Source organism: Manihot esculenta, chromosome 5 (assembly GCF_001659605.2).
Source record: "Manihot esculenta cultivar AM560-2 chromosome 5, M.esculenta_v8, whole genome shotgun sequence".
In the NCBI taxonomy this organism is placed as follows: domain Eukaryota; kingdom Viridiplantae; phylum Streptophyta; class Magnoliopsida; order Malpighiales; family Euphorbiaceae; genus Manihot; species Manihot esculenta.
Window position 1 is genome coordinate 22,272,995 of NC_035165.2, and position 72,089 is coordinate 22,345,083.

At 38.1% G+C, this 72,089-nt stretch overlaps 2 protein-coding genes and 1 long non-coding RNA gene across 4 annotated transcripts; 1 reads left to right on the forward strand and 2 right to left on the reverse strand.

The window, feature by feature from the left end:
- The first annotated feature begins 15,275 nt into the window (after positions 1-15,275).
- On the forward strand, positions 15,276-18,427 carry LOC110615546. The gene is made up of 6 exons (XM_043957113.1): positions 15,276-15,365; positions 15,524-15,592; positions 15,696-15,815; positions 15,897-16,104; positions 17,225-17,411; positions 18,043-18,427. Exons 2-6 carry the CDS (start codon positions 15,549-15,551, stop codon positions 18,189-18,191), a joined length of 708 nt encoding a protein of 235 aa, XP_043813048.1. The 5' UTR covers positions 15,276-15,365; positions 15,524-15,548; the 3' UTR covers positions 18,192-18,427.
- An 853-nt stretch (positions 18,428-19,280) lies between these two features.
- On the reverse strand, positions 19,281-23,517 carry LOC122723741. Its single transcript, XR_006350860.1, has 4 exons — positions 23,197-23,517; positions 22,604-22,685; positions 21,265-21,918; positions 19,281-19,405 (listed from the first exon to the last, which is right to left on the reverse strand). It is a non-coding gene; the product is annotated as an uncharacterized LOC122723741 (long non-coding RNA).
- Positions 23,518-25,149: 1,632 nt separating this feature from the next.
- Positions 25,150-46,072, reverse strand: LOC110615548. 2 transcript variants are annotated; one of them, XM_021757456.2, is made up of 5 exons: positions 45,834-46,072; positions 45,467-45,536; positions 45,013-45,345; positions 38,636-38,822; positions 25,150-25,503 (listed from the first exon to the last, which is right to left on the reverse strand). In XM_021757456.2, the coding sequence occupies exons 3-5, from the start codon at positions 45,190-45,192 to the stop codon at positions 25,349-25,351; spliced, it is 522 nt and encodes a 173-aa protein (XP_021613148.1). In that variant the 5' UTR covers positions 45,193-45,345; positions 45,467-45,536; positions 45,834-46,072; the 3' UTR covers positions 25,150-25,348. The 2 variants fall into 2 exon arrangements, with proteins under 2 accessions (XP_021613148.1, XP_043812922.1); XM_043956987.1 differs by having other exon boundaries at positions 45,013-45,536.
- Positions 46,073-72,089: the final 26,017 nt, after the last annotated feature.

Below are 72,089 nucleotides of genomic sequence, written 5' to 3' on the forward strand. Positions count from 1 at the left end.
CTTATTAAAATCAACATGCTTACCTAAATGAAATGAATTTCTAAAAGTTAAAAGTGTAAGTTTAGTAGGTCAATCTATGAATATTGAAAGTGTAAAAACTAAATTAAAATATGTAGAAAAGTTTAGTAGGTTAAAGTGTAAATATGAAAAGTTTAAAAGTAAATTTCAAATTTGGTCCTCTATCTTTTTCTACCTTTTCACCTAAACCCTCCATGTGTCACATAACTATATATGAAAGACATGACTAAGCAAAAAGAAAAAAGTGTCTTCCATTGTCTCCATACTAGCCGTACCTACACCAAAAATGAAAAGACAAAGTAATTTTTTTTTTCCATTTCCACCATATTTCTCTGATGACCGCGAGATTTCTTCGTCCGAATTAGAGACGAGGCCCACGATATCGGCCCATTACTCGGATGTCTTCGAGCCCTTAGTATGAGCAAGGTCTGATTCGTTCAAATGGTAAGGCCGGGCTCCCTCCTGACACGCCTCAACCGGGATGGCCCATTCTCCAGCTCCGCAGAGGAGCCCCTCTTCAGCCCAATCTTGTCCCCTTCACCCGGCCCAGCCTGGCCGGCCCAACCTGGAACCCAGAGTAAGACCCATCTGTTCATCTTGCGGGTCCCTTGGCACGCGCACACACAGAATCAGAGGTTGTTACGCATGGAGCAGGGATCCGATATCCTCGTATCTCCGTATCCATGTGGCAGGGACACGTGGTCTAATGACAAGAGCTCCGTTGTACGTCAATAACAGACGAAAGGAAAGGAATAAAAGGGGGTGAACGATCCCTAAGGGGGCAAGTTTAATCATTATTCAAAAAACCTCTGTAAAACCCTATTTTTCTGGATCCCAGATTATCAATTGGCGCCGTCTGTGGGAAACGAGGTTGATCTTTTCATCACCGGAGTTTCCATTCTTGCAAAACCCACTGAGATCCACAATGGCTAACCCCACTGAAAACAATAGCACCCACAACGACCTGAACTCTGCCCAAGAAGGACAGCAGTTCTCTTTTTCTAGTCCTACGACTACCAATAACCAACCACTCATTCCTTTCAACCCTTCGCCAAGCTTGACAGGGAATGCGCCCGCAGTGGCCTTGTCCAACCAGGACCTCCAAACTATCGCATTCCAGCTACAAAGCACCACCCACTGGTTGGGGCAGATAATGCAGCAAAGGGGCCTTGGCACCCCAGTGAACGCACGTCCAGTGGTAGAAGAGCCCCGTTCAAATGAGCCCCGACCTACCCATAACCACCTTCAAACCGACAGCCGTGACATTAGAGAAAGGGAGAGGAGAATCGGGGGAGACGAAGAACCGGAGGCCCGAGTTCACGGGAGAAGGGTGAGGGAGATGATAGAAAATGACGAAGCCGACAGCTATTCTGCCGGAACCACTAGGGAAACAGGAGGTGAAGCAGAGGGGGAGGAATATCGTCTAGAAAAGAGACCCAGGCAAGAGGATGATAGCGTAGACCAAAAGCTGCAAAGGATGAAAGAGCAGCTTCTGGTCGAGCTGAGAACGAAGGACCAGAATTAAACTCTCCTGCCTGCCTCTTCTCCTTTCTCGAAATGGGTGCAGCAGGAGACCGTACCTAAGAAGTTTATGATGCCACCTATGGCTGCCTACGACGGAACTGGGAACCCCCAAGAACATGTCCTTAACTACAAGACCTTCATGGAGCTACAGACTTTGTCGGATGCTTTAATGTGCAAGGTATTCCCAACGACGTTATCAGGCCCAACAAGAGCATGGTTTAATAACCTGGAGGCTGGGAGTATCAACAGTTTCAGAGACTTGGCCACTCGTTTCATCAGCCGATTTATTGCTGGCGTTCCCGCCGATAGGAAAATGTGCTACTTGGAAACAATCAGGCAAAGGAGAGAAGAGTCGCTCAGGGAGTATGTCGCCCGTTTCAATACAGAAGCCCTCCAGATCCCTGAACTCAACGAAGGAAGGGCAGTAGAGGCCATGCAGAAGGGGACAACCTCCGCCGAGTTCTTTGGCTCGTTAAGCAGGAAGCCTCCGACCTCACTGGCTGAGTTGATGAAGCGGGCCGAAAAATACATAAGGCAGGACGATGCCTTGGTAACAAGCAGGTTTGCTAGGGGACTGACCGATAAAGGAAAAGCACCGGAGGAAAAAAGGCTAGAGAAACACGAGAGAAAGCACGGTAGAAGGCCTGAGTCCTATAAACAGCCTTGGGAGCGCAGGGATCAAAGACCCCTCCCTTCTCAGGACCCAGTACAAAGATCACGGCCCTCATGGGTCCCGGAGAAGCCGACCCCACTCAATGCCTCAAGAGCCGAGGTACTCATAGCCGTATAAGATAAAGAGTTCTTACAGTGGCCCAGGCCCCTAAGAGCTGAAGCAGACCAATGAAATCCTGACAAATACTGTCAGTACCATCGCACGCATGGCCATGATACCAATAACTGCTTTCAGTTGATTGCCGAGATCGAGAGGTTAATAAAGAGGGGTCACCTCAAGAACTTCATGAAGAAGCCGGAAGGACAGAGGCCTCCGCCGAATTCGACAGTCCAAACGCCACGAAGAACGGGAGCTAACCCTGCAAATGATGGGTCCAGCGGAACCATCCATATGATTGTAGGAGGCACGGGGGGTCGGATGAGCCGAAGGGGGAAAAAGAGGAGCAGAGAAGAAGGAAACAGTAGCGCCGAGGTCATGCAAGTCGTTGAACACTCTTCAACAGCCATCTCTTTCTCCTCGGAAGACGCTCAGGGCATTCAGATGCCCCACGATGATGCCCTCGTCATCGAGGCCATCATCCACAACTATAGGGTAAAAAAGGTTCTAGTGGACGATGGGAGCAAAGTAAATCTGCTGCCTTACCGAGTCTACCAGCAGATGGGAATTCCTGAAGAGCAACTAATCCGAGACCAGGCCCCGATTAAAGGGATAGGAGGAACGCCAGTGACGGTGGAAGGAAAGGTAAAGCTAGCCCTTACTTTGGGAGAAGCCCCAAGGACTCGCACCCATTACACAGTGTTTCTGGTAGCTAAACTCCCCCTGAGCTACAACGCGATCCTGGGAAGACCTGTGCTGTTTGACTTTGAGGCCGTTACCAGTATCAGATACTTGGCAATGAAGTTCCCCACAGAAGCAGGGGTGGGAACAGTTAGGGGAAGTCAAGAGGAAGTGTACCTGGCTACCATAGCAGAGCCGAGCTCAACAGAGGAAAGGATGGATTCAGAAGTCCAGGAGGTCCGAGATGAGAAAACAGAGGCCAGGACAGAGCCGGTGGGGGAACTGGAGACTTTCTCCTTATCAGAAACGGAAACAGACAAAGCCTTCAGTCTCAACACCGGCCTCACCAAGGAGCAGAAGGCCGAGGTGATGTCCTTGATTCGAGGGCATGCATCAAGCTTCGCCTGGAAGCCTTCAGACATGCCCGAAATTGACCCCGGGGTGATGACCCATAGACTGAATGTCCTCCCTGAAGCCAGACCAGTAAAGCAGAAAAAGAGGGTAGTAGGAAGGGAGAAGCAGCAGGCCACCAAGGAGGAAGTACAGAAGCTAGAGGAGGCAGGCTTTATTAGAGAAGTTATGTACCCACAGTGGTTAGCCAATCCTGTATTAGTCAAAAAAGCCAATGGCAAATATAGGATGTGCATAGACTTTACTGATCTGAATAAGGCCTGCCCTAAAGATTGTTATCCCCTCCCTGATATTAATAAAATGGTCGACTCGACGGTCGGTTTTGATTACATGTCGTCTTTGGATGCAATGTCTGGTTATCATCAAATCCCAATGTACAGGTCGGATGAAGAAAAGACCTCATTCATAACCGAAGATGGGACTTACTGTTACAGAGCCATGCCTTTCGGGCTGAAAAACGCTGGGGCAACTTACCAAAGACTGATGAATAAAATCTTCAAGAATCAAATTGGCAGAAACGTCGAAGTGTATGTGGATGATATGGTGGTAAAAAGCCTAACTTTCCAACAGCATATGGCAGATTTGAAGGAGGTATTTGGGGTATTAGACCAGTACAGAATGAAGCTGAATCCAGTAAAGTGCGCTTTCTTCATCAGAGGAGGAAAATTCCTGGGATACATGGTGAGTGGGAAAGGCATCGAGCCCAACCCGGAGAAAGTAGAAGCCATACTAAATATGTCAGAACCAACCTGTGTAAGGGACGTCCAGAAACTGACCGGGAGAGTAGTGGCACTCAATCGATTCATGTCACGGTCAGCAGAAAAGTGTCTACCGTTCTTCAGAAAGTTAAGGAAAGTGCCAAACTTCGAATGGACAGAAGATTGTCGTGAAGCCTTCAAAGAACTTAAAAGTTATCTCAGCTCACCTCATGTGCTTAGTAGTCCCATAGAAGGTGAAGAACTTCTTATATACCTGGCAGCCTCTGAACAAGCAGTTAGCGCCGTACTGGTAAGGGTGGAAGAAGGAGAGCAGAAGCCTGTTTTCTATGTCAGCAAGGTGCTTAAAGATGCCAAGGTCAGATATCTGAATATTGAGAAGATAGCGTATGCTCTACTGCTGGCAGTCCGAAAGTTCAGGGTTTACCTGGAAAGCCACCAAGGAGTTGTCATGACAGATCAACCCCTGAAGAAGATCTTACATAGACCGGAGACTTCAGGTCGGATGTTAGCTTGGTCTGTGGAGATCGGTCCTTACTGCCTAGAGTATCGACCTCGGACAGCTATAAAATCTCAAGCCCTCGCTGATTTCATAGCGGAGTGCACATTCAATGAGAAACAAGGAGAATCATCCTCAGGAGCGTCAAGGGAGGAAAGAAAGGAAGAACTATCCCAGAACTTCAATTGGAAGTTATATGTAGATGGGGCTTCAGGCGTTGGAGTAATGCTTAAGGGGCCCGGAGAATTCAAGGTTTGCTACGCCTTACATTTGGGATTCAAAGCCTCCAATAATGTAGCAGAGTATGAAGCCCTAATAAACGGGATGCTGGTCACAGTAGAAGTGGGGGCAACTGACCTCGAGGTGAATAGTAACTCACAACTAGTAATCAATCAAGTAACTGGGGCATATCAGGCCAGGGATCCAACCATGCAGAATTACCTGGCAAAGGTGAAAGCGATAGAGGCTGAGCTCATGGATCGAGGAGTTATTGTCAAATTTCAAAGAATACCACGAGAGGAAAATGAAGAAGCAGACTTGCTTAGTCGGTTAACCAAAGAAGAATTAGAACAGCTCCCTGATGAGGTGTACATACAACACGTTAATACGCCTGCTTTTAGTAAAACAAACATGGTATTGCAAGCAGAACAAACCCAGACTTGGATGACCCCGTATCTGGAATATTTAGAGAAAGGAAAGCTCCCTGAAAACAAGGATGAAGCAAGAAAGATAGCAGCCCGAGCGATTAATTACCAGGCAGTAAGGGGGACCTTATACCGAAGAGGAAAATCCAGCCCGTGGCTCCGGTGCGTGAGCCCAGAAGAGGCAATAAAGGTGATGGAGGAAATACATAGAGGGACGTGCGGAGCTCATGAAGGAGCGGGAACATTGGCCAATAAGATATTCAGGCAAGGATATTACTGGCCCACTGTAAAAAAAGAAGCAAAAGAGTTCGTCAGCAGGTGCGACGTATGTCAGAGGTTCGCCAATGCTATCAATGTCCCGGCCATTCCTCAGTCCAGCATATCCAGTCCATGGCCGTTCTCACAATGGGGAATAGACATCCTGGGACCTTTTCCCAAAACCACAGGGCAGAAAAAGTTCGTGGTGGCTGTGGAATACTTCTCAAAATGGCCGGAGGCAGCAGCAGTACCCACGATCACAGCTCGACAGATGATAGATTTCGTATGGGGGCATATTATCTGCAGATTTGGCATACCAAGGGTGCTTATCTCAGATAATGGCAGGCAGTTTGATTGCAGCACTTTCTGAGCGTTTACGACAAATATGGGAATATGGCATAAGTTTTCCTCAGTGGCTCATCCTCAAACCAATGGCCAGACAGAGATTACCAACCGAGCCATTCTCCAAGGATTGAAAAAACGACTGGATGGGGCAAAAGCAAATTGGGCAGAAGAGCTCAACAGCATCCTGTGGGCACTGCGAACTACCCCCAGAACGTCCACTAAGGAAACGCCTTTTGCACTCGCATTCGGCACTGAGGCCGTAGTCCCAGTCGAGCTACAAGTTCCCACACATCAAGTTCAGTTCAGCAGTGAAAGCACCAACGAAGACAAGTTAAGAAGCAATCTGGATGCTCTTGAGGAAATCAGGGAGGAAGCTCAAGTTCGAACTGCCGCGTATCAGCAAAGAGCTGCCCATTACTATAATCAAAGGGTCAGAGAAAGAAGCCTGAAGGTAGGAGATTTGGCCCTAAGAAATCTGGAGGCTACGGAAAAAAGAGCGGCGATAGGAAAGCTAGCACCGACCTGGGAAGGCCCATTCAGAATAGCTAAAGTGGTCAAGTCAGGAGTATATCGAATTGAGGATATGCAAGGAAACCCTAAACCTCACGCCTGGAATATTCAGCATCTTAAAAGGTATTTTCCTTGAAATGTTATTAAATACAAAAGATAGATTGTATTTCAGAACAAAGCAATAAAATAGACGCTGTTATGATCCAATCTCTTTCTTTTACTATAAATTCACATTGCTACTTTCAAACTTAAAAGAAAAATTAAAAGACCGGGATTCCCAAGATCTCCCGGGAAAACAAAGAAGACCGGGATCCCCAAGATCTCCCGGGAAAACAAAGAAGACCGGGATCCCCAAGATCTCCCGGGAAAACAAAGAAGACCGGGATCCCCAAGCTCTCCTGGGAAAACAAACAAGACCGGGATCCCCAAGCTCTCCCGGAAAAACAAACAAGACCGGGATCCCCAAGATCTCCCGGGAAAACAAAGAAGACCGGGATCCCCAAGCTCTCTCGGGAAAACAAACAAGACCGGGATCCCCAAGATCTCCCGGGAAAACAAAGAAGACCGGGATCCCCAAGCTCTCCCGGGAAAACGAAGAAGACCGGGATCCCCAAGATCTCCCGGAAAAACAAAGAAAACTGGGATCCCCTAGAACTCCCAGAAAAACGAAAACGGTCGAAGAAGGTCTTAATAACCTCCCGGAGCGAAAATTCCCAATATCATGTGCCAGGACAACTCATAAAATACAGTTCCAATCTCATGAGAAAGCTGAATCTTAAGCTACCAAAAAAGAACCAGACTCCGACCTCCTAAAAAAGCGCGGGGCACAATCACCAAGAGCACCACAGCATCACGCCGACCTCAAAAAATGAGCTCGGAAGGGCGAAAAAGTTCGGCCAAGGAACATCATATGCGGCACCGACCTCGAGAAGTCCAAACAGTAAAGAGCCCGGAAAACACTCAGGGGCATAAGAAGCATCATGGGCTATAGGCATAAAAGCCTAAGCAAAGAACCAAGGACCGAGTCCCCAGCTCGGATAAAACTGCAACATGAAACACTCAGATAGAAGGAAGCTAAATATGGAGGGAACAACAGAAAACAGAGCTCGAACCAGTTTGCCACAAACAGACATTTAGCAAAAATAACCCAAGAAGAGGGAAAACGACAAAGGCCGAACTCCCCCTCCCAGTGGAGCATACAGACTAAGTTGCACCGACTGACAAAGAACCATCCCGAGAGGGACCAGACATCCGAGCTCACAAATAAAATAGCGGAGTAAAATCGCCTAAACCAAAACTGTGCAAGTATAAATGAAATATAGAGATTTACTCCCTCAATCTTCATGTAATAAACATTGAGGCAGTAAAGGGGGCAACCCGAGGAAAATTTAATGGTACGAAACAGATAAAACCTCAGCTCCAGTTCCTGTCAAAACAAGGCTAAAGGCAGAAAGATCAACCTTGTCCATCATTACAACAGAGCTCACGAGTACGACTAGTCCAGCTCGAAAAAAAGTAAGTCAAAAGCTCAGTTGACTGAATGAACTCTAGTTCTGAACGATTAAAGGGGCAAGAAGGAGAAAGCAATACAGCAGATCCCTCGGGAAAAGTTACGGAGCAAGCAATCTAAGTACTTCATCTATGATAAAGAAAGAACAGTTCGAGTATGAACGCAAAACAAAAATTTCATTAAAAGAAAAACACATTACAGCATGTCACAAATACCAACACTACGGGATAAAAGGCTATCCTTAAAGGATTTACATGCCCAGATACATCATCATCTACGTTTACATCACTATCGCCTACCCCACTATCTTAGCTTTCGATTCAGAGGAATTCTTATAGTTCAGAAAATCAATTTCGTAAGCCGGCTAAGCTCCGTCTCGTTAGAATAGGAGAACTGAACAAGTTGATCCTCATAAGCATTTCTCACTGCTTCATTATAAGCGGGCATTATGTCGCCCAGGTGTAATTCACGATACATACGAACGAGCTGAGATATTATATACCGATCTCATGAAAAACATAAGTCTTCGAGTTAAAGTCCCAGGGAGATCGGCATCATTACCCGTCCACCTGCCCGAAGCGCCAACAAAAAACCGGCAAGGTATTCTGAAGGGCAATGGAACAAGTGAAGGCAACACCAGAAAATTGGTGAGATATTCTGAAGGGCAATGGAACAAGTGAATGTTAGCACCACGAAAGTCTTCTCCTCCTTCCCGAAGGAAGCAAGGGGAGGGGGCCAGCCTGACGATCTGCATAATACAACTTCAACCTCTTGTGGAACACCGAAGGGACACCTTGAAGACATGAAAGCCTCGCTTAGGCAAACAGTATAAAAAGAAGACATGAGGAAGGTGAGACCAGAGGTCCTCAATTGAAAAGCCAATCTGAATTACTAAAGAACTCCAGGAGGTAAGGGAAGGATACCAGCATATATATGCCAAAAGTAAAGCTGTAATTCTGAGCAGGGTGATGCTAGGCACTAGGCCAGCGGCAGTAGGATTCTTAAAAGCTATTCACGAAAAGAGAAAGACTGCACATCCCGCAGAAAAAAGATAAGAAAATAGAGGTGACAACGTACACGAAGAACAGGGGAAAGCTGAAGATAGAAAGGAATAGAGAAAATTCAAAAAGTGAGGTGACAATAAGATGAAAAGAATTTATGGGGAAAGCTGAACGTGAACAAACGCGGTCATAATGATTCTGGAAACCTGCACAATCAGGTAATAATTGACAGGAAGGTAGAGGGGCAATCGACGATGACCGCTGGGTTTCTTCGCCTCGAACAGGGCCCCGGCCCATGACGCCAGGCCATTACTTAGAAACCTTTAAGCATCCTGCATCACCAAGGCCCAGCCCGTTCACATCGTCAAGGACGTGTCAGCATATTCTAAACTTGGAGTGCTGACCTGAGGTGTATAGAGACTTCAAGGGTTTACCCCCTCGCCACTCATGAAACAACTGCCGAAAAGGCAGTGGGGCCCAAGAGAGAGTAATAACCCGAAGACCGCCAAGTAACGACAAACCGTCCTCGCTTGTGGATTAAACTCATAAACGAGCTCGGAAGGTCTGACAAACAAATAGAAGGATACAGAGCCTCGTGAAGCCGAGGGAAAATCCCATGACTCGGCCAGACAAGGTCCCAACCTCGGTCCATAGTAGAACGGAGTTCAGAGCTAAAAGTCAGCCCTGCTTATCCCCTTAAGAGGTACATGATCAGATTTACTATCATGAGGAAGTCATAAATAAAACCATAAAGGCCTGTGGGAAATTCAGCCCGCCATTGAAAATCGAGCTCACGGATAAGGCTAGTCCAGCTCGGAAAAGGCCTGCAGGGAGAATGCCCCAGGAGGAGAAGAAAATCATAAATAAAGGAATAACAAGTAAAGTAACTCAAAGCACCCATACACTTGGAAAACTAAAATATCATTAAAGGGAAAAACAATTACAGTCTATTTCTACTCTGTGGAAGGAAAGATTGTCCTCAAAGGACTCACATGCTTAGGGGCATCACCCTCAGTTACATTAGTATCTATATTATCCCTCACTCTATTTACACTATCTGCGATTGCGTTGTCTACATTGCTACCCAGGGGAGGTCCGACCTCCTCTCGCTCAGACTCCCCGGCATTTACAAAAGGAACGATCTCCAGCCCTGGAGGTCCAACACCTCCCCCTCCTAGTCCTATACCTTCCTTCTGAGGCTCGGCGTCGCCTCCCTCAGGGTTGAGGACTTCCACATCCTCTGTATCCAGCTCGGATCCTGCCTCAGAAGGCCCAACTTTAGTAAGAGAAGTCCCTTTGGGCAAAGGCATATCGTCCTCCCCGTAGATCACAATCTCACCATCGGAATCCTCTTCTTTGGCTCGGAGTACGGTCAAGGGGACAGATGGATTATGCCTGGCCTCTCTTAAACCTCGGTTGAAGCCGGAGACGAACATGCGGAGACCCTTATACCATATGGCCTCTTTCATCTCATCCGAAGCTTTATAATCTGCAAGTCGCCTCTCGCAGGCCTCGGCTATCTCGATTCTTAGCTCAGAAGAATCCTTGTAATTTTGGAGGTAAGCTTCACAGGCCTGCTGGGTCTCTTTCTTCAATTCAGGGGACTCCTTATACTCCTTCAAGTGCTTTTCAATCTCCAGCCGGACCTTATCCTCGGCTAATTTGGCCTCTTCAGATAGGGCTAAGCACCTCGTCTCTAGGTCCTTGACTTGTTGGCACAGTTGCTGATTCTGAAGTTTAAACTCTTCTGCTGCCGAAGTTAAACCCTTGATGCTATCAGCTTGCCCACTCAGCTCTTGCCTCAAAACTATGACGCGGGCTAAGGCCTCGTCCTTCAGAGCCAATGTGGAGTCCAATTTTACCTTCAGCTGCTCTAGCTGACGCTGAATCTCCTCCTTCTGGCTTATAGCCTCATCCCTCTTGCGAAGGCCCTCTACTGCAGAAGACAGTTGCTTCAAAACCCCATCGCAACGAGCCTCAACCGCAGCTGCCCTCTCATTAGATTCCTCAAGAATTCTTCGGGTGTTAAACAACTCTGCCTCCATGGACTTGGCATACTCCTCTGCATCAGCTGCCTTCCCGTCGGCCCTCTTTAAGGCCTCATAGGCAGCATACAGTTCCGTCTGGAGAGACGCAGTATGCTCTCGGGCTGCAGCGAGGTTGCCCCGGGCATCAATGGTTGCATATAGGTTTTCATCTCGACGAGCCTCCTTAATCCTACTGTCGACAGACTCTCGTAGAGAGAGGTCACGAGCATCTGCCTCCATGGAAAGGCCCAGTGCCTAATGCGAAAAGAAAATGTCCATAAGGATAAAGAAATTAAAAGAATCAAAGTGAGAGCAAAAGGGACAATTTACCATCAGGAGCATCTCCCTGATCTTCTCTCCGAGCTCCTCTCGTGGTAAGGAACGGAAGGTTGCTTGCTCCCGTGTAAAGCCCGCTAAATGACCAGTCAAGGCCAGCAGACGAGAGTCTGAAGCATCTGTGGTTCCTCCAAACATTCGCTCTCGCAAAATCTCTGCCACAACACCTGCCGGAGACTGATGCGTGATGTCTTCTGCATTTAATATATCATTATCCGGGGCAGATAGCAGAGGCACCACGGAAGCCTTCATTTTCTCCAAAGGAGGCAAGGGAGGGGCAGGGCTCCCGGAGGTTCGGGTTTTCTTTAAAGAGGGAGTCGGGCCGAGTTCTTCGGCAGGAGAAGGACGCTTGCTCCCGATCCCTTTGGCCACGCCTTGAGGAACAACCATCGACCCCTGTAGAGGGGCCACCTCGGTAGGCCCAGTTACAGCCTCCTTTGTTGAGACGACCTCGGAAGGAATTTTTTGGGCATCCTGTCCTTTCGAATTTGCCTCATTTTTGTCCTCAGGGCCCACCTCATCAATGGGGACAGTTTCCAAAAGCTCCACGAAAACATCGGCAGAAGAATGAAGATCATCCGTCCTCATGAGTCCGGGACCTTCAGCCAATTTGGCAGCAATCTCTGAATCCCCCGCAGCTTGTGTATTGTCAGTTCGCTGAGGCCTGGAGGCTTGAAAAGGGAAAGGAGCCGAGCTCCCTTAGCCGCTTCGGGAGGGCTTGGGAGGTCTAGTACCCTTGGAGGTCAACCTGGGAGGTCGGCTCATTGTGGTAGAAGCAATGACCCGAGCCACCTCCTCGGTAGCCTCGGAAACGCGTCCTCCTGCACGTAGAATGTCCAGCGAGGCGTTCATGCTTTCTTGGGACAGACAAAAATTCTTTGGGGGCTTGATTTGGTCCATCTTCACCTGGGAAGCTGTAAAAATCCAAAAATCAACACAAAATTAGGTAACCAGTCACACAAATCAAAAGCAGAGCAGCGCTACTGAGAAGAGTCAAGTACCCGCGTCTTTGATATCACGGAGATTAGAAATAAACATACACTTCTCGACATCATACTTCATTTCGACAGAAGTCAGTCGAATGTACCCGACCTGCTCGGTGAGGCTTAGCTGGAGTAGGTCATTGCAGTCTAGTGGAACATCCTCCCATGAGAGCTCTAGGTCCCAGACAAGTCCGGACTCCCTCTTAAGCTCCACTACTGCAAAGCCCTCCATCCAGCCCTTTATTGAGTCTTTGTGACCCGAGAAAATTGAAAGCTTCCCACGAAGGGAAAAATAATAAAAACCTTAGATCCCCCTGACCAATCGAAAGAAGGACATAAACAAAGACACCGTGGGTGTAAATCCCCAACTCAGACACATAGATTTAAAAGAGGACATGAACAGAATGGAATTGGGGACCAACATCCGAGGGGTTATACGAAAGTGTCGGAAAACCTGGGTAAAGAAAGGCGAAAAAGGAAAGGTTAAACCATACTCCCTCTGTTTAGCGAAGAATACCAAGCTAAGACCCTCCTGAGGATCAATTAAGCCAGAGGGAGGAGGATCAGGAAGAACAATCCTTTCATACGGGAGGGGAGCTCGAATGCGAAAAAGGGGGGTATCTAAATACTCCCGAGAGAAAAAGTTTTTTAGGAAAGATGAGGTAACGTTAGACTTGATCCTGAGAACATCGGGAATTCTGGGGCCATCCATGGGGAGTGAAGAAGAAAAGCGTACCTTAACAATGGCCGAAGCTATAAGACGAAGTAGGCAAGTAGCGTAAGGAATCAAAGATGGCAAATGCTCCAGAAAGGCAGAAAGAGTTCAAAATTCGAAACAGTAACAAGACAGAAGGGCGTCCAAGCGTCTTAAAAGAAACTGTCCTTGGGCAGCGCGGTCATGATGGTCCTCGGTATTTACCCCTTCTACAGTCAGATAATAACTGCCGAGAGGGTAAAGGGGCAATTGATGACCGCGAGATTTCTTCGTTCGAATTAGAGACGAGGCCCACGATATCGGCCCATTACTGGGACGTCTTCGAGCCCTTAGTATGAGCAAGGTCTGGTTCGTTCAAATGGTAAGGCCGGGCTCCCTCCTGACACGCCTCAACCGGGATGGCCCATTCTCCAGCTCCGCAGGGGAGCCCCTCTTCAGCCCAATCTTGTCCCCTTCACCCGGCCCAGCCTGGCCGGCCCAACCTGGAACCCAGAGTAAGACCCATCCGTTCATCTTGCGGGTCCCTTGGCACGTGCACACACAGAATCAGAGGTTGTTACGCATGGAGCAGGGATCCGATATCCTCGTATCTCCGTATCCATGTGGCAGGGACACGTGGTCTAATGACAAGAGCTCCGTTGTACGTCAATAACAGACGAAAGGAAAAGGAATAAAAGGGGGTGAACGGTCCCTAAGGGGGCAAGTTTGATCATTATTCAAAAAACTTCTGTAAAACCCTATTTTTCTGGATCCTAGATTATCATTCTCTATAAAAGACAAAATCTTCATCCATGCAAAATCCTTTCCTAGATGAAATAACTAGCAAAGGAACCATAAAAAAGGGGGAAAGAAAGGGAGAAGTTTAAGTGCTTAAGTGGTAAGTAAATTTAGGCAAACATAATCTTCCATGTTTTCAATCAATTATATGTTGTTAAATGAGTTAAAATTCATGTTTTTTTTATTTTTTGTAAAGAACAAATTCAAAAGAAGGAAGATACATCAAAAAGGAAGATATATCAAAGAGGAATAGTAAGAAAAAAGAGTAACTAAGATGTACGTAAAGGCAAGTAGATTATAAAATAATAAATATAAATAATATTTTATTAATAACTCATAAGGAATATGGTAACTAATAAAAATTTGACTAGTTTTATTTATTGGGTCACCAAATTAAAAATAACCAAATTGATAATGTAAATTTAATTTTTAAAAATTATTAATTAATAAATGATCCAAATTGAATATATTTTGTAGAAAAATAACAAAATTTTATTATTTAATTAAATTATTTAGTCATAACTAAACAATTTCCGCCACCACTTAATCATTACTTTATATGTTGATTAGGATAATTTAATATTAAATGGTTAATGCAGTATAATTATTAAGCGACAGCTCTATATTTATATCATGTATTGTGTCTATTAATTTCAACCTATTTCAAGAGAATGGTGTTTTTGCTAATTCTCCCTCTCAATCGCATAAGCCTTATTCTGCTGTTGCTTAGTGTCCTTTCCCATGAGATATATTAAGTTTCTCCCGTTACTATTGCTGTAGTAGTTAAAGATAGTATTTGTCAACTTGTACATGGTACTTCTATGTAAGTATAATGTTCTTCTTTCATGTGAGACTATTTTGTAATCGTATGTAATGTTCTTGGCGTTTATCGACTAACATATTGATAAATTATATTTTAATTATAATTATATTTAATATTTGCTCTTGTATTCTAAATATTTTTTTTTCAAAGAATATTATATCTGACAAATGTTGTTGTAGTTATGATAGCTAAACTTTATTTAAAAAATTTATCATCACTAGTTTAATAATAGTATCGATTGACAGACTTGCATTTCTTGTTATAATAAAATTATATTTATGTGATATTAACCTAGTTAGTGTCGTGATAATTTCGTTAATTTTTAATAGTATAAATAATGGTAGATATAATTAGAATAATTTTAAAAAGTTATATTTTAATTGATAAAAATAAATATAAAGTGTAATTATAATAAAAATTAAAAATATAAAATTTTTTTTCATCCGCTCTAAAAAACAAAGCATATGGAAAGTTATATTTTTAAGGAAATATATTTGATCTTTTAAAAAAGAAAGTTTTTTTTGATGATTTTATTAACTCTGTTAAATTTTAAATATATAAATTTATTAATATTATTTTTAACATTGCAGTAAATAATAAAAATAATTTCTTTTTTTAAAAAATATTTTCATAAAAATATTTGTTTTTTCATGAGTTTTTTTTTTTTTTTTTTTTTTTTTTTTTTTTTTTTAATTTTAATAATTCAAGCCGTAAAAGAACATATCACAGGAAAAGCACCCGAAAAGCTCCCCATCTCAGGCTCCGAGACCTCAAGGGCTTAAAGCCAAATCCAAAACCCTTTGCTTCATATGTTCCTGGTAAGTTCTTCGTCTGTGTCTCTTACCAATGCTCTATAAGTATTAGAAAATGCATCAGTTTTTTAGCGTAGTCTATATTAAAGCGCATGAATGAGGCCGTTTTGCAATAAATCCCCAAATCTACGCGTGCCCTAATTCCTCCTTTTCGTGTTTTGTAGGTGCTGTGGCGTGTTTAATCTGAAGATGACTGAAGGCGGAGGCAGCAGCGTAAGCAGAAGGCAAAGAAGGTCAGTTTGTTAGTTTCGGCGTTCTTCCATTTGCTTATGCATTTCGGTTTAATTAAATTTAGCTAATATATTTCTGCCCTTTTCCTTTTCTATCTACTTGAAGGTTGAAAAGAGACTCTGTAGATCAGTGCCAAAACTTGAAACAGAAATGTCTGAAGATGGATAATCCTGCAGATGATGCTCAGAAGAATGGTACTGATACTAATAATGGTCTTCTTCCAGGGTATGGTTAAGTCTACTTGTTCAAATTGATTTTTCTGATGGATGAATTTATTTTTTATTTTGCCTTTTCAAAATGTTATAGTACTTCTGGGGAAGAAAAATGCATCATGATAGAAGGGTATAAATATTTCTTTGGGGAGAAGGGATTGCTTTTACGAGCTGAACCAATGGATAAAGCTGATCTAGAGAAGCTGGAGAACCCTGAAGAAAAGCGTGCACTGGAGAAAAAGATGGCCCGGGAGTGGAAGAGGATTGCTAAGGCTGCAATAGCTTATCACAATCATCAAGAGGTTAGTTTTCTTTTATTTACTTGTCGTGACCTGTGCTTACTTTGTGGTTGATGTGTATTGATAATGGGCAAATGATATAACCATTATGTGTATTCTTTTATGGGTCGATTTGTTGCATTAGGGTATGTTTCCTGGGAGTGGGTCAAAGTTTTTTACAGTAAGAAAATGACATTAGTATCTTTGATTTAAACTTTCTTTTATGACCCACTGACCTAATAGAAACAAATTAACCATAAGAAGATCATTTATCATTTCCTACTATTCAAATAATTAAAGCATCATCAGTTAGATTGAAAGGAGTTTTTTTTTCTCGTATTTTTTTTACCATTATGTTAATGATCTCTTCAATTTTCATATATGTAGCGCTTGAAAGAAATTACAGCGGCTAGGAAATATGTTAGCTATGTTAGCTGTTCCTTTATAATCATTTAGCCAACACTACCACATGAAACAATGAAAAAGAATGTCAGTGTAAAAACTCATACTTCACCATAAAAGACAAATATATTACATCACATGTGACCGGAAGATCCACACACCTAGGGGTGTGTGACCTCTGTCCTGCTGCAGAAGTCCAGTTTTCTTCAGTTCAAAAATTTCTAAATCAGTCATATTTCACTTACATATTTGGACCCAGATATTGCATCAGATTAGTTATTAATGTTTTCTATTTTGTTCTGCAAAATTTTCATACAAGCTAGAAACACTCTGAATCTATTACATAAAACTATTTCTTGTGAATGATAAAACTAAAAACATAGAACCTATTTATAATTGATTAAATTAAATTATAACCATACGCCAAATTTAGCTACTAGGTTACAACCATATGAATAATTATAACCATTCACTTGATAATAATTAAAATACCACTAAATGATTTTTAAGACACTACACAGTATCAACATATACTAACACTTGCTAAACTGATATAATATTACTCGGTTCGAATTTTGGTTAGTGATGTTTGTCCCTTTTCTTTACTTTGGTTTTGTATATTTATATAGATTTGTTGGCCTTCTTCTTGCTTCTTGCTTCTTACTTCCGTTCTCCCAGATTTACAATTTTTTTATTCTTTCAGGATCTTTAACTCTATTTCCCTCCCCTTTCATTTTCTCAGCGTTTGAATTTTAAGCTTGTGAAGGTTGTAGAATGCAAAACGATTTCTGATCATGGCATATGGTATCACCTCAACTTTGAGGCGAAACTCAGAGATTACGAATGCTCTCCAAAACTCTTTTTTGCTGAATTATATGGAATTGCTTTACGTCTCACCTGTTGTTGTATGCTGAAATCTAAAGGCTCTGGTATGTACTCGTGTTTTCTGTTTGCATTTGAAAAGATAGGCGAGTTACAAAATTTATTTTCTTTGCTCCCTGGTGTTTTCTTTGCTCCCTGTTGTCTTCTTTGCGCGTTGTATTCCCTTATGCTTAACAGCACGCAATTAATTGGCACAATGACGTATTGGTCTCCCAAGGAGTACTGTCTCAATATCAATTTTCTATATTTTTCAGGTTCTTAAGTATTTTGTATGCATGATTCTTTCTCTTGTTTGATAAGTCTGTCAGACATGGCTCTATACATTCACAAGGTTGGTTTATGTGACACCTGTTGTGTTATCCTGAAATCTATGAGTTTTGGTATGTGTTTTATTTTATGCTCCTGTTTGCATTTATAAAGGAGGGGTAGGGTAAAGAATTTTGGCTTCATATGACTATTGCTTGGTTGGGGGCTTTGAGTTGCAGGGGATGGCTGTGGTTTCCTAAGATATAAGAAATTCACTTTCAACTACGCTAAGATGCTTCCACCTTTTCTATTTTTCCCTCTTTCCTTGTCAAGCGAAGAAGTTTAAGTTTGACTTTGATACATTGTTAGCGATGTCTTATGATTATTATTTTATTAGCTAATTGTTTTTTGTTGCTCTTTGGATTTATTTAGATGCTAGCACCATGAAGGGTTGTTTATATTGTGGTTCTCTCATTTGTCATCCTGCTAGTGGATTTCGTGCTGGCAGTGAATTTGCCCTCAGATTTAACAAGTATGGGGGAATTCCTGTTAATTGTGGACAAGTATTTCCTCAAAGTTGATGGTTTGTCTCGTGTGGTCGAATTTGTGTAGTGGTATGAGCAATATAGTAGCTGGTAATTATTTTACCTCCCTCTTTGTAGGCTTTTTGCGTGTCAAACCATGTTTACGCTTTAGTGTGTAGTTTATGTTTGGTAATCACTTTGGGATCTACATTGGACATACCACTTCGGATATGCTGTCAATTTAGATGCAGATGATAATATGATAATGCTAGAATTTCTGTTGTGTGTTTAAACTTCCAGTTTACAGAGAAGTACTTAAATGGATGTATGTTTTTCTAATAAATTGCATTTTTTGTGTTTGACCTCATCAAATTGATACTTAGCTTTAGTCACATTTCTATAATTGGGTAATTTGTTGTGGGTAATCTTCTTAAAAGTTTTATAATTAAATATTAAAATTCTGCTTTGTTCTCTCTCTCTCTCTCTCTGTTTTTTTTTTTTTTTTTTTAATCTGAGTTTTTAGATTAGCTTGAATAGATTCTACCTGAGTACTTTATGAAACATGAAATATATTCTACGGTAGATGAATTGGAGATATATAATAAGTTGATACTTTCAGAGTGTTGTGAGGAAAATATTCAGATGAGCGATAATATGTGATTTTTTCAATAGATTCTTTTAACAGTTCAAAATAATTAAAATAAGAGTTAGTCTCAACTGACTCGGTAAGAAAGTAATTCTGGACTTTCTGCACTGGAGGGCATTAGTAACTAAAAGTACTTCGAAAAAAAAAAACTAATAGTTAAATCTTTTGTTGTTGAATAATTACAGTTAACCAAACTAATGGTCTTGTTGGAATTGCGGCGAACTTATTGCTGGTAGTTTGGAAGTCTCATTTTCCTACCGGTCTCGTGGTTCCCTTTTGCCCGAACGCTTTCCTTCATGTTGCGCATGATTGTGAGTTCCCCTCTCCCATCTTCGGGTGGTTCTTTTTCTTTTGATTTTCTTTGACAGCAGATGGTGGATGGTGGAGAACTGTGAGAGTGGTTTAAATCCGTTGTTTGTCTTGTTTTTTCTATGTCCCTGTTCTATTTTTGCATGCATGGATTAAGAGCTTTAGCGGCTAATCTTTCTATAGTATACCCTTGTTTACGGGAGAGAGGAGGGGCTCTTTGAACTTCCTTTCCTCTGCTTCAAAGCCATCTGTATGCTTTTCTCAACATATGCTCCAAGGATTCAGAGGATAAGTGACAAATAGAACACATAGGAGACTGCCTACCACCACGATGAACCAAATTAAGCATAGTCTGTAGGGAATTATGCAAGCATCTCTAAAGAAAGAATTTGAGTTTAAGCATAACTTATAGGGATCAAACACTCTTTTAAACGGTTAAATTAGCAGAAGTTTTAAAATGCATTAACAGAAAGATATCAATTAAATTAAATTCGAAATCCTAGATTCTTAATGAAGGTTTATTCTTAATTTTGAAATAATTTATTGCAGTAACTAAGAAGTTTTAAATTGATTTCAAAAGTAAAAATTTTTAAGTTTAAAATATTTTATTGAATTAACAATTTATGTTTTCAACGACAATGCTTATTAATTTGTCATAAATATTTATTACGTTTCGTAATTAATAAATTAATTTTTATCATTAGTTTGCGGTTTGTTTTGAAGGAAAATAGGAAAATATTTTCTACAGAATACTAAGAAAATTTAGTCTCCTGATCAAAAGATAAGCAATTTTTTAAAAAAAATTATTTTACACTTTAAATATTTTATTAAGATATCTTTTTATATAAATTTATTAATATATTTTATTTTTTAAAATTAAAATTAAATAATAAAAATAAATTATATTGTTAGAAAATGATTTTCATAAAATTTATTTTTTAAATATAAATTTTTTTTTCAAATAAACACAACCTTAAATTTAAAATAAAATTATGTTATTTTATTTTAAATTCTTAAAATTAAAAGATAGTGGTGTTCGATAACGGAAAAACAATCTGCGACTCTATTGAATGTTAACTTGTCACGAATTGACATTACATTCATGATAAATGTTTCTTTCACAAAAAAAAAAAAATGTATTCAAACAAGTAATAAAATGTTCAAAATTCATGGGTAAAACTCAATGATGATGGAGGAAGAAACTTTACATTTATCTTAAACCAGTTATATTAACCGTGCAATGGGCGCATATTTTTATATTTTAAAATTTAATATAAAACTTTTTTACTAATGAAAATTTTCTAATTATATATATAATTTTTAATTTATTTTTTTAAAAGAAAAAAAGAAAAAAGAAAAACTATCTTATAAAGCAGTATAGTTTAAATCTTTTACTTTTGTCTTCTCTAAATACCCAAAAAATTCAAAAACTGAACTTTAATTATTACCGTCTAAGGGAACTTAGAATAAATTATCAGTGTAATATAAAATGAATAGATTAGTATCAATATGGAATTTGAAGTTAATTTTATATTTGTATTTTAATTTTAAAAATTAATTTATTTGAAAGTTTTATAAACACTATTTAGAGAATTTATTATATAGTTAAATTAATATGCCATTTTTTCAAACACTATTATTAAGCAAGCCACTTAAATTTATCTATATGTGTGTATAATATGTAATTTTTACAATAACATTACTTGAAAATGTGTTCAAAATTTTCAGATTAAGAACAAACAGTCCCAATTGAATGTTATATTTTGATGCTTTTTAAGAATAAACTAATTTAAAATTTTAGATTTTAAGAGCTATACTTCAAATAATGTTGGTTAATAAATAGGATAAATAAAAGATATAAATAAGATAAATTTACAAAAAATAATAATAAACAAAACACCCAAGTCAAATAAAGCAAATTCTATGTTTCTTTGGTTATGCCACAAGACATCATTACTAAGCCAAATATAATAAAGTCTTTCGTAAGGCTTTAATTTCATATTACATATAGATCTAGCTCACAAAACTCTTAAAAAATAAATGAAAACTTTTTATGTATCTATATATGTGTGTGAGAGAGATAATAACAATAAAAAATCCTCAATCTAATTCAATTATGAAACTGTGGATACTAATTTCTGGTATAACAATGTATTCTAAAGCAGAAAATGCTACCTTAGAGTATCCTCGGTGGCCAAAATCCTTCCCCCAATTATTTACGTACTCACAAATCAATTGATCGTCCACCCAGGATATGCCGGTAATGGTTACGCAATGGCCCCTTTTGAGTTTTGTGTCCTCATGAATTTGATCACTTCCCTTTCCTAGTAGATTTCTTGTTTTCCATCCTCATCATAATCGGTACGCAATCCAAAAGCTCAATGATAGGGCCACTTCTAAATATATCTTTGATTATTTTATCAATTGAGCTTGAACTTTCTAATAAATTTTTTGGAAAAATCAAGTCATATGCAACAAGTTTAACCACGGGACCCTGCCATATCCATATAATAACAATTAGAGATGAAATAAATTAATTAAAAAAAAGAAATTAATTAAAGCAAAAGATTGCTAATTAGATTGTATTGTAGGGAGCCGGAACACTTCTTTTAATATCATCATTGAAAGGATAGAGTTCTTGCATTGCAACACCTATATCACTTAGCTGAGAGATTAAATCCGGTAGGATCTGACCATAAACTGATACTTTTAGATTATCCAAAATGTGCTGGATAGATAACCTTATAGGATAACAGTCATTTAATTTTGCTAATTTTAGACGACATCTGACCTCCAAAACTGCGACCATTGCATAAATTATGCACAAATCTATATAAAGAAAGAAATCAAATTAGTTAATTATTTGAGAAAAATATTACGTCTAAATAAAAAAATTGCATTAAAATTGAGTTCTAAATTAAAAGAGACTTTCTCATAGGAGTATAACAAGCAAAAACTTATAACAGTATATAAAACAAAAAACGATAAATTAAATGAAATTATGTATTTGATAAAAAAAAGCACTAACAAAATAAAGAAAAAAAGGAAAGAACTTTGAAAACTATAACTTGCAATAAACTTATAAATTAAATACGCTAAAAGATTAAAAAAAAAATACGCTAAATAAGTCCACATAACAGAAAGCAAAAGATTCAATATATGTCATGAAATTATTTGTTTAAAACTCTTTGCATTAGCATATACCACCCATACAACCTATATATCAATGTGGTTTTAAAATAGCAGTTAGTGTTAAATTTAAAGGCAATTTAATGTGCTCTTTCAAAAATAGTTTAAGCATTGATCACAAGTCTTATATTTATCAATACCTTTCCCATTTGAATGGTTTTCAACAACGATTGTATGACTATTATTTAAAGAAAAAAAAGTTAACAGATCATTATTTTCAAATTAAGAATGTAGCTTGAAAAACAAATTCAAACCTACTGAGCAAGAGAAATGAATGAATTAACTTATCATTTTTTTAATCTGCAACATGTGGAACTACGTTCACCTTTTTATTTCCTTTGCGTAGTTAAACGCGTTTAAATGTGGTTATTGGCATTGAGCGTAGCAGAGATGTTTTCTTCAAAATCCTAAGAAAAGAGAGGAGAGGGCAAATGAGCCAAAAATATATATATATCATAAGAGAAATTGCTATTCTACTCAATATTATAACAACACATTTTATATATATATAATTAACAATTTGAAAGGGAAACCTTTCCAGCCACTAAAATTCATATTTTGAATTTTTTAAAATAATAATAATTAACATTAAAATAATTAGTAAATATGATGCTACTAAAAAAATCATCCATCAACCTATAAAAATAAAATTCTAAATCATTACCAAACATTAGTAGAGAGAGGCTAATGGAATAAGATACTAATCGGCTAACAGAACCCTTTTTCTTTTTCTGAAATGGGTTTGCATTGGCTAACAAAACTAAGAACCTGTGTATAAATTAGAAATGTTTTTAAACATTTCCTCATGCACTTCCAACAAGCAAACACAAGCACTACACTGTAAAATGTTTTTGCTCTTTGTTTCTTTTTGTTTCCCAAGCTCATTGAGAAAGAAGTTAATCGTCATTGGAAGCTCACCCATCGGAGGTTGGAATCGTTGGAGTCCGGCTTCAAAGTCGCAGTGGCCTCCGTTTTCCCTCATTTTCTAGCTGCTACTGCTGCCGTTCGTTGCTGCTGGAATACCGGGAGATGTCGCCTGCCCTCCGCTGGTTCACCTGCACTCTCGGCAATGGATGGAGTTTCACTCGAAAGCCCCTCTCTCACGCTCTCTCTCTTTGATTTCTGCAAACAAAGAGCATCACTCTCTCTCTTTGATTTCAACAAACAAAAAGCTCTTGTTCAGAGCTTTTCTTTAGTTGTATGAGTAGAACAGCGTCATTTTTGAATGGGTTTCACATAAGAAACTCATTTCAGCTGTGGACACAATGGGCAATCCTGGAAAGGAGGAAAATGAGAAAGTCAAAAAAGGACAAATCACATGTGAAGACAGCAGGTTGAAGAAGAGGATAAAATTGTAAAGCTAAAAATCTCTGGATCCAATTGCAATGTAATTTCTATATAATTGAATTTATCGATTTCATTTATATCACTTAATTTTAATTTATTTTAATAAAATCATTTAATTTTTTTTAAGAAAAAAGAGAGGTTAATATTCTATAACTGATTTTCATATTACCAAAATAAAAAATAATAATTTTAATTTTTTCTATATTTTTTAATTTCTATTTTTTTATCATTGTCATCTTATTAAAAATTAACATTAATAAAATTATTTTATATTAAATAAAGTTTTGATTTAATAAATTAATTAATGATTTAGTTATTATTTTATTTTTTATATTTTATTATTATTTTAATTTTATTAAATTAATTAATTCAAATTAAACATAAATAAAACTAATTTTAAGGTTTTATTTGCCATAAATAAAAAATTAAATATCCCCAAAGTAAAAATATATTGTTTTTGTTATATGTAATAAAAGGAGTTGAAGAATGCCTATATTCAAAATAACTTAATAATTAAGGTTGAAAGTATTGTTTTTTTTTATTTAAATTAGCAATAAAATTTTAATATGTTAAAAAAATAATAATTTGAAATTAATATTAAAATAAATTAATTTATAACCATTAAATTATTTATATGATAAATAATTAATTTTAAAAAATCTAGTGTTAGTTATGAAATTCAACGGTTTGCAATGAAATTGTTCGTTAATTTTATTTTATCAGAGATTTAATAATTTATTTTTAAAATTAATTAATTTTTATATTTATATTTTACTATTAAACAGTTAATTATCTTTATAAATCAATAAATATAATTTTAAAAAAAATTCTAGAAAACAGATTAATTATTAACTCTTATTATGGCTAAGAATAATTTTTTAAAATTTAAATTAGTATCAAGTAATAATATTAAATAATAAGTATATTACATAATTTAATAATAAAAATTTTATTAGAAATAAAATAATTTTATTAATAAATATTTATTTATTTATTAATTAATTATAAAAAAATGTGAAATAAAAGAAGAATGGTGAATAAATAGCGAGATTGTGAACGTGTTATAGCAGTTACGACCGAGTAAGGGTAAAGTTGTTAGACAGAAATAGAAGAAAAGAAATTTAATGGCTGGGGAATCTATTTCAATTTTAACGGAAATTTTCCATTAAATTAAATTATTTAAATAATCTTTTAATTTTTAATTAAATAATAATTTTAATATAATATCTAGTATTTGGATTGAATATTTAAAATTTGAGTGAATTGATTACAAGAATAACAATTCCCCAAATAACTAACAACTATTAAATCTAATTGCTCCTAGTTTTGCATTTGTTGGTAAATAAAACAGACAGAATATGTTGAAATTTTATTAATTTACTAATTTTACATCATCATGTACCTTCTCTCGAACATGTGTTTTAAGTATTAATACATGGTTCAGAGTTAATGAGTATGAGCATAGGTTGCTGATGTGTTGTTCTTTTGCCTTTTATAGGCTTGTATGGCAGCCATTAGACTATATAAATTAATAAAATTCTAGCATTATCATCCTTATATAGATAGACAGGTCATTACAAAGTGATAGTTTCCAATGTAGATTCAGAGATGATTAACAAGCATTGCATAGTAAAGTTGAGATACAAAAACCATTATAAATGCTGCGCATGGGAGAAAGTATAATGATTAACAGCTGCTATTGATTTGCTCATTCGATTACGGCTCAACTAGACCATTGAGGAAGTACCGGTCCACGATCAACAGGAATTCCGCCATACTTGCCAACCCTCAAGCCACGTTCACCGCCAGCACGAAATCCACTATCAGGATGACGAACATCGGAACGGCAAAAATAACAACCCTTCAGGGCGCTGGCATCTAAAATAAAAATAAACAATTAATTAGATAATAAAACAAGCATGAGACTTTGCTAATAATTTATCCGTCAAAGTTTAAACTTCTTTGCTTGACAGGGAATAAAGGAAGAACAAAAAGGTGGAAGCATCTAATCAAGACTGAAGCCTGCAAGTAAACTGTTCAAATTTCAAGACCCTTTCTAAAGCAAGACCCACACCATCCCGAAAGAAAAAAAAAAGAAGCCCCCAACTGAGTAATACTCCTGCACCAACAATGCCCAGATGCTAAGCTCTAACATTTTGTTTGGAATGAGGTTTTTTAAGGCAATAGAATGAAAACCTTAAACTGGTGTTCGGGAGGGAGTGAGGGTTATCACATACTCGGTAAGATTTTCTTAAAAACTTCAATTTCAACGGGTTGAGAAGATTTAGAAAATCTTCAAATACCTTAAGAAACTTATTTTCTGCCCTAACAATAAAAATTTATTAAGATTTAAAAATCATGAAAAGTCTTACCTTATAAATCATGATCTTAGAAAAACTTATTTTACTCTATTTCCTCCCAAACAGAGTGTAAATAGCTAAAAAATGCAAAAGATTGAATAACAACTTTTTAGAGTGGTGAGGACCACAATCACAAATCGAAAAATAATTGGTTACATGAACTCAAATGAATAGAATGAGGCACAAGGTAATAGGGATGGAGGCCCAAAACCAAGGAGCTACAAAGTATATTATAGAAGAGGGAAGTAACAGAATGTACAGGTGGAAGAGGTACAATTGGCAACTTCTATGAAGGATGGAAAAAAGGACATCTGGCTGGAATTAGTACCAAAAGAACATTCCTCTCCAGCATTTAAGGAAAGGGATGGCAGGAGAAAGGCATCTTTTGAATCCTGAACCATTCTCAACAGTGAGAGAGCGCGGAATACAATTCCCTGCAGGGAGAATGCTCATAGAGGCTGATTTCAGTCATCTTTGTTCTTTTGAGTTTATTGTTTTTCCTCTTCATCAGTGTTTCTACTGGTTTATTCAGAATAGAGATTGTAAACTTAATTCTGTAATTATTTTGCTGTCATTAATACAATCCAATTCCACTCCAAGTTTCCTTTTCAAATTTCATTTTTACACTCTTTCCTCTATCAAATTGGTCCACATGCCCAATCAACAATGATGAAAACAAGAATGGAGATCAAGAGGTAACAGGTGAGACGAGAATGACTGAATTGGAAGTAGTGGTGGCTGCCATTCATTTTGGACAAGACCAAACTACATTGGAAAACTCTGTCAAAAGCGGCAAATAGACCTCTATTGTTGGAAGATACCCTGACAATGGCTAAGAAGGTGGAAATGCCTAATTTTGATAGAACATGCCCCGATAGGCTGGGTTGCTAGATCAGAGCAATATTTTGAGATCCAAAGTATACCAAGAGAGATTAAGGTATCTCCAGCTTCGATTAGCTCCCTCCATCATATTGGTGAAGTTGGTTATGGCAACAAAATCCCCAACTGACTTGGACTCAGCTCCTAGAAGAACTAATGCAACGTTACAATGATGAGATGTTCGAAAATCCATATAAGCATTTAGTTGCTCTTGTAGAAATATAATATTTGTTTTCTTTCACAATAGAGATTACAACCTATTTATACATGAGAGACGGTATCTAAATAGGAAGGAAAATCAAGGTTATATACAATTCCTAAGATTAAGCAACTGACCCATCTATCAATATTTACTTCCTATATTAACATATTTACTTTCTATAACTTATAACACTCCCCCTCAAGTTGGATCATAAATGTTAATCATGCCCAACTTGTTACATATATAATCAACTCGAGTCCTATTTAGAGCTTTAGTAAAAATGTCTCCTAATTGTTCTCCAGTTCGAATATGTCCTGTTGATATTATCTTTTGTTAGACCTTTACACGAATAAAATGACAATCAATCTTGATGTGTTTAGTCCTCTCGTGAAATACTGGATTGGAGGCAATGTGGATAGCTGCTTGATTGTCACACCACAACTTAGCAAGCACCGAATTTGTGAACCCAACTTCTTCCAACAGTTGACGTATCCACAAAATTTCACAAACGGCTTGTGCCATGGCTCGATATTCAGATTCAGCACTAGAACGGGAGACTACATTTTGCTTCTTACTTTTCCATGAGACCAAGTTACCTCCCACAAAAACACAATACTCAGTAGTTGACCTCCTATCAACTTTCGAGCCTGCCCAATCAGCATAAAAAAAGCATTCAATATTTGAGTGCCCATGGTTACCATAGAATAGGTCTTGCCCTGGGGCCCCTTTAAGGTAACAAAGAATCTGTCCCAGAGCATCCCACTGGGCAATAGTAGGAGAGGACATAATCTGACTTACCACACTCACTGAATATGCAATATCAGGACGAGTCACCGTCAAATAATTCAGCTTGCCAACTAATCTTCTATACCTTCCAGGATCTGCAAATGGCTCACTGTCTTTTGTGGTAAGTTGAAGATTAGGGGTCATTGGGGCACTACAAGGCTTAGCACCCAATTTTCCTGTTTCTGCCAACAAATCAAGAACATATTTTCTTTGCGATAAGAAGATGCCTTTCTTACACCACATAACTTCGATTCCCAAGAAATATTTTAAGGAACCCAAATCCTTTGTATGAAACTGTGTTTTAAGAAATTTTTTTAGGGATGTGATGTCAGCAATGTCACTTCCTGTAATAACAATATCATCCACATATACTACAAGCAGAATTACTTCACTATCAGAATTTCTATAAAACACGAGTGATCACTTGCTCATCTTCATTTCAAACTGTTGGACCACCTCACTAAACCTATCAAACCATGCTCGAGGACTCTGTTTCAAGCCATAAAGGGATTTTCGAAGTCTACAAACTTTACCTGACTCCCCCTGAGCAACAAAACTAGGTGGTTGCTCAATATAAACCTCCTCCTAAAGATCACCATGAAGAAAAGCATTTTTAATATCCAGTTGATGCAAAGGCCAATCATGAGTAGCCGCCAAGGAAATAAACAATCCGACAGATGCAAGCTTGGCAACTGGGGAGAATGTATCAGAATAGTCAACTCCATAAGTTTGTGCATAACCTTTGGCCACTAACTAAGCCTTTGAGGCGAGCAATAGATCCATCAGGGTTTACTTTCACTGCAAACACCCATTTGCACCCAATAGCCCGCTTTCCTGGGGGCAAGGACATCAACTCCCAAGTACCATTAGTGTCAAGGGCCATCATTTCCTCTTCCATTGCAGCACGCCAACCAGGATGGGATAAAGCCTCAATAACAGTTTTGGGAATGGAAATAGAATCTAAAGCAGTGACAAAACAACGAGAAGAGGAGGATAATTGATCATAAGAGACACAAGATGAAATAGGATAAGTGCAAGTACGTTTACCTTTGCGAAGAGCAATGGGCAAATCCAAATCAGACAGTGAAGGATCAGTGGGAGCAGGATCAGTCGACGAAGAAGCGAGTAGCGGAACAGAGTCAGAGTCCTCTAAGCGTCTGGAATACACATTAAAGATGGGAGGGCGACCTGGCACATGAGCGAAAGGTGTAGGAGTAGTCTGAGGAGACAGAGAGCGAACAGTGTATAACAAGAGGTCATCTTCCTCCTCCTGGGTGCTATAAACAAATGATGGCGGAAAAAACGAAGTGGACTCAAAGAATGTTACATCCGCAGACACAAGATACCGATTCAGATCAGGAGAAAAACAACGATACCTTTTCTGACGTCAAGAGTAGCCAAGGAAGACACATTTGAGTGATTTGGGATCCAATTTAGTAACCTGTGGACGAACTTCACGAACAAAACAAGTACAACCAATGATACGTGGCTCAATAGGAAACAAAGATTTAGTGGGAAACAAAATGTTATAAGGGATATCACCATGAAGGATGGAGGAAGGCATGTGATTGATTAAAAAACAAGCAGTGGATACAGCATCAGCCCAAAAACATTTAGGTACCTTCATTTGGAATAAGAGGGCTCTGGCTACTTCAAGAAGATGTCGATTTTTTCTTTCAGCAACTCCATTTTGTGAAGGAGTGCCAACACAAGAGGACTGATGAAGAATCCCTTTTTGTAACTGAAGAATTTTGGAAAAATTTTGAGTATTTTTATATTTCACTCTTAATCTTTACAATTGGTCTACATGACTATTTATACACAGAGAATCATATCTAAACAGGAAGTAAATAATCAAATAATAATTACAGAGATAATTAAGGATCCTAATCAGATCAAATCAAATCTCTAGAATCAGCTAGGATTAGTTAAATAAGTCAACACTCCCCCTCAAGTTGGTGCAAAGATGTCACACATGCCCAACTTGCAAATCAGATTATGGTAGATCTTGTTGTTAAGCCCTTTAGTAAACACATCCGCAAGTTGCCCCATAGAAGTCACATGAACTAGGCTCAAGACACTGTCTGTTAATTTTTCTTTAATGAAGTGCCGATCAATTTCAATGTGCTTGGTTCGGTCATGTTGGACTGGATTTTGTGCTATACTTATAGCAGCTTTATTGTCACAATACAAAGTTATCTTGTCTCTCTCGGACAATCTCAACTCTTTCAATAACTTCTGTAACCATAAGAGTTCACATACTCCTTGGGCCATTGCTCTGTATTCTGCTTCTGCACTTGACTGAGCAACAATACTTTGTTTTTTGCTCCTCCAGGTGACAAGGTTCCCCCCCACAACTGTGCAGTAGCCAGAGGTGGATCTCCTGTCATCGAGAGATCCTGCCCAATCTGCATATGTAAAAGTTTCAATTCGGAGATGACCATGTTTGGAGTAAAGAAGCCCTTTCCCTGGCGCAGACTTTAGGTATCTCAAGATGCGAAGTACAGCTTGCATATGAGTCTCGCGAGGGTCATGCATGAATTGGCTGACTAAGCTAACAGCATAGGCTATATCCGGTCGAGTGTGTGAGAGATAAATCAACCTTCCTACCAATCTCTGATATCTTCCAATATCCACGGACTCACCAATTCCTGCTTTCAGCTTGTGATTACTTTCAATGGGAGATTCTGCTGGTTTACACCCCATCATACCAGTTTCTTCCAAAAGATCCAGAATGTACTTCCTTTGGGAGATGAAAATTCCTTTTTCTGATCTAGCCACCTCGATACCTAGAAAATATTGCAGTTTTCCCAGATCTTTGATTTCAAATTCCTGGGCCAACAACCTCTTTAGTTGAGCCATTTCCTCTTTGTCATCACCTGTCACCACTATATCATCAACATACACAATAAGAAGGGTGATCTTACCCTATGATGTTTGATAAACAGAGTGTGATCAGCATTGCTTTGTTGGTAACCAAAGGACATCATGGCTCTGCTAAACCTGTCAAACCAAGCTCTGGGAGATTGTTTTAGCCCATACAAATCCTTTTTTAACCTGCACACCTTTCCTTGTGTCTTCTCATCAGCGAACCCAGGAGGAATTTCCATGAACACTTCTTCCTCTAAATCTCCATGGAGGAAAGCATTCTTCACATCAAACTGTTGCAAGTCCCAGTCCAAGTTGGCTGCGCAAGATAACAAAACTCTGATTGAGTTCATTTTTGCAACTGGGGCAAATGTCTCTTGGTAATCCACTCCATAGGTTTGGGTGAATTCTTTAGCAACCAATCTGGCCTTAAACCGTTCAATTGTGCCATCAGTTTTGTGTTTCACTGTGAACACCCATTTACAGCCAACGAGTTTCTTCTCAGGTGGGAGAGTGACAAGCTCCCAAGTCTCATTTTTAGCCAATGCTTTCATCTCTTCAATCATTGCTTTCTTCCATTTAGGATCTGCAAGAGCTTTCTTCCAATCCTATGGAATAGACACAGAGGAAATAGACAAGGCAAAGGCTCTATAGGAAGGAGATAAAGATTCATAAGAAACAAAGTTAGAAATAGGGTGTTTAGTGCAAGATCTGACCCCTTTTCTTTGTGCAATAGGTTTATCTAAGTCATTGAAACATTCAAGAGTTGTGGGTAACTCACCAGAAGAAAGAGTTGTGGGTAACTCACCAGGAGAAGATTCTTGACTCTGAGTAGACTGCATAATGGCTTCTTCTGCCTTATCTGTCCTTGAATACCTTCTCAAATCTAGCTTGTCCAAACGACCAGTTCTCTCTCCCTGATTGGACATCTCCCCCTGTCTACTAGAACTCAAACTTTCTAGTTGAACCATATCATTCAGAATCACAGAATTCGGGATCACCTCTTCTTGCTCATTATTCTCCCCCTGAAGAGGTGAGTGAGTGGTACTGAAGTAGGGTTCAGTTTCTCGGAAGGTAACATCCATACTAACGAAGTATTTCCTAGAGGGAGGATGATAACACTTGTATCCCTTCTGTGTTGGAGAATACCCAACAAACACACATTTAAGGGCCTTGGGATTCAGTTTTCCTGCCGTCGGATAAAGCAAACACACCCAAATACTTTTGGTGGAACAACGTATGAATTCTTCCCTTGTAGAGCCATCAAAGGACTCATAAAGTTAAGGGTCTTGAGAGGCATTCTATTGATAAGATAAGCAGATGTAAGAATTGCATCTCCCCAATATGTTTTGGGTAAATTCATGGTGAACATAAGAGATCGAGCTACCTCCAATAGATGTCTATTTTTCCTCTCAGCAACGCCATTTTGAGCACTAGTATAAGGACAACTAGTCTGGTGTATTATCCCATTACTCTCCAAATAAGCAGAAAAGCTACTATCCATGTATTCTCTTCCATTGTCAGTTCTCAAAATTTTCACCTTAGTATCAAATTGAGTACAAACCATCTTATGAAAGGATTGAAAACAAGAAAAGACATCACTTTTAGCTGTAATCAAATAGACCCAAGTCATTCGAGTGCAACAATCAATAAAGGTGACAAACCATCGATTACCAGATAAAGAGACCGTTTGAGTAGGCCCCCAAACATCAGAATGAATAGTTGCAAAAGGAATTTGACTTTTATTATGACTCAAAGGATAGGATGTTCTAGTGTGTTTAGCATACTCACAAGCATCACAACATAAAGAGCCAAATTGGGTTTTAGCAAACAAATCAGGATAAAGTTTTTCTAAAACAAAAAATGATGGATGCCCTAACCGCCGGTGCCACTGTATTATTTCCTTATTGACATCATTATTTTCTCCAAAACAGGCTTGAGATATCGAAGAAGCCGGATCACCCTCCAACATGTATAAGCCATCATGCAGCCTACCATTGCCAATCATCTTCCCTGTGCGAAGATCCTGAATAACACAATGATCAGGAAAGAATTCAATTTTACAGTTAAGAGCATTGGTGATAGCACTGACAGATAAAAGGTTGACAGGAAAGTGGGGAACATGAAGGACAGATGATAATTTAATGTTGGATGTGCAAATAACAGAACCTGTTCTGGATATGGGAGTAAAAGAGCCATTAGCAATTCTAACACTATCTTTGGTTAGAGAAGGAGAATAATTGAGAAAGCCTTTATAAGAGCCTGTCATATGTCTATTCGCACCAGAATCGATAATCCATGGAACATTATTAAAAGAGGAAGCATTACCTGACTTTACAAAGTTAGATGTAGCACCAGAGGATGAAGAGGTGTCAATATGAGACAAGAGGCGCTTGAGACTCTAAAGTTCATTAGGGGAAAGGAACTCAGTCGTTGTTGTCTCCTGAAAGGGCTCCTCCACAGTTTCTGCTAACTTAGCTTGATTTCTAGAGGTACCTCGTTTTCCTCCACGACCTCTAGTGGGACGACCATGTAACTTCCAACAAGTCTCTTTGGTATGCCTTGGTTTCCCACAATATTCACAGTGTAAGTGATCTTTCTCAGAAGTAGGAGGCTGTGGTGTGCTCAAACTGGTAGTCAACCCAGCCTTTTCAACTGGTGCAGTATGAAGCATAGCATGTCGACGACTTTCCTCTTGTTGAACATGGGCATGGGCCTCTTCTAGAGAAGCAAAAGGATTTCTTCCCAACACTTGGACCCGAATTGGATCATATTCGTTATTCAACCCTTCTGCCATAGTAAAGATTTATGAACAGTGAAAGAATAGGAGGTACCCAAGGTTGTACACACAAGAAAGCCCAATTGATTCACCAAAAGACCGGGTAACAGCATGGGAGAGCCGGAAAGATGGTCGGAATCGTCGCCGGAGTGATCTGAGTGGCGAAACAGTGACAGACGATGGATCACGCGCTGGGAAGCGACGGGTCACGTGCCGGGAAGGGGTGGCGCGTGAGCCTCACGCGCAGGCTTTTCCGACGTCGGAGCTGGTCGATCGGCCGGCGGCAGTCCGGCGGTTCTCCTGGTGCCGGCGGTGAGAGAAAAAGAGGCTCCTAGATGGGTTAGTACCAAAATTGGTAGATCTAGGGTTTTGAAACCCTAAAAATGAAAAATTGAATTTGGACCCAAAAAATCAGGAAAAAGCTCTGATACCATGAAGAATTTTGGGAAAATTTTGAGTATTTTTATATTTCACTCTTAATCTTTACAATTGGTCTACATGACTATTTATACATAGAGAATCATATCTAAACAGGAAGTAAATAATCAAATAATAATTACAGAGATAATTAAGGATCCTAATCAGATCAAATCAAATCTCTAGAATCAGCTAGGATTAGTTAAATAAGTCAACAGTAACAAATAAGATTGAAATTCCCCAGAGAGATACTCTTTAGCATTATAACTTTGCAATATACAGATGGAAGTATTGAATTGGGTTTGGATTTCAGCATAAAATACACAAAAAATAGAAAATAATTCTGAACGACTCTTCATTAAAAATAACCAAGTAGTACGAGAGAAATCATCAACAAAAGTAACAAAATACTTAAAGCCAGACTTAGACACAACAGGACAAGGACCCCAAACATCTGAATGGACTAACTCAAAGGGGGACGAAGCCCGTTTATTGACTCAAGACAGTGTAGGTAAACGATGATGTTTGGCAAATTGACAAGACTCACAATCTAAAATAGACAAAGAATGAAACTGTGGATATAACTTCTTTAAAGCCGAGAGAGAAGGATGCCCCAAACGACAATGAACATCAAAAGGTGTTAAACGCGTGGAGCATACCAGAGATCGAGGACATCGAGGTAGTTGCTGATCCAAAACGTAAAGACCCTCTGACTCACTCCTCTACCAATAATATGCTTCGTCGAAAGATCCTGAAAAACACAGTGATCAGGAAAGAATGAGACACAACAATTCAATGCATGAGTGAGTTTACTCACGAAAAGCAAATTAAATGCGAACTTAGGGAGACATAACACAGAGGATACAGAAAGAGAAGGGGTTAAGTTGACATGACCAGAACCCATGATAGAAGAGTTAGTGCCATCAACAAGAGTAACATAAGAAGGCGATGTATGAGACTCAAGATTGGACAAAAGGGTAGAATTACCTGACATATGATCGGTAGCACCAGAATCAATAACCCATTTGGAGGATGAAGACACAAGACATGCAGTAGAATTACCTGACTCGGCGATTGCAGTGATAGAGGAGGAATTAGAGGATTTTAGAGATGTCTGGTATTGGATGAATTGTGCATACTCATCTGCAGATATCAAAATTCTCTGATCGGAAGACCCATTCAATTTGTGTTCCGTGATTTTAGTCATCATAGGAATCACATCAGTTACGGTGGTGGTTTTAACTTCAGCCATAAAGACAACCAACCCAAAACGATAGTAACAAAAGAAACACAGAATCAGAAAACAGTACCCGGTGTGAACAATACTCCCGTGAACAGTACCGATGAACAGAACCCGAACAGCAAACAAACCTCAGATCTGACAAGGGAATGATATGGCGATTCCAGCGATGGTGAGATCCAAATGTTACCCTTTATGGATAACCAAAATGAACGGAACCCTAAGTCTCCACAAAAAAATTTTAAAATTTGACGAGAGAAAAAAAAAAATCTCTACGAGAATGGCTCTGATACCATGTAGAAATATAATATTTGTTTTCTTTCACAATAGAGATTACAACCTATTTATACATGAGAGACGGTATCTAAATAGGAAGGAAAATCAAGCCTATAATTATACAATCCCTAAGATTAAGCAACTGACCCATCTATCAATATTTACCTTCCTATATTAACATATTTACTTCCTATATTAACATATTTACTTTCTATAACTTATAACAACTCTGAAGCAGGTGGGGACGATGAGGAAGCAGAAGAATGAATTGCAAGAAAGAATGAAATGTGATTCAAGAACTCAAAAAATGAGAAAGAAGGAACAACGTCCTTTTCTAGAAATAGAAATGGAACCCCAGAAGTGAGATTAGATGAGAAGAGAAACAGAAATGTAAGAAAGAATGAGAGTATATAGAAGAATTCGAGAGAAACATAAGAAAAAAGAGAGAAACAGAGGAAAGATGAGGAAAGAGTAGAAGTTAGGGCAAATAGAGAAAGAAAGGGATGAGGAATAGAACAAGAAATAGAGAGAAAAGCAGAACTTAGATGAGAGAGATTAGAGAAAAAATAATTAGAATCTTGATGTTCCTTGGATTTCCAAAAAGTTCAAGAAAGAAAAGAAGAAATATGAATTCCAAGAAAAGGAAGCAGAATAAGAGAACAGAAAAAAAAAAAAAAAAAAACTGGAATAGAACAGAAAAAAAGCCCTGGAATTTAGTGCCTATTGATCGTATGCTCTAATACCACTTGTTGCATAGCAGAACTGTAATTCCCTTTGAAACAGAGAAATAGGGAGAGAAAGAAATCAAAGTAGATTGAGTTGAGAAAAAAAAAATAAGAAGGGGAGAAGTAATAGAGAGAATTAGAGAAGAGGAGAGAGCACAAATAGGGAGAAAGAGTTTATCTTGATTACTAATGATCTTCCATATCTTTCTCTTTATAAGTTCCTATTTATACAATTTTGAGTCCCATAACTACTTTCTACGATTACAATGGAGTAAAGAGATTAATCTACTATTTCTTTATTCCTTGGTCATATCAGTTTCTTCTTCAGCCCTTTCAATTTATTTCCCCAACCCCTCTACCTCTAGATTTCTTTCACTCAGATTTCTAGTCTCTCAACCATGCTCTGGTTTTTTAATTTTTATCCCATGTCCTTTCTCCTTCTATCAATAGGCAATCTTGATTTCTTCCCTTCTCCTCTCTTTCGTTCGCTATTGCTCTCGATTGTGTAGCTGACTTATTCAACCACAAAATAATAAATTCATCTTTGAACAGTGTTATCAAGGCGAGAGGCGACACTAAAGCGAGGCGAGAGGCGAGGTGACGCCTTTTTGAAAAAAAGGCGATAAAGCCAAAATTTTATTATATATTTTAAATATACATATATATATATACAAACACTTCAATGAACACCCATATTTAAAGGAAAAGTTACATGTTCAAATGAAATATATATATTATTTGTAGCAATAGAAGAAGAGAGAAGTTTTTTTAAAAAAAAGGGAAAAGAAAAAGTGGATTTGCTACTGTGCCAGCCCAACAAAGAGAGAAGAGAGGATGAGAAAGAGAAGGAAAAAAGGAGGAGAAGAGAGAAAATATTAAAAAAAGAAGACATGTTGCTATACAGGTACAGTAGGGAGAGAAGAGAGGAGAAAGAAGAAGAAGAAGAAGAAAGGAGGAGACACATAACTGGTTGATGGTATTTGGAGTAAGAAAGATTAAAAAATTTGCATTTTAGTTGCTACAAAAGTATTATATGCTGTTTGAAAGAGACGGAGAGAGACTAAAATTTCTCTTTTGTTGTTTAAAAGCTTTTTTTTTTTTAAAAAAAGGTTGCTTCAGTGAGGCACTGCCTCGGCGCCTCTCGCGTGGCGCCTTTGTGGACTGAGGCGTCACCTTTGAGCAGGCCTCGCCTCAGTCAGGCGAGGTGAGAGGGTGGTACCTCGCGTCGCCTCTCGCCTTTTTTCGCCTTTAATAACACTGTCTTTAAGGCATCTAAGTCTATCAATAATCATAGCAGGTCCCCTTCATGTTGTGTATGGGAGAGGCAAGGCAGGGTATGACATCTTTGAAATATGAACTCTTTATTTCGTGTCATTTGTTGGCTCCAGTGTTTCAAGTCTAAATCTGTGTTGTTTGATGGAATTTGTTTTTTTTGTTGTTAAATTTGGGTCAGACCTAACTCACCCCAAAAGCTAGCTTAAGGGGAGGAGTGCCTATGCATATAAGGGGCACATTACCCTTTTCTACAACCGATGTGGATTCAACATACCTCCTCGCGTCCAGAATTTTACTGGTGCATGACATATTTATAGGAGGCCCAACATCGGATAGGGAGGCTCTGATACCATGTTAAATTTGAGTCAGGCCTAACTCACTCCAAAAACTAGCTTAAGGGGAGGAGTGTGTATAAGCCCATATAAGGGGCACATTACCCCTTTCCACAATCGATGTGGGATTCAACAGTTGTAATGTGTCATCCTCGCTTAGGCTTTCTCTTGTAAAATTACTGTATTTGATTTCTGCAAATGTAAACTAGTCGTGTGTGATTACTGTATTGGATATTTTGAATAGACAAGTTTGTCTTTGCTTAGGCTACTGCTGAATTTGGCTCCTGTAATCCGATGGTTCAAACTGAACCAAATTTTTTCAGTTTGATTCTAACTCTTGGTTCTGTTCTCTAGTAAATTTTGGTATATTTGGTTTGAGCGGTTTGGTTTGGTTTGGTTTGACTTTGAACCGAATCGACCGAATGCTCACTTCTAATTAAATATATGAAATAAAAATCCATATAGTAGTCATAGGAAGCCAACAAGAGAAAATGAATATCGTAACACTACCTATCCATGTCAATGCATATAGGAGCATACAAATACCAAAGCCCAAAAATTTCAGGATAAAACAACAGCCAACACATAAAACAACTTGTCAACATATACAACAATGTCTTATAGACTAAATAAGAGAAAGACTCATGCACATAAATAAGCCGAGGGGAAACATTTTAAGAACTTGAATAATATAGAAATTTGATATTCATACATTACTTCATGAGATCAATCAATACGTCATTGTGCAAATTAAGAATATGTGCAGTTAAACATCATCGAACATGCAAATAAGTCATCAGGAAGCAAAGAGAATAAACTTTGTAATTTGCCTATCTTTTCAAATGCTAATAGAAAACACACAAGTACGTACCAGAGCCCTTAGGTTTCAGCATACAACAGCAAGTGACACGTAAAGCATTTCCATATAATTCAGCAAAAAAGAGTTTTGGGGAGCATTTGAAATTTCTGGGTTTGGCCTCAAAATTGATATGATGCCATGAGCCCAAAACACAAAACGTTGAGCAATTCAGAACCTTCACAAGCTCAAAATCCACATCCTAAGAAAATGAGGAAAAGGAAGGGAAACAGAATTACAAATCCTCAAGAATAAAGAATTATAGATTTGGAACAATTGAAGTAAGAAGTAATGAGAATCCCAAGAAATCTACATAACTATGTAAAAGCTAAAACAAAGAGAAGATATTTTTCTTTGGCCAGGAAGATATATTTGATTAACTAATTTTTCTAAATGCCCTAAATATCAGAAAATATTTTCCATGAAACAAACGGAGCCTTAGTAAACAAATTATAACCATTATTAAATGAATTGCTATAATTATTTTGCAATAAATCAAATTTGTAACCTTAATGTTGGTAATAATTATTTTCTAACGAATATAAGGTTGTAACCTAATTGCTAAATTAATATGCAGTTATACTTTAGCTTGTTCAAGTATAAATAGGATTCTAGGTTTTTAGATTTATCATTCACAAGAGAAATAGTTTTTATGAACTAGATCCAGTGGTTCTGGCTTTAACAGATTCTCTTGCAGTATTGTTCCTCCTCTCATATTCAACAAGTGGTACCAAAATCAGAGGTTGCTGTCAGGAAAAATATCACAGTTCTACTACTGTACAGCCTAGGACTGCAAAGCCTTTGAATATAGACTTTATTGGTATTTCTGCACAACGACCGACATATTCTGGTAAATCTAGCCGGTTCTAGTAGTTCAATTGTGTTATAAGTTATAGAAAGTAAATATGTTAATATAGGAAGTAAATATTAATAGATGGGTCAGTTGCTTAATCCTAGGGATTGTATAATCATACACTTGATTTTCCTTCCTATTTAGATACCCTCTCTCATGTATAAATAGATTGTAATCTCTATTGTGAAATACAACAAATATTATCATTTTAAATGGTATCAGAGCCTTTCTCGTAGATATTTAATTTTTCTCTCCCGTCAAAGTTTTTTTAAGGAAAAAAAAAAAAAAATTTTTTTGGAGACTTAGGGCTCTGTTTATTTGGTTTACCCATAACGGGTAATATTTGGATCTCACCATCGCTGGAGCCGCCACATTGTTCCCTTGTCAGATCTGAGGTTTATTTGCCGTTCGGGTTTTGGGGGAGGTGTTTTTATCGGTACTGTTCACGGGTACTGTTCATCGGACTGTTCACGGGTACTGTTCATCGGACTGTTCACGGGTACTGTTCATCGGAACTCTTCACGGGTACTGTTCATCGGAACTGTTCACGGGTACTGTTCATCGACACTGTTCACAAGTACTGTTCATCGACACTGTTCACGTGGTACTGTTCATCGGTACTGTCACGCCGGGTACTGTTTTATGATTCTGTGTTTCTTTTGTTGCTGTCGTTTTGGGTTTGTTGTCATGGTTGAAGTGAAAACCACCACCGTAACTGATGTGATTCCTATAATGACTAAAATCACGGAACACAAATTGAATGGATCTTCCAATCAAGGAATTTTGATATCTGCAGATGAGTATGCACAATTCGTCCAATACCAGGCATCTCTAAAATCCTCTAATTCCTCCTCTATCACTGCAATTGCCGAGTCAGGTAACTCTACTACATGTCTTGTGTCTTCATCCTCAAAATGGGTTATTGATTCTGGTGCTACCGATCATATGTCAGGTAATTCTACCCTTTTGTCCAATCTTGAGTCTCGTACATCGCCTTCTTATGTTACTCTTGCTGATGGCACTAAATCTTCTGTCATTGGTTCTGGTCATGTCAACTTAACCCCTTCTCTTTCTATATCCTCTGTGTTATGTCTCCCTAAGTTCGCATTTAATTTGCTTTCCGTTAGTAAACTCACTCGTGCATTGAATTGTTGTGTCTCATTCTTTCCTGATCACTGTGTTTTTCAGGATCTTTCGACGAAGCAGATTATTGGTAGAGGGAGTGAGTCAGAGGGTCTTTACGTCTTGGATTAGCAACTACCTCGATCTCCTCAATCTCTGGTATGCTCCACGCGTTTAACACCTTTTGATGTTCATTGTCGTTTAGGGCATCCTTCTCTCTCAGTTTTAAAGAAGTTATATCCACAGTTTCATTCTTTGTCTACTCTAGATTGTGAGTCTTGTCAATTTGCCAAACATCATCGTTTACCTACACTGCCTCGAGTCAATAAACGGGCTTCGTCTCCCTTTGAGTTAGTACATTCAGATGTTTGGGGTCCTTGTCCTGTTGTGTCTAAGTCTGGCTTTAAGTATTTTGTTACTTTTGTTGATGATTTCTCTCGTACTACTTGGTTATTTTTAATGAAGAGTCGTTCAGAATTATTTTCTGTTTTTTGTGCATTTTATGCTGAAATCCAAACCCAATTCAATACTTCCATCCGTATATTGCAAAGTGATAATGCTAAAGAGTATCTCTCTGGGGAATTTCAATCTTATTTGTTACAAAAAGGGATTCTTCATCAGTCATCTTGTGTTGCCACTCCTTCACAAAATGGAGTTGCTGAAAGAAAAAATCGACATCTTCTTGAAGTAGCCAGAGCTCTCTTATTCAAAATGAAGGTACCTAAATGTTTTTGGGCTGATGCTGTATCCACTGCTTGTTTTTTGATCAATCGCATGCCTTCCTCCATCCTTCATGGTGATATCCCTTATAACATTTTGTTTCCCACTAAATCTTTGTTTCCTATTGAGCCACGTATGTTTGGTTGTACATGTTTTGTTCGTGATGTTCGTCCACAGGTTACTAAATTGGATCCTAAATCACTCAAATGTGTCTTCCTTGGCTACTCTCGACGTCAGAAAGGGTATCGTTGTTTTTCTCTTGATCTGAATCGGTATCTTGTATCTGCGGATGTAACATTCTTTGAGTCCACTCCATTTTTTCCGCCATCATCTGTTTATAACACCGAGGGGGAGGAAGATGACCTCTTGTTATACACTGTTCGCTCTTTGTCTCCTCAGACTACTCCTACACCTTTCGCTCATGTGCCAGGTCGCCCTCCCATCTTTCATGTGTATTCCAGACGCTTAGAGGACTCTGACTCCATTCCGCTACCTGCTTCTTCGTCGACAGATCCTGCTCCCACTAATCCTTCACCGTCTGATTTAGATTTGCCCATTGCTCTTCGCAAAGGTAAACGTACTTGCACTTATCCTATTTCATCTTGTGTCTCTTATGATCAATTATCCTCCTCTTCTCGTTGTTTTGTCACTGCTTTAGATTCTATTTCAATTCCCAAAACTGTTATTGAGGCTTTGTCCCATCCTGGTTGGCGTGCTGCAATGGAAGAGGAAATGATGGCCCTTGACACTAATGGTACTTGGGAGTTGATGTCCTTGCCCCCAGGAAAGCGGGCTATTGGGTGCAAATGGGTGTTTGCAGTAAAAGTAAACCCTGATGGATCTATTGCTCGCCTCAAGGCCCGTTTAGTGGCCAAAGGTTATGCACAAACTTATGGAGTTGACTATTCTGATACATTCTCTCCAGTTGCCAAGCTCGCATCTGTCCGATTGTTTATTTCCTTGGCGGCTACTCATGATTGGCCCTTGCATCAACTGGATATTAAAAATGCTTTTCTTCATGGTGATCTTCAGGAGGAGGTTTATATTGAGCAACCACCTGGTTTTGTTGCTCAGGGGGAGTCAGGTAAGGTTTGTAGACTTCGAAAATCCCTTTATGGCTTGAAACAGAGTCCTCGAGCATGGTTTGGCAGGTTTAGTGAGGTGGTCCAACAGTTTGGAATGAATATGAGTAAGTGTGATCACTCAGTGTTTTATAGAAATTCTGATAGTGGAGTAATTCTGCTTGTAGTATATGTGGATGATATCGTTATTACAGGAAGTGACATTGCTGGCATCACATCCCTAAAAGAATTTCTTAAAACACAGTTTCATAGAAAGGATTTGGGTTCCTTGAAATATTTCTTGGGAATTGAAGTTATGCGGTGTAAGAAAGGCATCTTCTTATCTCAAAGAAAATATGTTCTTGATTTGTTGGCAGAAACAGGAAAATTGGGTGCTAAGCCTTGTAGTACCCCAATGACCCCTAACCTTCAACTTACCACAGAAGACAGTGAGCCATTTGCAGATCCTGGAAGGTACAGAAGATTAGTTGGTAAGCTGAATTATTTGACTGTGACTCGTCCTGATATTGCATATTCAGTGAGTGTGGTAAGTCAGTTTATGTCCTCTCCTACTGTTGCCCAGTGGGATGCTCTGGGACAGATTCTTTGTTACCTTAAAGGGGCCCCAGGGCGAGGCCTATTCTATGGTAACCATGGGCACTCAAATATTGAATACTTTTCTGATGCTGATTGGGCAGGCTCAAAAGTTGATAGGAGGTCAACTACTGGGTATTGTGTTTTTGTGGGAGGTAACTTGGTCTCATGGAAAGTAAGAAGCAAAATGTGGTCTCCCGTTCTAGTGCTGAATCTGAATATCGAGCCATGGCACAAGCCGTTTGTGAAATCTTGTGGGTACGTCAACTGTTGGAAGAAGTTGGGTTTTCAAATTCGGTGCCTGCTAAGTTGTGGTGTGATAATCAAGCAGCTATCCACATTGCCTCCAATCCAGTATTTCACGAGAGGACCAAACACATCGAGATTGATTGTCATTTTGTTCGTGAAAAGGTTCAACAAAAGATAATATCAACAGAACATATCCGAACTGGAGAACAATTAGGAGATATTTTCACGAAAGCTCTAAATGGGACTCAAGTCGATTATATATGTAACAAGTTGGGCATGATTAACATTTATGATCCAACTTGAGGGGGAGTGTTATAAGTTATAGAAAGTAAATATGTTAATATAGGAAGTAAATATTGATAGATGGGTCAGTTGCTTAATCCTAGGGATTGTATAATCATAGACTTGATTTTCCTTCCTATTTAGATACCCTCTCTCATGTATAAATAGATTGTAATCTCTATTGTGAAATACAACAAATATTATCATTCTACAAATTGAAAAATGAATCACAAATTATAACACATGGAGTAATTCTACTAACCTGAAACTTTAGATAACTTAAACTACATGATGCAAACTAGAAAAGTAGGAAAACTAATTAACCTAGTTGTACTAATTAAAACCCAGTTGTAATAGAAAAGCATCTAGACTAACTCTGCAGCTGTATCTAGATAAAACAAGTAAAAAAACATTCTTGGATTGAGGATGCATAATTGGAAATGTGTTGTGGAGTGTTTGGGACTCCATTAACATGCTGGTCAGGTAAGGAACACGCTTTGAGCCTGTTTCTGGGCTCTAGAACACGCCTAAGTCATGTCCTTCTCTGCCTCTGCCTGCGAAACATGCCTGGGGCATGCTCTGGCCACACTAATCTTCCGCTGCTTCTTTCATTGCTCCTTTTCCCACTTTCCCAAGAACCCCTCACTAAAATGTGCCATGTCAGATTCAATTCTTCCAGTAATCTTACAAGTTCTTAGATAATTCAAGTAGCCTGTTTATGTAGTGCCATCTAAAGTTGGAGCAGTTTTATCTAAATGTCTAAACGTACTTGATAATTGTTTACTAATAGTTTAAAAATCAAATAACCAAGATTAAAAATGGACATGCTTTATTTTTCTTACGCTTATTCAATAGACTCCTTGCAAAGGTCAATCAATCTTTTCAGCTAAAGTGAGGTTCCATCAATGATTAAGACAAATATTCCCTTAAACTTCATGTAACCAGTGAAAATATCCCGAAGTCTAATTCTATAGAACTTCTCACACAATATGATATATTAAACATCATGGTGGTGAAGATGAGTTTTTTACATTGTCCTTAACCATTGCTTCCTGTGTTAGTGTTTGCTATATGATGATACCAACCATGGTAAATAAAACCCAGGTTTCAAAAGAAAAGCAGATGAGCCGCTAACAAAGACAACACATTCCATGTTCACTGTATCTTTTTTTCAATGCCTCACATATATGGGGCATGAGAGGATAACTTTAACATAATGGTCGGAAAAAATAAGTGGAAAAAAAAAATCATTTTAATCTATCCTATGACGCCTTAGTTTGTATGTCAAGTAGGAATAATAATTGATTTTCTTTAAGGGTTCATCTGTAGCTAATTAGAGTTGCAGGTCAAGCAAGAAGGTTGCATCGAAGATTCTAATATCATTTTCTTCTTCTAGAATTAATAGTCTCTCTTCATATAGATTGCAAATCATCTCCTATTATCATAACCTCTCAACCACAATGCAAGCATATGTGCACGTGTCACAACTAGCAAATAAAAGAAAAACTAACCTCTTGACGATTGTAATGTGCTAATGCAGCCTTAGCATAACTCTTACCCTGCTTCGCTATCAGTTTCTCCTTTGCATGCTTTTCTTCAGGTGTCTCTAGCTTCTCTAGTTCAGCTTTATCCAATCGTTCAATTCTTAAAAGTAATCCATTCTCCCCAGTGAAAAATTTACACCCTTCCATTATGGTGCATTTTTCTTCCCCCGATAGGGATTCTTATAAATAAGCGGAAATCGACCGATATTAAAATCATAATTATTGACATTAACTGGAATATTCATCTTCAGATATTTCTGTTTCAAGCGTTCACACAGATCTTCAAGTTCTCTTTTCACCCTTCAATTAGATAGAGAAGCCAAAGAGTATATATATACAAGCAAAATTTAATTAAACCAAATCCAAAATGCATGGCCAAAGGATAACACCAAAACTAACAAGATTAACTGAGATATTGGACCTTTTTTGCTTTTTGCTTAGCATGTTGTCTCCGTTTTCTGTCATATTTGGATTAAATACGCCACAGCAATCTAAACACCGAACAGGAGGAATTAGGGCATGCATATATTTGGAGATTTATATCAAAATGACCTAATTCGTGCGCTTTAACATAGATTACTCTAAAATCTAAATCGTGTTCTGATAATTTTAGAGTATTCTCAGTTCAATAACGTGGCTTGTTTTATACTAACACTATCCTAGAGGCTTCGACACGCATAAAACTCCAATTAAAAGCTTTCCAGGACTAAAATCTAAGTGAACCGGTGGCCATAAGCACTTAAGCAGCATTAGCAAGAGACGGAGGAAGAAATATACAAAGAACTTACTGGAGTTCTGTGTTTGGCATTAGCGTCTCCGAGTCGGAGATGAAGGAGCTTTCGGGATTTCCCTTTTCCTCCCGGTGTTGTTATACCTTAGAGGATCTTGTTGGGCGCCGGTGCGATTTTGCGTTCCCAATGTTGTTAAATCTGTGTCGCAAGATTCTCGGAAAAGAAAAAATGGAATTTTCTTTTTTTAATTACAAAATTTTCAAGATTTTTCAAGTGGATCCACTGAAAAAAAATCCTATTATTTTACATCAAAATGATTCCTTTCGTTTAGTATTGTTAAATATTACTAAAAAAATTATGATTTTTTAATATATAATAAAATTTATGCATTAGCCCCTTTATTTTTAAATTTTGTATTTGATTAATAAATAACTTTTGATTTAAATTCTATACTTTAATTAAAATTAATATATATTTTTATAAATTATATCCTAAATGTTATAGTTGTTAATGAATTTTTATATTTATATCTGTATATTAAATTTTTAATATATTATATATGAAAAATAATAACAGAAAAATTAAACAAAAAGCATATTACTTTCTCTTTCTTTAATTAAATAAAAATAAATCACTGAAAAGGAGAAATTAGACCAAAAAAATGATTTTTTGGTTTGAATATGGATACATATTATGTCAAGCTTTTTTATTAAAATTTTATTTTTATTTTTATTTTTATCTTTTAAGTATAAGATAAAAGTTAATAAATAAATGAGGATATTAATTTATAAAAATTAAGTATTTATTTGCAAGTGAATATAATATTTTGGAATTGATATAAGGACAAATTATAATGTGAGGAAATTTTTTTAAACTAAATTTATAATATATTTTCATTCAACTTTAAAGATTAAAATATTATTTATCAAAAATTTTAGATGCCACATTAATATTTGTTAGGAAAATTTTTCAGAAATATTTTATTTTATTAATAGTGTGAAATCTTTAAAAAAAAAAATCTTTTCTATTACAAGTGAAATTATAATATTCTATTTAAAAGAATCATCAAACCATAAAAGTATATTTTGTAATTTGCCTTCTTTCCTAAAATTAAAAGGGACATAAAGTTTGTTCTTACATATGTTAAAATTCAAATTCAATTAAATTATTTAAATTAAATAAATATAATATAAGATCTAGTATGTGGAAACCCTAGTCTAAATAAAGAAAATCAAATAGAAAAGTACAATATAAAATGTTACACTTTATTAAAATTAACCACCGTATAATTTAAACCATAAATCAAACTAAAGTTTTAAATTAATGATTTTTTTTCTTTAAATTAAAATTTATCAGTTTAAATCGACAGTTTAATTTAAATTTAATTTAACTTTTAATTTATAAAATAAATTATTTTATAAAATTTTGCGACTTAAAATAACAACTATATTAGAAGAATAATCTTCTAATGGAGAGGATATGAGAGTAGGGTTGTTGCACTTAGAGCAAACAAATTGAGATGGTGATTATAAGGTGTGAAGAGAAAGGAGGAAATGAAGGTAAGGACGGTTGCACTTAAGTGGAAAAGTGGAGGAGATCAGGGTAGGGTAGGGTAGGGTAGGGTTTAATTCATATAATTCGTTAATTTAAATTTAATATTATAAAATATATTTGTAATATAACCATATTAAGAAATAAACTTGAATCTTCCTTTTTATTTCCTTTCATTTTTTAATATTAATTTTATTTAGATACTTCTTATTTTAAAATTTTATTTTATTAATATTTTTAATATCCATTAATTAGATTTCAGCTTGTTATTTTAATTTATACTTAATATGAATTTATTAATTTACCTTTGTTTAAAAATTATATTTTTATATATTCTTTAAAATTTTCTTCATTAACTATAAAATTAATTTAAATAATAAAATTATCATTTATTTTAAAAAATTAAATTTTAAATAATAATATTATCGACTATAAAAAAATTAAAGGCTATTATAATTAAATAAGATACCTAAGGACATTATTAATAATCTCAATATTTCTCTCCCTTTCCAATTTTATATGGTGTAGAATATATATATATTTTATTAAAAAGGATTACTTAACTATTATAATATAATCTAATATAATCTATAAATTATAAAGATTATGATCGATAAATCTTTTCATATTTTATTATTAAATTTAAATAAAAAATTAATTAAATTAAAATATTAAATAATAATAAATTTATTTTAAAATTTTTTATTTCATTAATATTTTTAATTATCACTAATTAAATTTAACTTTATATTTTAATTCATACTTAAAAAATATGAATTAATTATTTTAATAATTATCTAATATTTAAACATGTTATTTTAATAATTTTAATTGTATTTTTATTAATTTAAATAATTCTTTTAGATTTGTTTAGCAAAATTTAAAATTAATTTAAATAATAAAATTATGATATTTAAAAAATTTAATATCAGTATATTATATATATATATATTTTTAAGATTTTCTTAACTATATATAAAATTAATTTAAATAATAAAATTATTATCTATTTTAAATAATAAATTATCAACTATAAAATAATTAAAAGCTAATTGTAAATAAATAAAAGAGATAAGAGTATAATTGAAAATTCAATATTCCCCTCTCTTTCCACTTTTATATAGAGTATATATATAACAATTAATGGATAGTATGTACTAAAATAACAATGTATATTAGTAATTTTTAATTAAATTGGATCTACGAATTATATTTTAAATTTTAAATTCATATATATATATATAAAAGTGAGAAGGGGCAAATATTAAAACTTTTTAAATTATCCCTATTATATTTTGTTATTACGATTTTATTATTATTTATTGTTTTAATATAATTATTTAATTATATTAGTATTCTATTTAAATTTAAATAGATTGAAAAGATTTTTAATATTTAAATTATAACTGATTAAATTTTATCATAAAAGCATTTTTTAATATTTAAATTCAATTTATTGAAATTATATCATAAGTTAAATTATTTTTTTAAAAAAATAAATTAAATAAAAAATTCATATATGAAAATGTAAAATTTGGTATTTTATATTGAGAATCTAACATTTTATGATATCTTATATTTAGAAATAAAATAAAAATTATTTAAAAAAATATTAATTTAACTGACTTATTATTAATAACATATTCATATATTTTTCATTTTTTTTTTACACATAATTTGTGAGAGAATAACAAATAATAAGATTATTTAAAATACCCGTATTAATTTATTATAAATTACCTTTAGTTTTTAATTGATTAACAAATAATAAATAATTCACTATTATTTAAAAATTTTTACTTAAATTTTGTAAAATATGATACCATTTATCAATAGTAATTTTTGTAATTATGTAATTTCTGCAATCTCTAGATTATATTAATTCAATCATATTTTAATATTATATTAACTCTATCATTTATCTTTATACTCTTATATATAAATACTCAAAATAAATTGTTGTATTTAATTATTCTTTTTATTTTTTATAGAAATTTAGTAGAGATTGAAATTTCACTGCTATTTGAGTATTTTTTAGTTGGGACGTGAAGTATAAGGATGAATTTATATTATGAGAATCTTACACTATCATCATTTTAAAAAATTAGAAAATAAATTCTTTAAAAAGAGTAATTCATAATATTTTTAAAATTAATCAATTTGAAAAAATAATTCTCACTATTGAAAAAGAATTCGAGTAAAAAAAAATTATATATCTCTATAAGATCAAAAGAATATTTATGTTCTAAAATATTTTTCGATTTTATTTGATATTTTTTGACCATTTGAAATGTTATTATGTTCATAAATAAAGTTTAATAATATTATATATAGCTGAGTTTGTGTTTCTGGAATTTTTTTCTCGGCTATGGAGATAGCGGTTTGACACGATTGAGGAAAAGAGTCACTTCCCTTTTTAATGCATTTGGCACCTTCATCTCTGTCTAACTTGGTTGCATGTGCCTTGTTGCCTTAACGTCGTCCATCTGGATTCTAGATGGTCCCTCCTTACTTGTTAGGTTGGGTCTTTAGGGTTTTGAAAAATTTTAAATTTTTTCTATTACAAGTGAAATTATAATATTCTACTTAAAAAATATTATCAAACCATAAAAGTATATTTTATAATTTGCCTTCTTTTCCAAAATTAAAAGGGACATTAAGTTTGTTATTATAAATTATTATTTGCATTAGAATTCACGAATATATTACATTGCATATTATGTTGTTGATGTGGATGAACATTGGATGATCCATTAGCCCTTGTATGAAATGATATGGTATGATATGATGATGATACGGTACGGAAGTCCAGGAAGACCCATTCTACGTCCCTGGCACTATGTAAGAGGAAGTCCAGGAAGATCCATTTTACGTCCCTGACACTTTGGAATGTTATGATATATTATGTAAGAGAAAGACCAGGACCCATTCCATGTTCTGGCACTTATGGAATTGTAGAGGGCTATTGGTGACAAGTTCATCTTTAATGGGAATTGTCTGTGATGTGATGCATTTCATGAAAGCATGAATTTCAATTTAATGTTTTTACTATTCTGCTCACTGGACTCTAGTAGCTCACTCCATTTCCTTAATCCCCCAGGTTTGCAGGTACGGGATAGATAAGAAAGTCAACAGTCATGTTTTATGTAATAACTAGTTGTGGACATGAGAAAGATATTCTAATGTAAAGTATAGAAGTGTAATGTAATGTAAAGAATTGTATTGAGGATAGAATTGTGCTTGGCCCTAGTGTATGTTAATCCCTTTGCACATGATCTATGAAATGTTTTATTGATGTTTCATGTAAATCAAGCTTGTAGTATGATATGTTACCCCATTGGAGTATTTGTTGAGGGCTCCAGTGTGAGGTTTTATGTTTATGAGTTTTGTGCATGCACAGGTTAAGCTTGGTGAATGAAAGAAAAAATCTAATGTTTATGTATATGTTTGATCATGTATGGGATTTAACAGGTATACAGGATGTATGTTAGGCTTGCTACGGGTCCCGACGGCCTTATGCCGATCTGGATCCTAGCGCCGGTAGCGGTCCGGTTTTCAGGTCGTTACAGATTGGTATCAGAGCCCTAGGTTCATATGGTCGAACCTATAGTGTGTCGGGCTCATAGAGGTTATAGAAGGGCAAGCACAATAGGAAAATCATGTCCACTAGGATAGGATATAGAGTCCTGTCTTGAATAATGATGTGAAATGCCATGATATTATGCATGTGCATTGATGATATACTATGTATGTGATGTATGTGATGCGGGTTCATGTGTTTCCACATGAACCATATAATGCTAATGTTTTATGTGATGTGTGCTGTTTTTCAGTAAGCAAGATGAGAGGAACTCATCGATCTGCACGATTGACTGGAGTACCACCTCAGGACGAGGGCACGGATGCCCGTCCTCCTGCATTGCCTAGGGCAATGTCCTGCAGGTCTAGCAGGGAGAGAACGTCAAGGGACCCTAGAAGGTCTTTTGATGTGAGCAGAAGAGGAACAATGCAAGGTGGAATGTCAAAAGATGTGGGAGATGATATGGATGTGGATCAGAGGAGGGATGGCAATCTTGGTGTGAGCATGTCTGAAGAGGGCATGGGAGAGTCTCAAGGAGGCACTCAGGCCTCGGGGTTTGGTCAGCCACCCCAATACCCACCCTTTTCTCAGAATCCCGGGTATTCGATGGGAGGTACATCGGATTACCCCAATTTTAATCCTTATCACTCTCACATGCCATACCCACCTTTCTACTCACCATACACACAGTACCCTATGTACCCACCCCCATCTTTCTACCCAGGTACAACAAACCCTAACCCGGGGGATGTTGCACCTCCTCCACCACCAGCAGAGCCTACTGTCCTAGAAACCCAAGTACCTAAACCTAGCTCATCTGGAGGGAGCAAGGTCAAGATGACCGATTACATGAAACTGGGTGCTCCCCAGTATGAAACAGGTGATGACCCGTTTGAGTACCTCAGGACGGTCAAGATGATTATAGATGAGTTAGGGGCTGATGATAGTAGAGCCATTCAGATGGTTGGGTTCACACTAAAATGCAAGAAGGCCCGTGAGTGGTTTAAAAACTATGTGAGCTCGAGGTTGGATAGTCTATAATGGGAGGAGTTTGCTAATGAGTTTGCAGGATGGGCTTTCCCTGATAGCTCAAGAGAGTTAAAGATGATCGAGTTTGAACAGCTAAGGCAGACGGAGGAAATGAGTGTAGAAGAGTTCACAGACAGGTTCTTGGAGCTGTTGCCGTTTGCAGGGCAAACTTTTGATACAGATCAGAAGAAGGCCATGAGGTATATCATGAAGCTTCATTCAAGATATTCCTCCTTAATTCAATCAGCAGATAGGGAGAGCTTCCATACCATAGTGGATATGGCCCGAAAAATGGAGGCTAGTGCCATCATTCAGGGGACAGTTAAGCAGTCAGTGGCACAATCTTATGGTTCCAAGACCCCAGGCAGGGGAAGGTTAGACCCTTCATCTTTGAGTGCAACAGCTTCAGGCAGTAAGAGGTGGGGCAATACCACCAAGAAGTCTAAGAAGAACAAGTTCTGGAACAAGATCAAGTCAGGTCTAGGATTAGGAGGTGGCTCGAGCTCAGGTGCAGACAATGCAGTATGTATGAAGTGTGGGAAGCCGCACAAGGGAGTATGTCGGTTTGGGACGACAGCCTGCTTCAGATGTGGGCAAGAGGGACACATGGCACGGGAGTGTCCTAGAGCAGCTTTTGTGGCACAGTCCCAGCAGACAGCTTCTGGTAGTATGGCTCAGCCAGTAGCTCCAGCCGCGACGCAGGCCAGTGGCAGAGGCAGAGAGAGAGGGGCAGTCTCTTCTTCAGTGGGTTTCAGGGGTGAAGGTCCATCAGCTCCAGCACGGATTTTCACGATGACACAGCAGGAGGCAAATGCATTAAACACTGTGGTGTCAGGTAATCTCATCATTGGTTGTTCGGATGTTTATGCCTTAATGGACCCTGGTGCATCTCATTCTTTTGTTGCTCCGAGAGCCGTCGAGAGGTTGGGTTTGATGGTCTCTGGGTTAGAGTGTCCCCTATGGGTCAGTGGACCCAAGTGTGATCCATCAGTGGTGGAGTCAGTCTGCCGGTTTTGTCCAGTTTTTATTGAGGGAAGATGCCTTCCAGCCGACCTTGTGGTTCTAGATTTGATGGATTTTGATGTCATTCTAGGGATGGATTGGCTGTCTACCCATGGTGCTACCTTGGACTGTAGAGACAAGGTAGTCAGGTTCGGAGGTCAGGATGGGTCAGAGGTTGTCTTCAGAGGAGACAGGAGGGGTACACCTAGAGGTTTGATATCAGCCCTACAGGCTCGTAGGTTGCTCAGGAGGGATTGTCAGGGTTTTCTAGCTCATGTGAGAGAGCTGGATAGTCATGTTAGAGAGCCCGCCTCAGTGCCCGTGGTCAGAGAGTTTTTAGATGTCTTCCCAGACGAGCTGTCAGGTTTACCACCTGCTAGGGAGATAGAGTTTGAAATAGAATTGATGCCTGGAACCAGACCGATCTCTATACCTCCCTACAGGATGGCACCAGCAGAGTTGAAAGAGCTTAAGGAGCAGTTGCAAGAGCTGGTAGATAAGGGCTTCATCCGACCGAGTACCTCGCTTTGGGGTGCTCCAGTACTGTTTGTGAAAAAAAAAAGATGGATCCCTTAGACTTTGTATCGACTACAGGCAGTTGAACAAAGTCACTATCAAGAATAAGTACCCGTTACCTAGGATCGATGATCTATTTGACCAGCTAGTAGGAGCAGGTTGTTTCTCCAAGATAGATCTGAGATTCGGGTACCATCAGCTGAGAATAAGAGAAGAGGATGTGCCGAAGACGTCATTCAGAACCAGATATGGGCACTATGAGTTCCTTGTGATGCCGTTCGGGTTAACCAATGCCCCTGCAGCATTTATGGACCTCATGAATAGAGTTTTCAGTCAGTATCTGGACCACTTTGTTATTGTCTTCATAGATGATATCTTAGTGTATTCTAGGAATGCAGAGGAGCATGCCCATCATCTGAGGTTAGTTCTGCAGACCTTGAGGGAACACGGCTTGTAGGCCAAGTTCTCCAAGTGTGAGTTCTGGTTAAGGAGCATTTCTTTCTTGGGGCATGTTGTATCAGAAAATGAAGTAGAAGTAGACCCCAAGAAGGTAGAAGCTATGGCTAACTGGCCTAGACCCACTACAGTGACAGAGATCAAGAGCTTTTTGGGTTTGGCAGGTTACTACAGGAGGTTCGTTTAGGACTTCTCTAAGATTGCAGCTCCTATGACCAGACTGACTAAGAAGGATCAGAGGTTTGTGTGGACTGACCAGTGTGAAGAGAGCTTCGAAGAGCTGAAGAAAAGGTTGACGTCGGCACCGGTGTTAGCTCTGCCTACCAGTAATAAAGACTTCACAGTGTATTGTGATGCGTCCCGTATGGGACTGGGTTGTGTGCTGATGCAGAATGAAAGGGTGATTGCTTATGCTTCTAGGCAGTTGAAGAAGCACGAGTTGAATTACCCTACACATGACCTAGAGATGGCAATAGTAATCTTTGCACTCAAAATGTGGAGGCATTACCTTTATGGGGTTAAATGTGAGATCTTCACAGATTATAAAAGCCTGCAGTACATCCTGAGTCAGAGAGAGCTGAACTTGAGACAAAGAAGATGGGTAGAACTGCTTAGTGACTATGATTGCAAGATTCAGTACCATCCGGGTAAGGCGAATGTTGTGGCAGACGCCTTAAGCCGGAAATCACTTGGCAATCTATCCCATATCACAGCAGAGAGGAGACCGGTGGTGAAAGAGTTTCATAAGCTTATCAATGAAGGTTTACAGTTGGAGTTGTCTGGTACAGGTGTTTTGATAGCTCAGATGAGAGTGACACCTGTGTTTCTGGAGCAGGTGGCTCAGAAACAGCACGAGGATTCAGAGTTAGTGAAGATTGCCAGGACTGTTCAGTCAGGCAAGAACGAAGAGTTCAGATTTGACAGCAAGGGGATCCTCCGCTATGGGAATAGATTGTGTGTACCAGATGACGTAGGTCTGAAGGGAGATATTATGATGGAAGCTCATAATGCCAGATACAGTATTCACCCTGGAGCCACTAAGATGTATCAAGATCTGAAGAGAGTTTATTGGTGGCCAGCTATGAAGAGAGAAGTGGCACAGTTCGTGTCAGCCTGCGAAGTATGTCAGAGGGTGAAGCTGGAACATCAGAAGCCGGCTGGAATGCTTAACCCACTATCGATTCCAGAGTGGAAATGGGAGAATATTACTATGGATTTCGTGGTGGGTTTACCAGCGACGTCCAACAAATTGGACTCCATATGGGTGATTGTGGACAGACTGACCAAATCTGCTCACTTCATCCCTATCAGGAGTGGCTATTCTGTGGATAAATTGGCGCAGGTGTTTGTTGATGAAGTGGTCAGGTTGCATGGGCTCCTGTTTCAATAGTGTCTGATAGAGGACCCCAGTTCACCTCCAAGTTTTGGCGGAGTCTGCAGAGTGCTATGGGCACCAGGTTAGATTTCAGCACTGCTTTCCATCCTCAGACGGACGGACAATCAGAGAGGATCATCCAAACAATTAAAGATATGCTCAGAATGTGTGTGCTAGATTTTGGCAGTTCTTGGAGGCAGCATCTACCCTTGGTGGAGTTTGCCTACAATAACAGCTATCATGCTAGCATAGGGATGGCTCCATATGAATTTTTGTATAGAAGGAAGTGCAGGTCACCTGTCTGTTGGGAGAAAGTTGGAGAAAGGGCCTTAGCAGGGCCTGAGCTAGTAGAGATCACCAGCAGAGTAGTGCCCATAATCAGAGAAAGGATCAAGACTGCTGTGAGCAGGCAAAAGAGCTATGCAGATGTCCGCAGGAAGCATGTGGAGTTTCAGGAGGGGGATTTGGTATTGCTCAAAGTGTCTCCGATGAAAAGGGTGATTCGGTTTGGGAAGAAGGGTAAGTTAGCTCCAAGGTACATCGGACCCTTTGAAATCTTGCAAAAGATTGGGAATGTATCGTACAAGTTGGACTTACCTGCTTCAATGGAAAGAATCCATCCGGATTTCCATGTTTCCATGTTACGAAAGTTCGTGTCCGATCCGGGCAAGGTTCTTAGTGAGCCTGATGTGGAGATCCTTGAAGATCTCACCTATATTGAGCAGCCGGTGCGGATCCTAGACACCCAGATCAGAAAGCTAAGAAACAAGGAAATCCCGATGGTGAAAGTCCTTTGGAATCACCACAACATAGAGGAATGTACCTGGGAGACACGGGAGTCCATGCTCCAGCAATATCCTCATCTCTTCTAAGGTGAGTGTTTTGTATTTTGTATGTATGTTTATGTTTTATATTATGCATGTGCTAGTTGAGGAACATTCGGGGACGAATGTTCTTAAGGGGGGAGAATGTAATACCCGGCTAGACTCCGGTATCGGAATTCCTACCGTCCGGTGGAATCTCGGATGTCGGAAACCTCTAGAAGGGTAAAAACATGTTTTTATAAAATGTTTTAATATATTTTATGGTTTTAAGGAAGAAAGAAATTGAGTTTTGAATGAAAAAGACCATAGAAGGAAATCCAGGTTCGGCCGCCGAACCTGCATGAGTTTTGGAGGCACCTTAGGCTTCCGAAGGTGGCCTGGCCAGCCCCTATAAGAAGCCCCATGGCCGAAAATGGGCGAGTTTCTTCCCCATTTCCGGCCAGAGGTGAGTCCATGCCCTCCCATGGTTGATTTTAATGATTTTCCCCAAATCTTTCAAGTTTTAACAAGTTTTAACTTGGTTTTGAAGCTAAGAGCAAGTTTTGGAGCTTGGAGGTCCAAGGAGCTAGATTTCTCCTATCTCCAAGTTAAGGATCGTTCCTCCTTTAGATCTTCAAGAGGTAAGCTTGGATCATATCCTCCTTGTATGTTTTATAAATTTCTTGAGGAGTTTTGAGAGGGTTGATGCATATTAGGGTGTATGTTGGTTTTATGGGTAATGTATGTTATTTTGAGTTGTTTTGTGTTGTTGTTGGGGTTTAGGATAGTTTGAGACCCCTATATGCTTATGTATGTGTGTATGCATGTTTTGGAAGTGTTGGATGCATGTTTGAAAGGTTTGGGAGGTAAATGTGCATAGAATGGCTGAGTTCTGCCACTTTGGGAGAACTCAAGTTCGGCAGCCGAAGGAACTTTCGGCCGCCGAACCTGCTTGTGGTAGCATGTTTCGGCTGCCGAACCTTGCCCCTGAAAGTTGGAATTTCGGCTCTGGATGGGAGTTTCGGCCGCCGAACCTGCCGCCGAACATGCATGACTTTCGGATCTGGAGGAAGGTTCGGCCGCTGAAGGTGCCGCCGAAGGTGCCCTGTCCAGCCTTCCTTTGCCTGTTTTGCATGATTGTTTTAAGGTGTTTTAGGGGGTTTTTGGGGAGTAGTTTAGAGTCATGTTCATGTATGTTTGGTCCCTCATTTGAGTCCACCTGTGTAGGTTCGGACCCGAGGAACCGAGGACCCCAGCAGTGAGATAGCTGCTTCAGTGTCTTGTCAGAGCTAGCCTGAGGTGAGTAGAATAACTCTTTATATTACAAAGTAAATAAATGAATTTGAGCATGTCCATGCATCACGAATGCCATGATATATATTAGGTTGTTTACATTAGAATTCATGAATATGTTGCATTGCATATTATGTTGTTGATGTGGATGAACATTGGATGATCCATTAGCCCTTGTATGAAATGATATGGTATGATATGATGATGATACGGTACGGAAGTCCAGGAAGACCCATTCTATGTCCCTGGCACTTTGGAATGTTATGATATGTTATGTAAGAGAAAGACTAGGACCCATTCCACGTTCTGGCACTTATGGAATTGTAGAGGGCTATTGGTGACAAGTTCATCTTTAATGTGAATTGTCTGTGATGTGATGCATTTCATGAAAGCATGAATTTCAATTTAATATTTTTACTATTCTACTTACTGGGCTCTAGTAGCTCACCCCATTCCCTTAATCCCCCAGGTTTGCAGGTACGGGATAGATCAGAAAGTCAACAAGAGTAAAGTCATGTTTTATGTAATAGCTAGTTGTGGACATGAGAAAGACATTGTAATGTAAAGTATAGAAGTGTAATGTAATGTAAAGAATTGTATTGAGGATAGAATTGTGCTTGGCCCTAGTGTATGTTAATCCCTTTGCACATGATCTATGAAATATTTTATTGATGTTTCATGTAAACTAAGCTTGTAATATGATATGTTACCCCATTGGAGTATTTGTTGAGGGCTCCAGTGTGGGGTTTTATGTTTATGAGTTTGGTGCATGCACATGTTAAGCTTGGTGAATGAAAGAAAAAGTCTAATGTTTATGTATATGTTTGATCATGTATGGGATTTAACAGGTATACAGGATGTATGTTAGGCTTGCTACGGGTCCCGGCGGCCTTATGCCGATCTGGATCCTAGCGCCGATAGCGGTCCGGTTTTCGGGTCGTTACACAGTTGTTTTGATGCCTAAGGCCCAAGGACGTTCCTTAGCAACTTGTTGATTAGTGATTAATTAGAGGACGTTCCCTAATTGATTTATACTTAAGGAGGGACATGGTGGTGAGAAGCGTCTTCCATCTCCATAACTAATCTATTAAATCAAACAAAGGAACTTGAGTGTCAATGATCAATCCCAACAACTGAAGTGGATCCAATTCTTCAACTAGATCTTTCTTATTATTGATTTCTGTTTTACTTTATTATTTGCTTTACCTTATTGCTTTAAATATTAGTTCAATTGAATCAATCTCAAACCCCCCTTTTATTTTGCTTTCAGTTTATTTCTCTTTCAGTTTATTTTTTTCTTTCAGATTATTTTCTTGGTCTTGATAAGGAAAATAGGTGAGTATTAATTCCCTGTGGATACGATCATTTTACCACTATCTGCAGTAGTAATATTGTTGATAACTAAAAAGGTTATTTTTGATCGGTTTCGACAATCGCAGTAAAAAATTGGCGCCGTTGCCAGGGAGTTGATTTAACTGATTTATTTTTCTTTCATGACCAGATTTGGATATAAGGAAACTCTGTCTTACGATCCAGAAATTGAACGCACAATCAGGAGACTTGGGAAGCAAGCAACTCGACTTTGGGAGACAACTCAAGCCGAGCCCGCACCGAAGGAGCATCCCATCGCAGAGACCACTTCTGAAGCCTCTAAATTGCACCAACCAGCCTCAGAGATGGCTGAACACAATGCACAACCTGCTGCCCATGCTGAACATGCTATCCATGATCAATTAATTCAAGAAAATCCAGCAATGAGGCCACCTATGCTAAGAGAAAGAACAATGAGAGAGTTGGCAACCCCTATAGGTGATCAAGCACCTCTTTGCATCACCTATCCACCTCTGACAGTTCCTTTTGAGCTCAAAACAGGTTTGATTCATCTACTCTCTAAATTTAGAGGTTTAGAAAATGAAAATCCACACAAGCACTTGAAAGTGTTCCACATTGTTTATTCATCTATGAGACCTCAAGGTATTTCTGAAGAACATGTTAAGTTGAGAGCTTTTCCCTTTTCACTTGATGATTAAGCTAAAGTTTGATTGTTTTATTTACCACCTGGATCTATCACTTCTTGGGATGATATGGTAAGAGTTTTTCTGAACAAATACTTCCCAACTTCTAAAACCATTGGCATAAGAAGAGAGATCAGTAACATTAGACAAAAACAATATGAGGATTTGTATGACTATTGGGAAAGGTTTAAGAGATTGTATACAGGTTGTCCTTAACATGATATTTCAGACAAGTCACTCATAGAATTCTTCTATGGAGGTTTGCTACCATCCAAAAGGAAATTCATTGATGTAGCATGTGGAGGTGTAATTGAAGACAAAACACCTAGGGAGATGAGAGAGTTGATTTCAACACTTGCAGCCTCATCTAGGCAATATGGAGAGGAAAAGCAACTACAAAGAGGAGCCAATGAGGTAAGTACATCTATTCTTTCATCTCAGATTTCTGAACTCACCTCTGCTGTAAAAAGTCTTGTCATAGGCCAAGCTCAACAAGCTTAGCCACCCCAGCCACCTCGGCCATGTGGGATTTGTGCATATGTAAGACACCCAACTAATCAATGTCCTACACTTCAAGAGGATGGCCAGCAAGTGAATGCAATTGGAGGATTCAACAACCAGCCTAGACATGATCCATACTCTAACACATACAGTCCAGGTTGAAGAGATCATCCAAACTTGAGCTATGCAAGGGCCAACAACTACCAAAGCTATCAAAGGAATCCAGCCCAAGTAGCACCTCTAAGTTCCAATATGCAACTTGAGGAGATGATAAAGTCATTGGCAATTTTCGTGCAAAGTCTCTAACAACAGATGGGATAGATGGCCACCTCAATGAGTAACCTTGAATCCCAAGGTAAGTTACCTTCCCAAACTGAAACTAATCCCAGACAAAATGTAAGTGCTATCATGTTAAGAAGTGGGAAAGAGCTCCAAGATGCCAAGACAGATGAAGGAAGACCAAAGGCACAAGAACAAGTTGTTGCAGAAGAGCAACCCGAATGCTCCCTCTCCAAGCCGAATGGGCGAACTGAATCTGAACAACAGCCAAATGCAAATCAGGAAGTAAGTTTCAAAATTTCACCTCATTTTCCAAAAAGGTTTGGAAGGTCACAAAAAGAAAAAGGAGAAAAAGAGATCCTTGAGACCTTCAGGAAAGTGGAGATCAACATACCTCTGCTAGATGATGTGAAATAGATTCCCAGGTATGCAAAATTTCTGAAAGAACTGTGTACCAACAAAAGAAAGCTTATTGAGAAAGAAAAAGTAAGTGTAGGTAAGGTTGTTACTGCTGTCATAAAAAGAGAACTCCAACCAAATGCAAAGATAAAGGGATGTTTGCTATTTCTTGCAAGATAGGCAATGTTGGGATTAAGAAAGCTATGTGTGACTTAGGTGCATCCATTAATGTTATGCCTCTTTCTATTTATAACTCTTTGAATGCAGGTGCACTGAAAGACACAGGGGTAGTGATTCAATTGGCTGACAAGTCTGTGGTATATTCAAAAGGAGTTCTAGAAGATGTTCTAGTACAAGTAGATCAACTTGTCTTTCCAGCAGACTTCTATGTGATTGATACAAAGGAAGATAAAGGCAATACTACTTCAGACATCCTTCTTGGATGTCCTTTCTTGAGCACAGCCAGAACTAAGATAGATGTGAATGATGGCACACTAACCATGGAATTTGAAGGGGAAGTAATAAAATTTAATGTTTATGATGCTATGAAATATCCCCATGACATGTCTCCTGTGTACGGTTTAGATATCATTGATTGTTTGAGCCAAGAGATTTTTGATATGAATCAAGATGATATGCTAAATAATGACCTTTGCAGGGAAACTAGCCAGAAAGATGAAGGGAGCCATAAAGAGCCAAAGCTGAAAGCAAAAGTCTACTGCATTCAGCAGATGGACCAAACGCAGACTGACCATGCGCAGAAAGACAGAGGTCCATCTGCACCCTTTCAGCTCAGTTCGCAGATTGAATATGCGCACAAGGAGCAAGTGAAGCTCAAATCGCCCAAAGCAAAGGAGCATGAGGAATACTTTCTACCCAAGCCACCAGATAAGGCAGAATCTTGTCTTCCCAAACAGAAGCACTCCATGTGGCAACCTCCAGATTGCGTAGAAAGCAACTTCCCCTTTGATAGGCCCAAGCACACAAAAGATAAAATCAAGAGGAATGCAAAACATGATGTTCGGAATGAACCATATCTGAAACCATACTATGAAGGGTTCACAATGCAAGTAGTGGAAGAAAATCCACTGCATCCTCCCTCTCAGTCTGCTTAGTGGATTGCACCACACACCACACATCACACCAGGGGAGTACTCAGTTTCCTTTGCATTTTAATATTTCCAACACATTGAGAACAATGCATGATTTAGGTGTGGGGGTGCATATCTCTGAATTTATTTTTAAGTCTTCCATTTTTGCTTTAATTTTTAGTTTGAATAGCCACAGTTTGAATTTTTTTATTATTATTTTATTTTTGCTTTGTTGCACACATATGTAGCCACAGTTTTTTTCTTCTTTTTTTGATTTGCTTTACTCAACTCATAGACTATGTTGAATGAGCTTTCTTTCCATGATCCCATTGATGTGATGACTCTTTACACCTAAGTCGAATCAATTGCAGTGAGTTGTGTTCATCTTTGGGACTTTCCTTTTGAATTGAATCTTTGAGCTTGCTATAGTGAAAAATGCATGTCAATACTCATTAGAGAGAATAATTAAGTTGTGTGAATAATGAAATATGACTTGATTTAGCAATTGGTATTGATTTGCTCAATTCTTTGAGATAATGAAATTCGGCAATGGCAAAGACTTCAAAGCACAAATTGAAAACTGTTCCAATAGTCATAGACTATTGTAATGACCCGAAAATCAGACCGCTACCGGCGCTAGGATTCAGATCGACTTAAGGTGGCCGGAACCTGCTGCAAGCCTGACATACGACCTTTCATACCTGATAGAATCCCATAAAAACTTAAACGAATCATATAACCAAGCTCAACTTGTGCATGTATCATAAACTGAAATCATAAATCCCATACTAGAGTGTAATACCCGGCTAGATTCCGGCATCGGAATCCCTACTTTTCGGCGGGATCTCCATTGGAATCTGGAATTCTGAAGATGCCAGAGGCTTCTAGAGGGGTAAGATGTGTTTTCAAAAAAAATATTTTTACTAATTTCATGGTTTTAAATGGAAAAGAATTTAGTTTTGAAAAGAAAAGACCAAGGAGGCATTTGCCAAGTTCGGCCGCCGAAAGTCAAGTTCGGCCGCCGAACATGGGAAGGTTTTGGGAGCGCTTTTAGCCTCCGAAAGCCTTGTTTGAACTAACCAAGGTTCGACCGCCGAACATGCATGAGTTTAGGGGGCACGTTAGGCTGCGGAAGGTCTTTGACCAGGCCACCTATAAAGAGCCCTCAGATCGGAAATGGGCGAGTTTTCTCCCCATTCTCGAGCTCAGGTGAGTTTTTGCCCTCCCTTGGCCGTTTTCATGTTTTTCTTCATTTCCTTCATGTTTTTATGAGTTTCATGGTTGTTTTGAAGAGTTTTCAAGCTTAGATCTAAGTTTTGGGAGCTTGGAGACCTAAGGAGTAGTTTCCTTCCATCTGCAAGTTAGGGATCACACCAACCCTCGATCTCCAAGAGGTAAGTGTAGATCTTAGCTTTCCTTTATATTTTAATGAAGTTTTAAGAGGTTTTAATGGTTGAGTATGGGTAGGTATGCATGTTAAGGTTTATGTGAGTTTTTATGTAAATGTATGTTTATGAGTGTTTATGTGATGATATGTTGGAAGTTTAAACTAGTCTATGCATGTGGGAGTGAGTATGCATGATGGGGAGAGAGTATGTGAGGATTTGGATTGTTTTAGAACAAATGCATAAGGTTGAGGGTTTATGTTACCCTTTATGCAAATGTGTGTTTATGTATAATGAATGTATTGTTGTTGGGGTTTAGGATAGCTTGAGACCCCTATGTGCTTGGTTGCATGTTGTAGAATAGTTAATGCACGTTTTAGGAGGTTGGGTGCTTGTTTTGGGGTGTTTGGAAGGTTTGAGAGGCTTGTATGCAGAAGAGGCTGAGTTCTGGATGAACTCAGGTTCGGCCGCCGAAGGTAGTTTCGGCCGCCGAACCTGCCTATAGATGCATGGATTGGCCGCCTAACCTTGCCCCCGAAAGTTGTGTTTCGGATCTGGAGCAGACTTTCGGCCGCCGAAGGTGCCTGACTTTCGGATCTGGAGTGAGGCTTCGGCCGCCGAACCTGCATGACTTTCGTCTCTGGAAGGGACATTCGGCCGCCGAAGGTGCCGCCGAAAGTGCCCTGTCCAGCCTTTTCATGGTTGTTTTCTATGCATGTTTAAGTGATGTTTTAAGGGATTTTTGGGTAGTTGTTTATGAGTTGTTTAGAGTGTGTTTGGCACCTCATTCGAGTCCACCTGTGTAGGATTGGACCCGAAGGACCGAGGAGGCCATCAGTGTTAGCAGTTGCAGAGTCAGTCCAGCGTCTGCCGGAGGTGAGTAGAACTAAACTTAATCTTTTATTTTTATGAACTCAAATGCCTAAAGCATGTCCATGCATCATGTTCATATGTAATAGGTTGATTGCACTAGTTACACGAATATGACGCATTGCATTATTTACTGTTGATGTGGATGGACCAAGGCGACCCCAATAGCCCTAGCTATGTTATGTTAATGAAGTCCTGAGGAGCCCGAAGGGCCGGGCACCATGTTATGTTACAGTCAGAGGGAGTTTTGGTGGTCATGTCCAATCCGTTATGTGAAATGTTTGTGCTATGACGCATTTCATGAATGCATGTAATTAATGAACTGTTTTCTTTGTTTCTACTCACTGGGCTTTTTAGCTCACCCCTCTCCCCTAACCCCAGTGTTGCAGGTCTGAGGAAGATCGAGAAGTCTCAAGAGTTAAGGTTTTGCTTATAATAGATTAGTACTTCTAGTGTGGACATGTATTGTAAATTGATATAATGGATTGTAAGATAATAAAATGTAATGTAATTCAAAGTGTAGTAGAGTTGTATTACGGATTAGTACTGTGCTTGGCCCTAAGACTTGGTTAGTCCCTTTTTAATACATGATGTATGTTATGTTAGATGTTGAGTTGTGTTTGAACTAAACTTGTGGCACGTGTTGGTTACCACGCTAGAGCTTGAGGAGGACCCTAGTAGAGGTCTTATGTTTGTGGTTTGATGCATGCACAGGTTAGGTTCTAGTACTTTGGATGTGATCCCAGCTCGATGTATGTTATGTTGACCCAGCTAGAGTTTTGATGAGGGCTCTAGTAGGGGGTTCTTTATGTTTTCAGTTATGTCGCATACAGGTCAAGCTCGGTCGATACATCATATGTTTAAGTTTTTATGTTGCAGTTTTGATCATGTATGGGATTTGACTAGGTGATAGGACGTATGTTTGGCTTGCTATGGGTCCCGGCGGCCTTAAGCCGATCTGGATCCTAGCGCCGGTAGCGGTTCGGGCCGTTACAGTGGGGTATCGGTTTTCGGGTCGTTACAGAGTGGTATCAGAGCTTTGGGCCTCATCAGTACGGTGTGTTGAGCAAAGATGCTCAAGGATTAGAGATATCCCACATCGGAAAGAGGTTGGTTTAGAGGTCATAGAAGGGCAAGCACAATAGGAAAAATCATGTCCACTAGGATAGGATGTTGAGTCCTGTCTTGTTTGATGATGATGTGGAATGCCATGATTTTATGCATGTGCATTAATGTTATGTATGATATGCTATTTGGTCTGTCCAATTATTTTGGTTTAAACAAATTCTACCAAGCCCTGCCCTCATTTAACTGCAACATTGGAAAGAGAATGATGTTGTAGGGTGTCAAATTGTTTGGCTACATTTCTATTTTTTCTTATATTTTTCAGCTTTTGTGTTTGTTTTTCAGCTCAGCCACTGCAAATATGTGCATGATTCTTTCTCTTAGGCAGATATTGCTTTCCTTCTCTATGCACAACTTCATTTAGGTTGGTCAAATATTTCAGTGATAAAAGGCTATGTTATCCATGCTTTTCACTCTTGATAATTTTTGTTTCTCCATAATTGAAGTAATGCTTTCAGACTGCTGCATTCTAGTTCTTGCAATTCCTTTTTTCTTTCATCCAACAACTTTAATGACCACGTGCTTTTAATTGTTTAAACTGAGTTCAAACCTTATTCACAATCCTTTCCTTGTTTGCCTTTTTGAAGAGTTAAACCATTGCCTTACATTCATTCTCTTGATTTAAGAGTTATTTTGTGATATGTGATTGTAGTCCTGACCCCCTCTAAAGTTGTTTTTCAGTATGTTTTTTTTTGTAGATGCTTCTGCCTTTATGTTCTTCCGTTATTCCTGGTCAAGCAAAAAAGTTTAAAAGTGACAGATACAGTATTAGCAAAGTCTTGTTTCATGCTTGTTGTTTTATTGGCTAATTATTTATTTATTATTATTTTGGATTTATTTTAGATGCCAGCTCCCTGAAGGGTTGTTATTTTTGCCGTTCCCTCATTCATCATCCTGCTAGTGGATTTCGTGCTGGCACTAACAGTCCCCTCAGGTTTGGCAAGTATGGCGGAATTCCTGTTAATCGCTGCACATCCTCTAAGGTATAGTTGAATGGTCGTAGTTGAATGAACACAGCATAGCAGATGCTAATTGTTATATTTTTCCTATTTGCAGCCTTTGTAATGGTTTTGGCTTCTGTGCTTAAACTTTAGTGTACAACTTATGTTTGGTAATCATCTCTGAATTTACACAGGAAAAAGTCACTTGGTAATGTCCTGTCTAAGTACGGATGACAATATTGAATTAAGATTGGAAATTAAATTAAAAGTTGGAGATAATATTAGAATTAATTATTCAATTAACAATAAAATTGAATTTATCTAAATGATTCAGATAAAGTAGTCTACGTAACTTGTTGCTATTTTATATGCTATGCATACGAACTCCAGTTTCAATATTTTTAATTCCTTCCATATCATTTTACGTGTTAGCAAATTTGTGAGAAAAAATTATTATTAGCCAGTTCTTTATTAAAATTTTATTTTTATTTTTATATTTTAAGTATAAGATAAAAGTTAATAAATAGATGATAATATTAATTTATAAAAACTAAGTATTTATTTGCAAGTGAATATAATATTTTGGAATTGATATAAGGACATTATAATGTGAGGAAATTTTTTTTAACTAAATTTATAATATATTTTCATTAAACTTTGAAGATTAAAATATTATTTATCAAAAATTTTAGATGCCACATTAATATCTGTTAACACAAATTTTTAGAAATATTTCATTTTATTAATGGTGTGAAACCATAAAAAAAAAAAAAAAAACTTTTCTATTTCAAGTGAAATTATAATACTGTTTGAAAAAAATCTTTAAAAGTGATGGTTATATGGTAAGTATAGATGACTGAGATAGTTCATTTGAATGGTCCATAAGAATTAATTTTTAATTACGCTTAAAAAACATATGAGACGAAAGAAAAATAATAAAAAATTACATTTATACTTTTTATTTTTATTATATAATTAGCTAATTACTAAATCATAATGACATTTGGGTCTTTATATATAATATATCAGATCGGCTCATTTCTTTTAAAAATTTTCCTCTTAAATCTAGGTCAAATCGAATAAGTTTAATTTTTTAATTTTTTTATCTTACAATTTAGTATTATAATTATTAATTTAATATTTTAAGTAAACATAAAACTATATTATTATATAACTGAGTTATATTATAGTTTTATGATATGATAATAATATTTTAAATTAAAACTCTTATCTATCAATTTAATATTATTAAAATTATAATTTATTTTAAAGATCTTATTTTAAAGTATCTATTTTAATATTTATGTATATTCTAAAATTAAAATATTTACTATTAACTTTAAATTAATTAAAATAATAAAAATTATTATTCACTTTAAAATTTTAATATAATAGTTAATATTTAATAATATAAACAACAACTTATTATCTCATAATATAATATTATTAAATTTATTAATTCTTTATAATTATATAATTAATTTTTTTTAAAAATATTAAAATAGTTAACATTTAAAATTAAGTGAATTTTTAAAATTATAATCTATCATTTTAATGATTTATAAACAATTAATCATTTGCTTTATGAAGAAATCGAAGAATTGTTTGAAAATCATAATCCTAGAAGAGCGATTTTTTTTTTTCTTGTTAATAGGAGTTTCTTAAATTAACTAGTAATCCATTTTTATTTATGTGTTTATTTATATTTGATAAATTATGCATTGTTATTTTTATGAAAATTATTATTATTATTAAATTTTTATTCATTAAATTTTTAATAAATAAAACTCATAATATTGTTGCCACTTGTGAGGCCGCAGGCAAATTATCGAGTTAAAGGGAGTTAGGACCTCACCAAGCGGTTATGGGACATGAGAAAAGAGGTTGCTCGGGCTTCCCATCGAGCTTCTGCGTGTAATATCCGGCTAGACTTTGGTATCGAAATTCCTACCGCCCGGTGGAATCTCGGATGTCGGAAACCTCTAGAAGGGTAAAAACATGTTTTATAAAATGTTTTCATGTATTTTATGATTTTAAGTAATAAAGAAATTGAGTTTTGAATGAAAAAGACCATGGATGCATTTCTAGGTTCGGCCGCTGAACCTCAAGTTCGGCCGCCGAACATGGGATAGTTTAGGGGGCACGTTAGGCTTCCGAAAGTGGCTTTGTTTCGGCCGCTGAACCTCATGTTCGGCCGCCGAACATGCATGAGTTTTGGAGTCACCTTCGGCTTCCGAAGGTGGCCTGGCTAGCCACCTATAAAAGGCTCCATGGCCGAAAATGGGCAAGCTTTCTCCCATATTTTCGGCCACCGGTGAGTCCATGCCCTCCCATAGTTGATTTTGACGATTTTCCTCAAATCTTTCAAGTTTTAACAAGTTTTAACTTGGTTTTGAAGATCTTTGAAGCTAAGATCAAGTTTTGGAGCTTGGAGAAAGGAGCTAGATTTCTCCCATCTCCAAGTTAGGATCGTCTCTCCTCTCGATCTTCAAGAGGTAAGCTTAGATCCTACCTTTCTTGTATGTTTTAAACAAGTTTTGAGGAGTTATGGGGTAGAAATGCATGTTTAGGTTAATGTTAAGTTTATGGATAATGTGTGTTGTATGAGTTGCTATATGTGTTTGTATTGGGGTTTAGATTAGTTTGAGACCCCTATATGCTTATTTGCTTGTGTATGCATATTGTAGAAGAGCTAAATGCATGTTTGAATGGTTTGGGAGGCAAAATGTGCATGAGGAGGCTGAGTTCTGCCACTTTGGGAGAACTCAGGTTCGGCAGCCGAACCTGCCTGTGGAGGCAAGCCTTCGGCTGCCGAACCCTGCCTCCGAAAGTTGGACTTTCAGCTCTGGAGGGGAGTTTCGGCCGCCGAAGGCGCCGCCGAACATGCATGAGTTTCGGCTCTGGAACCACTTTCGGCCGCCGAAGGTGCCGCCGAAAGTGGCTGAGTTTCGGCTCTAGAGGGACTTTCAGCCGCCGAACCTGCCGCCGAAGGTGCCCTGTTCAGCCTTCCTTTGCATGTTTTCTATGATTGTTTTAAGGTGTTTTAGAGGGTTTTTGGGGAATAGTTTAGACTCATGTTCATGTATGTTTAGTCCCTCATTTGAGTCTACCTGTGTAGGTTCGGACCCGAGGAACCGAGGACCCCAGCAGTGAGATAGCTGCTTCAGTGTCTTTTAAGAGCTAGCCTGAGGTGAGTAGAATGACTCTTTATGTTTCAAAGCAAATAATGAAAGTTTTAGCATGACTCACGCATCATGAATGCCATGAGATATATATTAGATTGTTTGCATTAGAATTCACGAATATGTTGCATTGCATATTATATTTGTAACGACCCGAAAACTGATACCCCTCTGTAACGGCCCGAACCGCCACCAGTGCTAGGATCCAGATCGGCTTAAGGTCGCCGGGACCCGTAGCAAGCCAAACATACCTCCTATCACCTGGTCAAATCCCATACATGATCAAAACTTAACATAAAAACTGAAACATATGATGTATAGACCGAGCTTGACCTGTATGCAACATAACTAAAAACATAAGGAACCCCCTACTAGAGCCCTCAACAAAACTCTAGCTGGGTCAACATAACATACATCAAGCCGGAGTCACATCCAAAGAACTAGAACCTAACCTGTGCATGCATCAGAACCACAAACAAAAGACCTCTACTAGGGTCCTCATCAAACACCAGCGCGGTAAACAACACATGCTACCAGTTTAGTTCAAACACCACTCAACATCTGAAACATTACATACATCATGTATTAAAGAGGGACTAACCAAGTCTTAGGGCCAAGCACAGTACTAATCCATAAACATAACTCTACTAACAATACATTACATTATCTTACAATACATTATGTCATTTTACAATACATATCCACTCTAAAACACTAGTCTATTACAACAACAATAACCTTAACTCTTGTGGCTTCCCAAACTTCCTCAGACCTGCAACACTGGGGTTAGGGGAAAGGGGTGAACTAAAAAGCCCAGTGAGTAGAAACAAAGAAAACAGTTCATTAATTACATGCTTTCATGAAATGCATCATAGCACAAACAATTCACATCACGGATTGGACCCGACCGCCAACATCCCTTCCAGTCTCAGTATGCCCGGTCCGGCCGGGTCTTACAACCTTCGTATGCCTCGCCCGGCCAGGTCTTACAACAACTGTATGTGTATGCCTGGCCCGGCCAGGTCTTACAACATCTCTAGGGCTAATGGGGTCGCCTTGGTCCATCCACATCATCATATTCATCATAATATGCAATGCGCCATATTTGTGAAACTAGTGCAATCAACCTACTATAATCATCATGATGCATGAACATGCTTTAGGCATTTGATTTCATAAAATAAAAGATTAAGTTTAGTTCTACTCACCTCTGGCAGACACTGAACTGACTCTGCAACAGCTAACACTGATGGCCTCCTCGGTCCCTCGGGTCCGGTCCTACACAGGTGGACTCGAATGAGGTGCCAAAACACACTCTAAACAACTCATAAACAACTACCCAAAAACCCCCTTAAAAAACTCCTTGGGTCTCCAAGTTCCCAAAACTTGATCTAAGCTTGAAAACTCTTCAAAAAAACCATGGAACTCATAAAAATATGAAGGAGATGAAGAAAAACATGAGAACGGCCAAGGGAGGACAAAAACTCACCTGAGCTCGAGAATGGGGAGAAAACTCACCCATTTCCGATCTGAGGGCTCTTTATAGGTGGCCTGGTCGAAGACCTTCGGCAGCCTAACGTGCCCCCTAAACTCATGCATGTTTGGCGGCCGAACCTTGGCTCGTTCAAACAAGACTTTCGGAGGCCAAAAGCACTCCCGAAATCTTCCCATGTTCGGCGGCCGAACCTGGCAAATGCCTCCTTGGTCTTTTCTTTTCAAAACTCAATTCTATTTCATTTAAAACCATGAAATCAGTAAAAACATTTTAGAAAAAACACATTTTACCCCTCTAGAAGCCTCTGGCATCTTCAGAATTCCCGATTCTAACGGAGATTCCGCCGGAAGGCAGGGATTCCGATGCCGGAATCTAGCCGGGTATTACAATATTGTTGATGTGGATGAACATTGAGTGATCCATTAGCCCTCGTATGGTATGATATGATATGATGATGATACAGTACGGAAGTCCAGGAAGACCCATTCTACGTCCCTAGCACTATGTAAGAGAAAGTCCAGGAAGACCCATTCTACGTTCCTGGCACCTTGGAATGTTATGATATGTTATGTAAGAGAAAGACCAGGACCCATTCCACATTCTGGCACTATTGGAAATGTAGAGGGCTATTGGTGACAAGTTCATCCTTGAGGTGATTTGTTTGTGATGTGATGCATTTCATGAAAGCATGAATTTTAATATAATGTTTTTACTATTCTGCTCACTGGGCTCTAGTAGCTCACCCAATTCCCTTAACCCCCAGGTTTGCAGGTGCGGGCTAGACCAGAAAGTCAACAGGAGTAGAAGTTTATGTATGTAATAGATTAGCTGTGGACATGAAAGACAATGTAATGTAATGTAATGTAAAGTATTGTGTAATGATGTACATTGAGGTTTAGAGTTGTGCTTGACCCTAGTATGTATGGTTAATCCCTTTGGTACATGATCTATGTAATGTTTTAATGATGTTTATGTAAACCAAGCTTAATGTATGATATATTACCCCATTGGAGCATTTGATGAGGGCTCCAGTGTGGGGTTTTATGATTATGAGTTGGTGCATGCACAGGTTAAGCTTGGTAAATGAAAGAAAAAGTTTAATGTTTTATGTATATGTGTGATCATGTATAGGATTTAACAGGTATACAGGATGTATGTTAGGCTTGCTACGGGTCCCGGCGGCCTTATGCCGATTTCGATCCTAGCGCCGGTAGCGGTCCGATTTCTGGGTCGTTACAGATTGGTATCAGAGCCCTAGGTTCATATGGTCGGACCTATAGTGTGTCGGGCTCATAGATATTCTAGAAGGGCAAGCACAATAGGAAAATCATGTCCACTAGGATAGGATGTAGAGTCCTGTCTTGAATAATGATGTGAAATGCCATGAATTTATGCATGTGCATTGATGATATGCTGTGTATGTGA

What these genes read in the sequence shown, in the direction of transcription:
- LOC110615546 (XM_043957113.1), top strand. Translation starts at nt 15,549, where the DNA reads ATGACTGAAGGCGGAGGCAGCAGCGTAAGCAGAAGGCAAAGAAG. An exon ending in CTTATCACAATCATCAAGAG is followed by an intron (nt 16,105 to 17,224) that starts GTTAGTTTTCTT and finishes TCATTTTCTCAG; the next exon opens with CGTTTGAATTTTAAGCTTGT. An exon ending in GCTGAAATCTAAAGGCTCTG is followed by an intron (nt 17,412 to 18,042) that starts GTATGTACTCGT and finishes GGATTTATTTAG; the next exon opens with ATGCTAGCACCATGAAGGGT.
- LOC110615548 (XM_021757456.2), bottom strand. Translation starts at nt 45,192, where the DNA reads ATGGAAGGGTGTAAATTTTTCACTGGGGAGAATGGATTACTTTTAAGA. An exon ending in CACATTACAATCGTCAAGAG is followed by an intron (nt 38,823 to 45,012) that starts GTTAGTTTTTCT and finishes TCATTTTCTTAG; the next exon opens with GATGTGGATTTTGAGCTTGT. An exon ending in GCTGAAACCTAAGGGCTCTG is followed by an intron (nt 25,504 to 38,635) that starts GTACGTACTTGT and finishes TTTTTATTTTAG; the next exon opens with ATGCCAGCGCCCTGAAGGGT.